Below are 72089 nucleotides of genomic sequence, written 5' to 3'. Positions count from 1 at the left end.
GCAGATCCCTGTAGAATTGATATAGGTAATAATAATAGGGAAAATCATTGTCTTTGCTCTTGATTATATTAGGATGGAGAATATTGCTTTGCTACTTCAACTAGATCATGGTGGCACGTGTTGCCGTGCCTGTCTATTTCTTCGATAGATTGGTAGAATTCCATAGATATATATGTTAACATGAAATGTGAATATATTAGTAAGCAGTAAAATGGGTCTAGCTAGGAGCCACCACATCAAATTGAGATCCTCAACCATTGGATCCTGCTTCTGAACGGTATAGATCTTCCGGGTGTCACCAAGCGTTACCTTTGTCACTCTTCGGCTGTGTAACTTCGTTCTAGCAGGCCAGTCTAACCTGACTGGGCTGCTACTCCACAAATCAACCTCGAGGTTTTCTCGTCGATCGGGCCAAGACGTTACGTTATGGGCCGCACAGGAGTGAGGGCTCAGATTTGTTTTGCGGGCTGCTACTTGGCGTTGTCTTTCAAGAGCTTGACAGTGGAGCTCTCTGTTAGTGAAGGTCATCAATGCCGGCGGCGGAGACATGTCGATCAAGCTTCCGGTTTCTTGACGGCAGTTGTGGAGGACTGGAGGTGCGTTACTTCCTGTCAATATCCAGTTTCTATATGGGCGAATAGCTCCTATGCGACGTCGTTGAAGAAACGCGTCCAGAATGCGACGTTGTTGGTGGATATAGCTCTCATGCGACAGCTGAGATGGCCCAAATAGCCTATGTGCGACAGTCGGCCCAGACACATGTTAGTGGTAGTATTATGTGATCCTCGCGGGTCCCACAACTTATACACATCAGCCGAGGGGCCTCAAGCGTGGGTCCCACAACTTATACACATCAGCCGAGGGGCCTCAAGCGCGGGATCCACCAGTTGTCCACGTCACGGCGTGGGACCCACAACTAACAACTGAAAACAGAGCCGCCACTCCCCGGAGCCATCCAACGCCACCATTCCGACCGTTGCCCGCACCTTCCACCCCTCTCCCCTCTTCTTCTCGGGCTCCGGCGACAAATCGCGGCGGCAGATGTCGAGCGCTTCATCCTCCCAATCCTGCTGGCCGCAGTATGGTCCAGTGCCGATGACGAGGTGCCCGGATTGCCCCCGTACCGCACCCCTGAAGCGGCGTGTCACCATGTCCGACACGCACGGCAATCTTGGGCGCGAGTATGTCAAGTGCGACAGCAAGCCAGAGCTGGGGAAGGTCAGATCTTGGTTATACCTCTCCCAATTTCATTTTGGTGTGTCCAATTTCTGCTTTTTGAGCCGATTTGGGAATTAGGGTTCATATTTCTGATTTGGGAATTAGGGTTCATCATTCTGATTTGGGAATTGGTTTCAGGATCTACGCAGTTGCAAGCATTTTGAGTGGTTGGACGAGTACATCGATAGGATTCAAGGTCAAGGCGCATCCCTGGGGCTGATGTTGGACAAATCTGTAGCTCCCACCACCGGCGGGCTTGCTTCAACTGTTGGGAATGGGGAAGAATTCAAGGCAGCTGAGTTGAATGAGCTGAAGCAGATGCACAAGCAGATGAAGAAACTCGTGGTTCTGAAGAAGCAGGATAATATGATGGCTGCATTCTTTTATCTTTGTGTAATTGCTCTTGGGATTGCTTATGTGCTGATCATTAGTCGATAGACGATGAAGTTAGATATGAATGACATGGCACATGGTCTTGTTTGATTTCCATCTAGATGACCGTCAAGAATGAATTGCAATTTAGTTTTTGTGCAATGTTAATTACCGTTCAACGTGCACTGTTTTTATGATAGAAGAACAAAGTGCATTGTTATGTAGCCTTCAATATAAGGCAATGAGCAAATTGTAGTATAAAGTTTTGTAAATAAAATGAGTAACATTCAAATTTGAGGACAGAAAATGAGAAGCAAAAGAAAAAAGTAAAAAAGAAATAGATGAAAAGAAGTGGAGGAAAAGAGAAGCGGCCTGGGCCTAGCCCGGCCTGTTAAGCTAAATGTAAAGCGGGCTGCATCTGTAAACGAAAAAAAAGGGTTAGGATTGAGACCTAACCCTGTGGCCCGGCCTGTTAAGTTAAATGTAAAGCATGACCTGGGTTTTTCATTTCATATCACTCTTTTCTCAGTTTCATATGTTTAAGGGTTAGGATTGAGCAATGTGATGCACTTCGTTTTACCAAATGCATAAATGTTTGACCACATGGAAATTAAATAAAAATACTCATAAAACATGGAAATTAAATAGCATACATAAAGTGGGGCATATATGCCGAAGCAAGCATACGGTACAAACTCACACGATACAAACTCACACGATAAAACACACAGAACGACAATAGATAATAAAAACTAGAAAACAATAAAAGATGACGCGACGCCGTCATCCTTGGCTCCTCCTTGGCTCCTCCTTGGCTTGGCTCCTCCTTGGCTTGGCTCCTCCGGTGGTCACTCCTCCTCCTCCTCGATGGCGATGGTGGGCGGGTAGTGGAAGTTGTAGGGGAGGGAGTGCATGTTTCCGAGAGAGGGGAAGATCGCACGGAAATTGGTGAAGATGTTGTAGGTTGTGAATGCGATGAACTCGCATCCACACCAAAACACCTTCCCAAGAAGGAAGAAAGCGTCGTGGGGGTTGACGAAGCGGACGGTGAGGCCGATCTGGAGTTCACCGTTGCCCCCGTCGAAGTACACGTCGAGGTGGAACATGGGCGGCGCGCCGCGAGGGTGATACGTCCCCGACGTATCCATAATTTCTGACGTTCCATGCTTGTTTTATGACAATACTTACATGTTTTGCTTGCACTTTATAATGTTTTTATGCGTTTTCCGGAACTAACCTATTAACGAGATGCCACAGTGCCAGTTCCTGTTTTCTGCTGTTTTTGGTTCCAGAAAGGCTGTTCGGGCAATATTCTCGGAATTGGACGAAATCAACGCCAAACCTCCTATTTTTCCCGGAAGGCTCCAGAACACCGAAGAAGAGTCGGAGAGGGGCCAGGGGGCCACCACACCACAAGGCGGCGCGGGCCAGACCCTGGCCGCGCCGGCCTAGGGTGTGGCGCCCCCAGGTGCCCCCCTGCGCCGCCTCTTCGCCTATAAAATCCCTTTCGACCTAAAAACGCAGTACCAATTGACGAAACTCCGTAAAGACCTGTGGGCGCCGCCACCGTCGCGAAACTCCAATTCGGGGGACAGAACTCTGTTCCGGCACCCTGCCGGAACGGGGAAGTGCCCCCGGAAGCCATCTCCATCAACGCCATCGCCTCCATCATGCTCCGTGAGTAGTTCCCCCATGGACTACGGGTTCTAGCTGTAGCTAGTTGGTATTCTCTCCCCCATGTACTTCAATACAATGGTCTCATGAGCTGCCTTACATGATTGAGATTCATCTGATGTAATCGGTGTTGTGTTTGTTGGGATCCGATGGATGATACATTATGATTAGTCTATCTATAAAGTTTGTGAAGTTATTGTTGCTGCAATCTTGTTATGCTTAATGCTTGTCACTAGGGCCCGAGTGGCATGATCTTAGATTTAAGCTCTATATTATTGCTTGGATTGTATCTACAAGTTGTATGCACATGTCACTGTCCGGAACCAAAGGCCCCGAAGTGATAGAAATCGGGACAACCGGAGGGGATGGCGGTGATGTGAGGGACACATGTTTTCACGGAGTGTTAATGCTTTGCTCCGGTACTCTATTAAAAGGAGTACCTTAATATCCAGTAGTTTCTCTTGAGGCCCGGCTGCCACCGGCTGGTAGGACAAAAGATGTTGTGCAAGTTTCTCATTGCGAGAACGTACGACTATATACGGAAAATATGCCTACATAATTAATAAGCCTGATGTTCTATCTTAATGCTTTGATTCCTATCAATTGCCCAATTGTAATTTGTTCACCCAACACTTGTCACTTATTGGAGAGTTACCACTAGTGTAGATCGCTGGGAACCCCGGTCCATCTCTCATCATTATATACTCGTTCTATATGTCATTGGAAGTAGTACCAACTATTTTCTGGTGCCATTGCTCTCATATTGCTATTACTGCTGCTGTGTTTCACATTACTCGCTCTCATATTATCGCTACTTTCACATCACCCCTGTTACTAGTGCTTTTCTGTGTGCTGAATTGACAACTCAGTTGTTAAGGCTTATAAGTATTCTTTACCTCCCCTTGTGTCGAATCAATAAATTTGGGTTTTACTTCCCTCGAAGACTATCGCGATCCCCTATACTTGTGGGTCATCAAGACTGTTTTCTGGCGCCGTTGCCGGGGAGGCATAGCTCTACTCATAAGTTCACCTGGGGAGTACACTCTACCTCTCTCTCTCTGTTTTATTTTATTTTGTTTTGCTTAGTTTACTTTTGTCTAGGTTATTTGTGCTTAGTTTATTTCTGTCTAGTATTATTTTGCTTAGTTTACTTTTGCCTAGTTTCTTTTTGTCTTGTTTTACTTTCCTCATATACCCAAAAATCCATAAAAATTTGAAAAACCGAAAAATAAAAAACTGCTGTTATGGGAGAACCAACAACCTACTTGGAGCTTATGGAATGTTATAATTGTTATAGAGAATCAAGAACTGGTAAAATAATGAGTGCTGTGATAGAAAAATTGAATACAATTGCTAGAATCTTGCTTAGACGCCATGATATAAACTGTTGCTCTCAACAGGATACTAAACATCTTAAATTTCAATGTGGCTTTAGTGAGGAATATTTTATTAAGAGCTATAATCGGAATTGCTATATTCATTATGGGTTCGAAGAGGTAGAACAATTTGTCTTATTTATGGGAGCCTCCGAGATAGAATCCTTCATGGTTGAGAATTATGAAACTTGTGCTATTTGTAAGGACCTTAAAGATTATGTCTCTACTATCCTTAATTCTTGCATAGAATGCTACAGTAGGAATCCTTATATCCTTGATTATAAAGAGAGACACATTAATGCACAAGAATGCACTCACAATTTGCAGGAATCGGTGGAAGAAGAAACTGATGAACCTGAAAGCTCATTGGATGAAAAAGAGGAGGAAATTGATGAAATTGAAAGCTCATTGGATGAAAAAGAAGAGGAGAGCGACGAACAAAAGGAGGAAGAATGGATTAGCTACCCATGCCAACCTTCTAATGAGAGTAACTCTTTATCTCTTACACTATTTGATTGTCCTCCATGCTTACCGAAAGAGGTTGAATGTTATGTTCCTGTGGATTCTCTTGAAATATTCCCTATGAGTAAAACTTGTGAGAATAATTATGCTACTGTTATTTATGATAATCCATGCTACTTTGATAAATCTTATGATAATGCTTTGTTTGTGCCTGATGTCGAAATGCATGGTACTAAAGAATTTTGCTTAGCAAATGTTTATGATAAAGCTCTAGATGATGGTCCTATGTTACTTGATACTATTAATTGTACTACTAATGAAAATGGGATTGGAGAGTCCTTGACTTATTCTATGAGTCCCATATCTCTTGAGATTGATCAACTACCTTGTTATATTATTAATAAAAGTAAGTTTGAAAGTTTTAATCCCACTATTCTTGAACTTGATAAAAATTATATGTTTGTGGATCGTGAAAAGTATGCTGCATGTGATAGTTATATTGTTGAGTTTGTTCATGAAGCTACTGAAAATTATTATGAGAGAGGAAAATATGGTAGTAGAAATTTTCATGGTACTAATACACCTCTCTATATGCTGAAATTGTTGAAGTTACACTTGTTCTATCTTCTTATGCTTGTCACTTTGTTCTTCATGAATTTATTTGTGTACAAGATTCCTTTGCATAGGAAGCATGTTAGACTTAAATGTGTTTTGGATTTGCCTCTTGATGCTCTCTTTTGCTTCAAATACTATTTCTTGCGAGTGCATCATTAAAACTGCTGAGCCCATCTTAATGGCTATAAAGAAAGAACTTCTTGGGAGATAACCCATGTGTTATTTTTCTACAGTACTTTGTTTTATATTTGTGTCTTGGAAGTTGTTTACTACTGTAGCAACCTCTCCTTATCTTAGTTTTGTGTTTTGTTGTGCCAAGTGAAGCCTCTAATCGAAGGTTGATACTAGATTTGGATTTCTGCGCAGAAACAGATTTCTATCTGTCACGAATCTGGGCTGTTTTCTCTGTAGGAAAATCAGAAAAATATGCCAATTTACGTGCGTGTTCCTCAGATATGTACGCAACTTTCATTAGTTTTGAGTTTTCTGATTTGAGCAACGGAAGTATTTTATTAAAATTCGTCTTTACTGGCTGTTCTGTTTTGGCAGATTCTGTCTCTGTTTTTTGCATTGTCTCTTGTGGACTTTAAGCGAGCTTTTCTAGACATAGAGAGCTGTAGCTAATGTTTTATTGAGTTCTTGCAATGTGCCACTACAGGACCAAGGTGGATTCAATTTTTTTTGAGTACTAACCCCTCTAATGAAGTTTATGAGAAGTTTGTTGTGAAGGAAGTTTTCAAGGGTCAAGAGAGGAGGATGATATATGATTAAGAAGAGTGAAAAGTCTAAGCTTGGGGATGCCCCCGTGGTTCATCCCTGCATATTTTAAGAAGATTCAAGCATCTAAGCTTGGGGATGCCCAAGGCATCCCCTTCTTCATCAACTTATCAGGTTCCTCCCCTGAAACTATATTTTTATTCGGTCACATCATATGTGCTTTACTTGGAGCGTCTGTGTGCTTTTATTTTTGTTTGTGTTTGAATAAATTCGGATCCTAGCAATCCTTGTTTGGGAGAGAGACACGCTCCGCTTTTTCATATGAACACTTGTTCTTCGTTTTACTTTTAATGTTCAATGATAAAAGTTGGAAGCTATAGCACTTATTATTATTTGGTTGGAAACAGAAAATGCCTCATAATGTTTTGGATAATTTGACACTTGGCAATTGTTTTGAGCTCTCAAATAGATTAAGTTTTTTTTTTCATGTGGTTTAAACCTATTAGTGGAGAACTACCGTAAAGCTTGTTGAAATTGGTTTGCATAATTGATCTCTCTTAAGGTCTAGATATTTTCTGGTAAAAGTGTTTGAGCAACAAGGAAGACAGTGTAGAGTATTATAATGCTTGCGATATGTTTTTATTTAAGTTTTGCTGTACCGGTTCATACTTGTGTTTGCTTCAAACAACCTTGCTAGCCTAAGCCTTGTATCGAGAGGGAATACTTCTCATGCATCCAAAATACTTGAGCCTACCACTATGCCATTTGTGTCCACCATACCTACCTACTATGTGGTATTTCCTGCCATTCCAAAGTAAATTGCTTGAGTGCTACCTTTAAACAATTCAAAATGCACCTCTTATTTGTGTCAATGTTTTATAGCTCATGAGGAAGTATGTGGTGTTTATCTTTCATTCTTGTTGAGGCAACTTTCACCAATGGACTAGTGGCTTCATCCGCTTATCCAATAATTTTGCAAAAAGAGCTGGCAATGGGATTCCCAGTCCCAAATTAATTAAACTAAATAGACACTCCTCCATGGTATGTGATTGTTGGACGGCACCCGAAGGATTCGGTTAGCCATGGCTTGTGTAAGCAAAGGTTGGGGGGAGTGTCATCATAATAAAACTAAAATAAAAAGGCACTCCTTCATGGTATGAGATTGTTGGCAGGCACCCGAGGATTCGGTTAGCCATGGTTTGTGAAAGAAAGGTTGGAAGGAGTGCCACCCAAAAATAAAATAAAATGGGAGCCGCTCTTTGAAGGTTTGTCTGGCAAGGGGGTTAGAGTACCCGCTACCATTCGTTGACAACAACATACACCTCTCAAAATTTTATTTTTTATGCTCTCTATATGTTTTCAAAACCAAAGCTCTAGCACAAATATAGCAATCGATGCTTTCCTCTTTGAAGGACCATTCTTTTACTTTTATGTTGAGTCAGTTTACCTACTTCCTTCCACCTTAGAAGCAAACACTTGTGTTAACTGTGCATTGATTCTTACATACTTGCATATTTGCATTCATCATATTACTTTGTGTTGACAATTATCCATGAGATATGCATGTTGAAAGTTGAAAGCAACCGCTGAAACTTATATCTTCCTTTGTGGTGCTTCGATGCCTTTACTTTGAATCTATTGCTTTATGAGTTAACTCTTGTGCAATCTTTTGATGCTTGGCTTGAAAGTACTATTCATGAAAAGTTTTGCTATATGTTATCTATTTGTTAGCAACTATAGATCATTGCCTTGAGTCACTTCATTCATTTCATATGCTTTGTAATAGTATGATCAAGGTTATGTAAGTAGCATGTCACTACAGAAATTATTCTTTTTATCGTTTACCTGCTCGGGACGAGCAGGAACTAAGCTTGGGGATGCTGATACGTCCCCGACGTATCCATAATTTCTGACGTTCCATGCTTGTTTTATGACAATACTTACATGTTTTGCTTGCACTTTATAATGTTTTTATGCGTTTTCCGGAACTAACCTATTAACGAGATGCCACAGTGCCAGTTCCTGTTTTCTGCTGTTTTTGGTTCCAGAAAGGCTGTTCGGGCAATATTCTCGGAATTGGACGAAATCAACGCCAAACCTCCTATTTTTCCCGGAAGGCTCCAGAACACCGAAGAAGAGTCGGAGAGGGGCCAGGGGGCCACCACACCACAAGGCGGCGCGGGCCAGACCCTGGCCGCGCCGGCCTAGGGTGTGGCGCCCCCAGGTGCCCCCCTGCGCCGCCTCTTCGCCTATAAAATCCCTTTCGACCTAAAAACGCAGTACCAATTGACGAAACTCCAGAAAGACTCCAGGGGCGCCGCCACCGTCGCGAAACTCTAATTCGGGGGACAGAACTCTGTTCCGGCACCCTGCCGGAACGGGGAAGTGCCCCCGGAAGCCATCTCCATCAATGCCATCGCCTCCATCATGCTCCGTGAGTAGTTCCCCCATGGACTACGGGTTCTAGCTGTAGCTAGTTGGTATTCTCTCCCCCATGTACTTCAATACAATGGTCTCATGAGCTGCCTTACATGATTGAGATTCATCTGATGTAATCGGTGTTGTGTTTGTTGGGATCCGATGGATGATACATTATGATTAGTCTATCTATAAAGTTTGTGAAGTTATTGTTGCTGCAATCTTGTTATGCTTAATGCTTGTCACTAGGGCCCGAGTGGCATGATCTTAGATTTAAGCTCTATATTATTGCTTAGATTGTATCTACAAGTTGTATGCACATGTCACTGTCCGGAACCAAAGGCCCCGAAGTGACAGAAATCGGGACAACCGGAGGGGATGGCGGTGATGTGAGGGACACATGTTTTCACGGAGTGTTAATGCTTTGCTCCGGTACTCTATTAAAAGGAGTACCTTAATATCCAGTAGTTTCCCTTGAGGCCCAGCTGCCACCGGCTGGTAGGACAAAAGATGTTGTGCAAGTTTCTCATTGCGAGCACGTACGACTATATACGGAAAACATGCCTACATAATTAATAAGCCTGATGTTCTATCTTAATGCTTTGATTCCTATCAATTGCCCAACTGTAATTTGTTCACCCAACACTTGTCACTTATTGGAGAGTTACCACTAGTGTAGATCGCTGGGAACCCCGGTCCATCTCTCATCATTATATACTCGTTCTATATGTCATTGGAAGTAGTACCAACTATTTTCTGGTGCCATTGCTCTCATATTGCTATTACTGCTGCTGTGTTACTGTTACTACTGCTCTCATATTACTGCTACTTTCACATCACCCCTGTTACTAGTGCTTTTCCAGGTGCAGCTGAATTGACAACTCAGTTGTTAAGGCTTATAAGTATTCTTTACCTCCCCTTGTGTCGAATCAATAAATTTGGGTTTTACTTCCCTCGAAGACTATCGCGATCCCCTATACTTGTGGGTCATCAGAGGGCGGTTGAGGTGGCGGTAGCCTTGCGAGAGGAAGACCTCCGCAAGTTCCCTACCAGTCCTCCACCTAGAAATGGTCCACACACGGAGTTGGTTCTCCACAATCACTCGCGCTCTGGGACGGTCGCAGGGAGATGGTAGGTTGGGTGGGTGAACGCCATGGGCTTGGTGATGGTGGCTAGGGCACGGATGGGACGGTTGCGGCTTGAGAGAAGGAGAGTAGTGGTGAGTGGTGAAGAGGAAGGGGATGGGTGCCCTTAAATAGCCAGAGGAAGAATGGGAGTGGACGGGGGCATCGTGTGAAAGAGAAGGAGAAGGGGAGGGGGCATGTGAGAAAATTAAAAAGGGGGCAGGGCCCTTAAATGGATGAGCATGACCCATGTTTGTTTGCATGCCCGTGTTTCCTGAAACGATGGCACGTCTGCACTGCCCGCCCGCCAATGTGAGCTGCTCCATGGCTGAAAAGAGAGCACGCCGCCCCCCGCACTGCGACACGGGCCTGAGACGCAATAAATAGCTCCGGTACTACGCGGCAGGGCTGAAAAAAGATGCCCTTCTGATTTGCTTGTGTATGTTTGTACATGACCATTTGAACTTAAAGTAGAGTATTAAGAAAATGAATCGACTAAAATAAAATGAGTTTGTAAAATAGACACGAAAATGAGTTGATTTAAAGAAACTATGTTATGCTTGTATTTGGCAAACACACACGAAAAATGAGTTGAATAAAAGAAAATGAGTTTTGTTATGCTTGGATTTGAGAAAGACACATGAAAATGTGTTGAAAAAATCAAAATGAGTTTTGCTATGTTTGGATTTGGCAATGACACACAAGCATGATTTGATTTTGAAGAAACTAAGTATGTTATTCTTGGATTTGAGAAAGACACATGAAAATGAGTTGAAAAAATCAAAATGAGTTTTGCTATGTTTGGATTTGGCAATGACACACAAGCATGATTTGATTTTGAAGAAACTAAGTATGTTATTCTTGTATTTGGCAAAGACACACGAAAATGAGTTGAATAAATCAAAATGAGTATGTTATGTTTGGATTTGGCAATGACACACAAGCATGATTTTGATTTTCAAAAACTAAGTATGTTATTCTTGTATTTGGCAAAGACACACGAAAATGAGTTGGATAAATCAAAATGAGTATGTTATGTTTGGATTTGGCTATGACACACAAGCATGATTTGTTTATCAAGAAACTAAGTATGTTATGCTTGTATTTTCAGAAAGACACATGAAAAAGAGTTGGATAAAACAAAATCAGTTTTGTTGAATAAAATAAAGAAGTTTTGTTACCGTTGGTTTTACCGTTGCTCCTCTAGATGCCAATGACAGACGACACACACTGCCCGGCCTCGTATTTTAGGGCCCCGTATTTTATGTGTAGCTTTAAAAGGAGTGGCAAGGCTGAGACAAGGACGCTGCACTCTACAACACAATAGCTCTGCTGCGACGCTGCATGGGGCATGCATGCCGACGTGGGCGTTCTGCTCGATGGCTGGGTCGGGCGCGCAGGCTCTCCAGGAGGCGACACGTTTCGGCCCAGCGGACAAAAGGATGTGAGCTCAGCCCAAAGGGAGAAAAGATGGCGGCCAATCAGATTCGAGAACTAGTCCTCCCACGGATCACGCTCGCCAGCCCGCGGAATCCTTCTAGAAGCACAGATCGGACGAATGCGGTTGGTCCTCAGGGTTAGCTGACGGTCCAGATTTGCCGTTAGGGTTAGCTGGCCAGCAAATTTGAAATGAGGATAAAAAATTCAAAAAAATTCAAAAAAATACGAAACCTGCTCACATTGTCTTCTTATGTCATGTAGCAACAACTCAAGTTGATAAACATGATCTAGATACATTGTAACGAAAAAATCATGTGTACAATGTGATATCTTGAACTCTGCCGTACGAAGTCGAGGATTTGAGAGAAGGGTTTGAACTTTGAATCATGGAATGGAACCAAAACTTGGAAATAGGTTCATTTTGGTGTAAGTAAGAAGGATCCATGCTTCATTTCTCAAATTTGTGTTTTGAACTTGTTCAAATGCTAGTCAAACCATAGCTTTGACCAGATTTGAAATGAGGATAAAAAATTCAAAAAAATTCAAAAAAATATGAAACCTGCTCACATTGTCTTCTTATGTCATGTAGCAACAACTCAAGTTGATAAACATGGTCTAGATACATTGTAACGAAAAAATCATGTGTACAATGTGATATCTTGAACTCTGCCGTACGAAGTCGAGGATTTGAGAGAAGGGTTTGAACTTTGAATCATGGAATGGAACCAAAACTTGGAAATAGGTTCATTTTGGTGTAAGTAAGAAGGATCCATGCTTCATTTCTCAAATTTGTGTTTTGAACTTGTTCAAATGCTAGTCAAACCATAGCTTTGACCAGATTTGAAATGAGGATAAAAAATTCAAAAAAATTCAAAAAAATATGAAACCTGCTCACATTGTCTTCTTATGTCATGTAGCAACAACTCAATTTGATAAACATGGTCTAGATACATTGTAACGAAAAAATCATGTGTACAATGTGATATCTTGAACTCTGACGCAATGAGGATTTGAGAGAAGGGTTTGAACTTTGAATCATGGAATGGAACCAAAACTTGGAAATAGGTTCATTTTGGTGTAAGTAAGAACGATCCATGCTTCATTTCTCAAATTTGTGTTTTGAACTTGTTCAAATGCTAGTCAAACCATAGCTTTGACCAGATTTGAAATGAGGATAAAAAATTCAAAAAAATTCAAAAAAATATGAAACCTGCTCACATTGTCTTATTATGTCATGTAGCAACAACTCAAGTAACATAAGATGATTTAGACAAGGTTGAAAAAAAGTTGCTTAGAAATGGGGTCGTTTACCCTCACCCGGAGGCCGTTTTTGAACACATCTTTCATTAAAGTGATGAAAATGAGTTTACTCCACAAAATTGTTCCAATTGATTAACAAGTTATAACAAACTAGTGCAGAACATTCAAATAGCATTGCAACATCAAAAAATGATGTCAACTTTCAAATTTGGTTCAAATTTGAAATTGGTTCAAATTACAAATGATAAGTTTCCACATCATAGCACATAAGTTTAAAACCATTACATCAAACTATTTCTTCTGCTTCTTCCTACCACTTCTAATTGCAGTACCATACATAGTTTGTTCATACTCCTGAACTTTTTGCCGCAACCACTAGGCCCCCTCATCTTTTGCACATCTGGCACAGGCACATCTGGCACATCAGCCACAGGCACAAGCACATCAGCAGGCACAGGCAAAAGCACATCAGCCACAGGCACATCTGGCATAGGCATAACCTCCTGAGCTTCAGAATTCAGCACAACCTCCAGAACAGGTTCAGAATTCAGCACAACCTCTAGAACAGGTTCAGAATTCATCATAACCTCCAGAACAGGTTCATCTGGCAACTCAATAGTCAAATCTGGTTGAGGCAACAGAAGTAGCTCTAAAACAGGCTCATCTGGCACTGGTGCATTGACCAAACTACTTCTTTTCTTTCTATAGCCATTGAGTCTTGGCTTTTTCATTGGCCAGCACTGTTCAACAACAAGAGGTGGGCCTTTTTCTCCACGCTTCCTCCTTAAAAAAGCATATAAATTGGAACAAATATATAAATTAGATACTGAAATAAGCAGATGAAACAAGGTACATAAATTGGAGAATTAACATTAACATACTTTGGTTGTACAGGAGTGTAACGGCATTTTGGGGAACCAATTCTATGCCCAAGTTCCTCACACAACTTGCACCTGTTTTTGTTACCTTTTTTAGCCCTTTTAGGCTTTTCTGGTTTTTCCTTTTTCCCCTTCTTACTACAACCCCCCTTCTCAAACCAAGCTTTGTATCTGCTCTGTTTGGGCCTCCCAGCCTTTCTTTTACTCAGAGGGGGACACAGTGTAAATTCTATATCCACCTCAGTCCACTGAGATTGGTCAGTCAGGGCTGGAATTGGAGTTGCATATGCAGCCTTAAACTTTTGTACTGAGTAATACTCATGCAAATATGGGTGCATATTTAACCTGGGTTTAGATGCCAAAAAAATTATGGCATGCTCACATGGTTTTCCAGTGTGTTGCCACTCTAGGCAAGTGCACTCCTGCAACTCAATGTTTACCACATGCCTCTTTACACTCCTTGCATCTTTAACTTCAGCATCAAATAAGGAGGATTTCTCAACAGATAGATGTGAAAGGTTTCTACTCTTGTTGACCACCTGTTGTACCACTGCTGGAAGCTTGTCCCCTTCCAACATATCACCAAGTCTTTCTCTCAAGTCCCACAAACGCATGATCATGATCCTTATTTGATCCACCATGTCATGCACAGGCAAATCTTTTAAATCTTTCACTTTATTGTTGAAACTTTCTGCCAAGTTGTTATTGATGTGATCACATTTTATTGCAGTATTAAAACCTGATCTGTACCACAACAGAGAATGGTATGTGTTCAACCAGGAAGCAAATTCATTGTCAGCACAAGCTGCCATGATCTTACCAAGGTGGTAGGAATGTGTCTGTGGTCTGTAAGCTCTTGCTGCTGGCCACATGCGCCCAAATTCATCTCCTCTGAATTTTTTTATGAGATTCATCCACATATGTCCAAAGCACTCTCTCTGCTCAGCATGGGGGAAAACATTTTTTACAGCATTTTCCAGCCCTTTACATGCATCTGTGTGGATGGCCAAAGGTGAAATCGGCCCTATGCATCTTTTCGATTGCATCATGAACCATGTCCAGCTTGCCTCTGTCTCTGATTGAAACAGGTCCAATTGCAATTGGGAACATCCAGTTGTGTCCATCCAAAGCATTGCATGCAGCCAATCGACCATTCCACTTGCCACCAAAAGAAGAGTCTATGCTCAAATATGGACGACATCCTGCTTTGAATCCATCTATGCAAGGCTTCAAACACATAAAAAACTTGCTGAAGTAAACACTGCCATCCTCTGTAACCTCTGTATCTATCTCCACCACACTTCCAGGTGACCTCTTCTCCACCTCAGCTTTAAAGCTATACAACATCCTAAATGTATTTGCCCCGTCACCATACAATGATTTCATTGCCCTTTGTTTTGCCTTCCAAACTGTGGTATATTTCAGTTTGATGGGGTACAGCTTCTCCAAGTCCACTTTAAGCCTTTTTGCAGTAGTGTTTGGAGTTTTTGCTAAAATAGGAGTAATCTTCTCTGTAATCCAAAGCTGGTTTGTCATATTTGAAACTCTCTGTGAAGTGGTCATACATGTATGCTGGTTTGGTATTTGATTTACCCTGACTGTACTGCCATCAGGTTGTAGTCTGGCAGATATGTACCATTTGCATGGATTTCCACCACCATCATAGCCTTTGCACCTAGCATAAAATTTCTTCCTATTAGTCCACATAGTCTTGGCATCAAACTCTTTTTTCACTGCATAGGTCCTAAAAGACATCCTAAACTCATTCATATTTGGCCACAACTTTCCAACCTCAACAACTGGGTTCTCTTTGTCATACAAACAGACCAGCTCATTGTCATTTGCATCATCCACATCATCTGCAGCCTGTCTCATCAGCTCTTCTTCATCCTCATTTCCACGGCATGCATTTGTGTTACCATGTGCAGGGAAAGAACTGTCATCCTCAGTTGCATGGCCTTCATCTCTGTCATCAACTGGAATGCCAAACATTTTGGCCATTTCAATGTCAGATATTGGTGCAATGACTAAATCTGTTTTTTCATTCAACTCTACTACATTCCAGTCAACAACAATCTTTTGAGCACCATGGTTTCCCTCCTCTGCATCTGCATCAGCCCCTGTATCTTCAGCTAGTATTGTCGGTTCAGTGAACAATGACAACATCTGCCCCCTCCTTTGTGAAGCCCACTCATCATCTTGCATCTGAGCAGCCATCTTTGATTGCACATAACCTACTCTAGAATTTGTTTGTAGATCAATAAGCTCTGCATGAAAACTTACTTGATTGCTTTCCCACCCTTCTTGACGATCAATTTCAGCAACCATGGATTCTCCATCTTCAATTCTCACATATTCACCCTTATAGTTGTCAAACCGTAGCACAGACACCTCTTGTTCTGGATCCCAAACAATCTTCTCCCCTATCTTCTCCACCAAATTGCGCACGGCCTCCTCCTCCTTTCCCTCCAATTCCTGCGGATCAACATCTTCAAGATCAAGAGCCAACCTCACGGTGCTATTTGCAATGTCTTGGACGCTTCCATCACTCAGCTTTGCTTTACAGGGAAATAATTTGACTGTAATTGCGAACGTGGTGGCAGAATCGGGCGCAGCATCTCCCCTGTCAATGGTGGGCAGCGGCGGCGTAAGCAAGCAATTGACCCCCAAATCGGCCCCCAAATCGATAACGATAACATCAAAAGAAGGGGCACATTACCGATTTGAAGCACCGACTCCTCCCTCCATCTGATTCAGCCCGCGCTCCTCTCGATCTGCCCAGATATGCTGATTCTAAATCGGCAACGAAACGGAACATCAAGACAAGATCCAGGGGTATGAGACTAGGATTTCGCAATTACTCACTTGCAATGGCTCCACCGCTGCCGAGATAGACGCTCCGCCGCCCAAAAACTAGGCCCGCCGCTGTCGGAGAAGAAGCCCAGTGTCGTTGCCTAATCGACGGTACCTCGGAGGAGGGATCCTCACGAGGGGGAGAAGAAGTAGGGGCCATAGGGTGGAGTGCACACGGGACGGTGGTACGCGATTTACCCAGCTTCGGAACACCTGCACGATGACAGGGCCTACTGCTGCTTGTCTGGAATTATCTGGGCGCTTTCGCGTTGATACAATGAGTTGAGGTTCTGCCTCTAGGGCTCCCGGGATCCGGCTTATAAAGGCGCACGGATCTAGGGTTTACATGGAGAGTCCTAGCCGGATTACAGATAGCCTAACTACGGTACAATATCTTGCCGTGCACGTCACGGATCCGCCTTCCATATACGTCGTACCGGATCCGGGTTCCTCATGGGCATCCGTGGATCCGGGTTACTCCTAATGTCGGTACGGATCCGGCTTACTGATCCTGGGCCGGACTTCTTCCTTCATGATCAACGACAAGAATCGGGCCGCCCGATGGGCCACATGCCTCATCACCATCTGTGGGCCACCCGGGCTTGCCGGATCTAGGCACTGTCGATGGTACACCCATGAAGTATACCCACAACAGTAGCCCCCAGAGTTCTCCGAGTTTCACCTGCGGTTTCCGCCTTGCTGGTCCATCATGATCTCCGGCAAACGTTGGTAACGCGGAGAAACTTGAAGAGCTCCAACTTTGCATTTTCTTCTTTTTCCAACTTATAGCCGGAAAATGCTCCCATCCTGCGGGACTTCATCCATCGACGTTCCAAAGAACATTTCCGGATTACTCCCTGCTCGCGATTGAGAGCCAACTTATCCTCACGCAATTACCCGGAATCTTAAAAGACTCAAACGGTTCCGCCAATTCTGGCGCCATTTTCGCGCGATTTGTGCGGTAACTTATCTCTAGCCATTTTTACCGTTTAGGGTTTTGGACACGTGTCACACATCCAACGGTGCGACGCTTGCATTCCGACCACAGGATGCGGAGCACGAATCTTATCCCTCCGGCCTATAAATATCCGCCGTCGAGGCCTCAACCCTCATTCACCCCCCTTCTTACCTCTCTGCCGAGCGCCGCCACGAGCTCCCTCTCCGCCGTGCCGGAATTTCACCGGAACATCGCCGGAGTCGCTTCGCCGCCGCGTCGTGTTCATCCTGTGCTTAACATCAGCGAGCCACCGCGCGGAAAACTCGTCGCCGACGACTCCGACCACCGCGAACGCCATTACGGTAAGTCTTCGAGCTTCGCTTTCGCGCCGTAGCTGGTAGAGGTGAACTTGGGGAAGCTGATGTTGGATCCGACTAAAGAAAATTTCCGCCAAACCCTTTTTCTTCAGATGTCTTCAACGACTCCGCCTCCGACCTCGGAACCAATCATGGCCACTCCAATCTCCTCCGCCCCTCCACCTTTTGTTCCAGTCAAGCTGGGTCCTTCTAAGGATTCCGGCAAGGAGGCTGAAGGGACCTCTGCTCACCCGGAGAAAGCCTCCGGGGCGGGTCAAACGGAGCACCAGGCGGAAGAGGTCACAAAAAAGTCGAAAGCTCGCAAGCGAGACTCTGAAGCCAAGGGAAAATGGTGGCCCTGCACCACCACCGAAATGGAGTTGAAGAACCTCGAGGCGGAGGGCTTCCTGCAACCCGGAAGCTGGAGGTCAGTTCCAGATGAACTAGCTCCAGCTCCGAGGGATGATGAGATGGTGCTGACGAAAGCGCTGGTGGAGCGCGGTTTTTCATTTCCGCCTTCGGACTTCTTCCTGGAGATTCTGAAGGCGTATGGGCTCCAACCCCACAACATATCTCCGAACAGCGTGCTTGCCATCAGCAACCACGTCACCCTCTGCGAAGGCCATCTCCGGGTAACCCCCGAGCTCTCTCTGTTCCAATATTTCTTTACTGTCAAGAAGGAGAGGATCCGGCAATCCGCCGAACTTGCTACATGCGGATCCATCACCTTTATAATCCGCCCGGGCCGCGTCTACCCCCCCATCGACCGCCACGAATCCGCGAGGTACTGGTCCGGGGGCTTCTTCTACTTGAAGGACGTCTCCGACCCCGCGAGTGAAAAGAAGCTGCCGCCTTTCAAGAACTGCCCCGCCACCGAGCTTCCGACATGGACACAGTGCCCCCACTTCTCCGACTCGCCTCAGCTGACCCGCGCTGTTAGGCGGATCTGCAAGCTCACGGAGGAGGGGCTGACGGGGAAGGACTTAACCCTTTCCTGGTTCACCAAGCGGATCCAGCCGCTCCAACACAGGGACCGCCTGATGTTCCAATACACAGGGCGCGACGACCCAATGCGCGCCACGAAGGACAATCTCTCCGCCGACGCCATCGATAAGAGGATCCGGGTCCTCATCAAAATCCCACGTGAACTCCATGTTCACGTGTGCAACAAAGACATCCACACGAATGGTTCCGGAACCGCGGTACGTCGGCTTGACTTTAGTCTATTGCTTCCCTTCAAACTTTTTTGTCTAAGTGTTTAACTTTGCATTAGCTCGAGGCGCTTGAAGAAAACGAACTCGGAACTCTCCTCCGGGTTCCTTCCACCGGCAACACGGATCCGGAAGCCGCATCGGAGGCGGAAGCTCCTGAAGCCCCACGCCCTGCTAAAAGGAAGAAGCCAGCCCCTTCCAGCCCCCATGCGAAACGCCCCCGCGAAGTGCTTAGCACTGCGGCTACCCGGAAAGCGGAGGCGGAAAAGAAGCGCCTCTCGCTGATTAATACCAGCAACAAGGGGCAGCCTGCCATCCAGCATTTCTTCAAGCCTTCCGGGTAAGCGCCTATTTCCGAGATCCAAGTTCTGGTTTTACGCTTAAACTCTTACTTATGCTTTTATGTTATTTCTGAAGCTCCGGAAGCCAGCCCCCCAAGGCCCCAAGGGTCCCAAAGAAAAGAGCCAGGCCATCTCCGGCTTTCATTCCTATTACTCCTGAGGTTGAAGTTCCGCCCAAGGCTTCATCAGCCTCCAAGCCGGATCCGAAAGATGTCATCAACCTCGATGACCTTCCTGAAGATCCCACTCATCATGGCGACTCCGCCCAGGGGACCTCCCCATCTGTTCCTCCGCAAGATCAACCAGGCGCCGCTTTCGCGGAGCCCACAGAAGAACAACAGGAGCAAAAGGTAAAGCTCCTTCAGGTCACCAACGCGACTCGGGTCAACCTCCAACCAACTCCGTCCCTTCAAAAGCTTACCCTTGCACAGCGTCACGCGGAGGTTTCCGCCATGCTGAACAAAGTGTGGGGAAAACCGGACGAGGAGATGCGAGAGCTCACTGACCTGGAGGACAGCCTGAAGGAGTTTTTCGCCAAGCACAAGGAAGTGCGGCAGGTGATACTAGCCCCCAAGCATTGGGTGATATATTTCCGTGTAACATGTATTAGCCGATGCTTTTCCCAGAATGCACTTCTAGGCGGAAATTTGAAATTTCTATCCCAGGACTTTGAATTCTTCGCTAGCCCCCCAGATTTTAATATCCGACTAACTCTTTGCTGCTTCGCAGACCACGCGGAAACTGCACGAAGATCTGCGCGTGCACGTTCTGGAACAAATCGCGGAAATCGAGGGGCTGCGCCAGCACGCGGAAAATAGCAAAAAAGATATCCAGCTGCTTGAGACCCGCCTTCAAGGTACAAGATCCGGGTCTTTACTTTTTGTGCTGACATAGTTGTTCAGGATGCATAATATGTGCAACTTTCTGCCTTCAGAAGAAACTGCCAAGCACTCCTCGTTCGATGAGCTTTCCGCCAAGGTCAAGGTGCTTGAGGCGGAGAACGAGTCCCTCAAAGCCTTCATCCAAGAATCCTCGAGTAAGGAGACTGAGGCGAGGAAAGAGCTCTCCGAAAAGCATGCCCGCGACCTGGCGGAGCTGAATGAAAAACTGGAGAGAAGCCAAGGCCGCGTGATTTCCGTGGTGTCCAAGAACAAAGTTCTGGAAGCGGAGGCGGAGGCCATTGACAAACTGATCTTCCGTAAGCGTTTTTCCGTGTCGTTGCTCCGACTATCTTGTATGCTTTCTCTCTAACGGAACTGAACCTCCTTCCACAGCAAGCCTTGGCTTTGAGTGGTCAAAAGAGTCAAACCTGAAGAGGACGGAGGCATACGATGAAGCGCGGATTTCCATTGACGCATTATTTGAAGCCTGTCGCGGAATCGCCACGGCTCTGTCTCTGAAGAAGGCCAAAACCACAGTCATCGATACGATGACCAAACTTATGCGACAGGTGCCGGATTTCATCAAGGACTGGCAAAAGTCTTCAGCATGCGGAGTCGCCTCCCTAGTCTTGGCCACCTGCAAGGCTCACTTCCCCTCGCTCAACCTGGCGGATGTTGCACGCGGAGCCCCCAAGGGTTCCGACATGGGTGCCCTCCTCGCGGAAACCCAAGGCTATGAGCAATTGTTTGTCAGGCGAGTGGATCACTCGTTTTGGTATAACAAACACGATCTGCCCGAGGGATTTTCCGATGCAGAGGAGGAGGAAGCAGGCGAGCCGGAGTATTATGGGGAAGGCTCCGGGTCAAGCGGCGAGCATTCCGGAGGAAACTCTGGTGACGACTCCGAAGCCGGATCTGGTAATAGCGACGACGGCTCCACCTACCAGGAATCTGAAGAGGAGGTCTCCGAGTAGAGTTCCTGTGTAGGCAATGAAACAAGTTGCATCATTTTGGCCCCAGAGTGGGTTTGTAATAAGACTTTAAATTCTTAAGTAGCTAGGGACGAAACGATTATGCATGGGGCGGAAACACTTATCCTGCTATCCGTTAATGTTATGTGCATGTTTCGTTTTATGTCGGAAAGCAAGTGCTGACTTCGTTGTTTTCCGGCTTGCCCGCTTGACCTTCCACGAGCCGGAAGACCTTAGCCGGAAACGCTCGCCAGCGGCGACGAAGCCCAATGGCAATCCGTCAATAACCGCGGAAACAAGCCCCCAAGCATAGGTGCCGGAAATCGCTACTAGGAATCCACGAGTTCGCAACAGACAACAACTTAATCAGAAAACTTAAGCTTACGTCCTAAAGGACGATTTTTGAAAATCACAACTTTTATACACGCCTAGGCGGAAACATCCAGCTCTGCGGTTTTAGTCGGAAAAACATACACGATCTAAAATGAACAAGTAAAGGAGGTAAAAGACTCAAAGAGTGAACCATAAGCTTTATTTCATTGATCATGTATAACTATTACAGAGTTTATAACTCGGAAAATATATGCTAAGTGTAGAAAGGACGTAGCTGTGCGATGTTCCAAGGGCGATCTGTTTCATCGTAGATGTCATCCGGATCCTCACGCTTGCATTTCCGGTGCCAATTAGCAGGTCTATCCCTCAGCTCGCGGAAATCAACAAGGTAGTACGACCCGTTATGAAGCACTTTGCTAACGACGAAGGATCCTTCCCATGGAGATTGCAGCTTATGGTCTTTCACCTGTCGAAGGCGGAGGACCAGGTCTCCTGCCATGAAGGAGCGATTCCGAACTCGACGACTATGATAGCATCGGAGCTTCTGCTGGTAGATGGCGGAGCGCTGGTCAGCTAGGTTCCGAGCTTCCTCGATCAGGTCCACAGATAGCTGTCTGGCCTCGTCAGCTGTTTCTTCATTGTAGGCGGAAACTCGCGGTGAATCGTGGATGATGTCGGAGGGAAGCACGGCTTCGGATCCGTGTACCAGAAAAAATGGGGTAAACCCTGTTGATCTGTTAGGGGTAGTTCGTAAACTCCACAAAACAGCTTCCAACTCATCAGCCCAAGCTCCAGCTGCTCGTCGCAGCGGTTCTTCAAGGCGCGGTTTAATTCCTGATAATATTAGGCCGTTAGCCCTTTCAACCTGACCATTGGCCTGTGGATGAGCCACGGATGCAAGGTCCAATCGAATCCCTACTGTCTCACAATAATCCCTCAATTCTCCTTGAGCGAAGTTTGTGCCATTATCTGTGATTATGCTGTGTGGGATGCCGAATCTCATCACGAGGCTGCAGACGAATTTTAGTGCCGTAGCACCATCGGCTTTTCTCACTGGCTTGGCCTCGATCCATTTGCTGAACTTGTCAACAGCGACCAGGAGGTATTCAAAACCGCCAGGGGATGATCTTTTTAACTTACCAACCATATCGAGCCCCCAGACCGCAAATGGCCAGGTGATAGGTATGGTCTTCAGCTCTTGGGCTGGAGCGTTTGGTTGAGTAGCGTAGTACTGACAACCTCGGCAGGTCTTGACTATTTTATCAGCATCTTCTTTAGCTGTGAGCCAATAGAATCCTAACCGAAAAGCTTTTGCAACGAGTGACCTGGGGGCGGCATGATGCCCGCAATCCCCTGCGTGGATCTCTCTGAGGATCTCAATGCCATCTTGATTGGAGACGCATTTGAGAAATACCCCTGCTGCACTTCGTTTGTAGAGCTGTCCATCAACTACTGTGTAGGTTCTCGCTCGTCTGACGATCTGTCTTGCGAGGACCTCGTCCTCAGGCAACTTCTGATCGATGAGGTAGTCCAGGAAAGGCTGTGTCCAAGCCGGAATGATAGCCATCACTTCCCTAGCCGGAGACACTGCCACCTCTGGGTTTTCCGGGTTAGCGCCCTTCACCGAGGGTATCCGGAGGTGCTCCAGGAAGATGCCAGGCGGAATTTGCTTCCTGCCAGATCCGAGCTTGGATAGCATGTCTGCCGCTGTGTTATCGTCTCGCTTGACGTACTTGACTTCGTATCCGAGGAAGCACTTGGCGATCTCATCAACTTCATCTCTGTAGGCCGCCATGACGGAGTTTCTGGCGTTCCAGGTTCCGGCTACTTGTTGTGCCACCAGGTCGGAATCTCCACAGCATATGATGTGCTTGATCCCAATTTCCTTAGCGATGCGCAGACCGTGTAGTAGAGCCTCGTATTCCGCCATGTTGTTTGTAGCTTCGAAGTGGATCTGCAGAACGTACTGCAGTTCTTCTCCGGTAGGGGACTTCAGGGTGACTCCGGCTCCTGAGCCTTGATGCTGCTTGGATCCATCGAAGTGCATGACCCATGTTTCTGGTTCCGGCTCCAGACTTGCATCCGGAGCTTCTGTCCAATCTGCGACGAAATCCGCCAAGACTTGGGATTTAACCGCGGTCCTAGGCTTGTAAGCGATGTCGAAGGCGGATAATTCGATGCCCCATTTAGCCGTACGTCCTGTTGCGTCAGCGTTGTTGAGAATTGTCGACAGCGGAGCCTTGCTCACAACTGTTACTGGGTGCTCTTGGAAGTAGTGTCTCAGCTTCCGGCTGCCTAGGAACACTCCATAGGCTAGCTTCTGAAAGTGAGGGTATCTTTGCTTTGACTCCGTCAGCACCTCGCTAATGTAGTAGACAGGTCTTTGGACGTCATATTCATGACCTTCTTCCTTTCGCTCCACCACGATGACGAGGCTGATGACTTTGTTGGTAGCTGCCAGATAAAGGAGCATTGGCTCTGACTCTGCTGGAGCTGCCAAGATAGGTGGGGAGGTGAGTATTTCCTTCAACCCTCGAAGAGCTGCGTCAGCTGCGTCGTCCCAGACAAATTTGTCTGTTTTCTTCAGCAGCTTGTACAGAGGTAGCGCCTTCTCGCCAAGACGGCTAACAACCCTACTGATTGCTGCAACGCAACCAGTTAGTCGTTGCACATCTTTGAGACAAGTTGGCCGTTTGATGCACAGGATTGCCTTGATCTTTTCCGGGTTAACCTCAATGCCTCTCTGAGAGACTATGAAGCCAAGGAGTTTTCCGGCTGGCACGCCAAAGACGCACTTCAGCGGATTCAACATCATCTTGTACCTGCGGAGGTTGTCGAAGGTTTCTGTGAGGTCGCTGATCAAGTCGGATCCTTTCCGGGTCATGACCGCGATGTCGTCGACGTAAGCGTGCACGTTCCGGCCAATTTGGTCCTTCAGGCATCGCTGCATCGTACGTTGGTAGGTGGCACCTGCGTTTTTCAAACCAAAAGGCATAGTAACATAGCAGTAAGTGCCAAACGGGGTAATGAACGAAGTTGCCTTTTGGTCGGATTCCTTCATCCGGATCTGATGATACCCGGAATACGCATCAAGAAAACACAGAAGTTCCGCCCCCGCCGTCGAATCAATGACTTGGTCAATGCGCGGCAAGGGGAACGGATCCTTCGGGCAATGCTTGTTCAAGCCGGAGTAATCGATGCACATTCTTAGTATTTCAGTGTTCTTTTTGGGTACAAGGACGGGATTCGCGACCCAATCGGTGTGGATAACTTCTATTACAAAACCTGCTTCTAGTAACTTTGCTAGTTCCATTCCTATGGCGCGGCGCTTCTTATCTCCAAAGCGGCGCATAGCTTGCTTCACCGGTTTAGCCCCCGGATTTATGTTGAGGTAGTGCTCGGCGAGTTCCCTAGGTACCCCGGACATGTCAGAAGGTTGCCATGCGAAGATATCAATGTTAGCGCGGAGGAACTCGACGAGCGCGTCTTCCTATTTGGGGTCCATGTTGGCTCCGACTGAAACCTGCTTGGAAGAGTCGCCCTTGATCAGGTCGTGCTTCTTGGTTTCTATCGCGGCCTTGAAGGAGGTTTTCTGCTCGGAGATCTGCTTCTTGGTGGTCTGCATCTCAGTCGGATCCACCGCGGCTCTGTAGCCTTTCAGCTCTTCTCCGGATATCACAGACTCTGCGAAGGCGGCTTCGCCTAACTCGCACTCATGAGCCTTTTTGTAGTCTCCGGATATGGTAATCATACCTTTAGGACCCGGAATCTTGAGCTTGTTGTAGATGTAGCACGCTCTTGCGTGGAACTTGTGGTAGGTGGGCCTGCCGAAGATGACGTGGTAGGAGCTCTTGAAGGGCACAACTTCAAACGTGATCTTCTCTTCGCGGAAATTATGAACATCGCCAAAAGCCACGGGAAGTGTGATGCTGCCGAGGGAATTCGCCTTCTTACCCGGAACCACGCCATGAAACTCAGTGTTGCTGTGTTTCAGCTGCTCCTTGGTGAGGTTCATCCGCTCTAGAGTCTCCAGATACATGATGTTCAGGCTGGCTCCGCCATCCATGAGGCACTTGGAGAAGTCATACCCATCTATGCGGGGACTTACAACCAAGGCGTAGCATTCTTTTGGCACAATTGCGGGGTGATCCTTCCTATCAAATGTGCACGGGATTTCCGACCACCTGACGTACTGCGGCACAGCCGGAACTATGGCGTTCAGGATCCGGGTAGCTGACTTGGAGGCGCGTACTGTTGGGGTCCCGAGGAAAGTGTGGTAAGCCCCCACGCTCTTTTTGTCGAATGGGTTGGATTTACCTGCGGATCCTGCCTTGGGATCCGGCGAGTTATCATCCTCATCCATCGCCTCGGAACTATCCTCCTCTTTGTCTTTGTTCTTGCCCTTGCCTCCCTTGCCGCGTGGGCGGTGCTTCCGGGCTCGCTTGTATCCTGCCTCCGGGTCATTCTTTAGATCATTGACCCACTTGCAGTTGCGGTTGGTATGAGTGGACTTCCCTGTAACCGGATCCAGATGGGCCAGGCAGGGCATGTCTCTATACTCCTCGTAGGTTTGCGGAGCGCGGGATCCGCCAGCCGTGACCTCGGAGGTATGCTGCTGACCCCTGCCGGCTCCGCTTCCACGTCCACGTCCTCTTCCGCCTCCTGAACCTCCGCGTTGAAACGCCATGGCGACCATCTCGGATCCGCCACTCTTCTGGTCATCAGGGTTCTTGCGCTTATGGCTGCTGCTACTGCCGTTATCACGGTTCTTCTTCTGTTGATGTAGGGGGATTGCTGTAGCTGCGAGATCACCGCCTGCGTCATCATCGGCGGCAGTATGATCACTGGCGATGGAGATCATCTCATCCAACGTCAGCTTGCTTGAGTTAGCCAAGCGAGTGAGCGTATGCCTCAGCAATCCTCCCCTCTGCAGTCCACCAATGAAAGCGTACATGGCGGTGGTGTGGTCGACGTTTTCGCACTCGTTCCTGCATGCCAACCATCGTGTGAGGTAGTTTCTTGAGGTTTCTCCCTTCTTCTGGATGCAGGCTTGCAGGTCGCTTGCCGTGGCAGGTCTTTTGTAGGTGCCTCTGAAGTGTTTCTCGAAAGCGGTCTTCAGGTCGAACCAGCAAAAGATGGAGTTCTTCTCGAGGTCACTGAGCCAGATCCGGGCTGGACCTACAAGGTACAACTGGAGCATGCGGCAGGCGATGTTAGGGGTTCCTCCGGCAAAGGTTACTGCATTATAGTAATCCTCAATCCAGGTATCCGGCCTTTCGGTGCCATCATAATGCTTCAGATTTCCGGGTAGCTTGAGGTTCATCCTTGGCTTTGGTTCCTCTCGAATCATCCTGCCGAAGCACTTCGGACCAATGTAATCGGTTCTGTATTCGTTAAGGCGATCCCGTGCGTCGCGCGGGCCGTGGCGAGGGGATTGTGAGCGAGAGCGAGATCTCCGGCCGTCACCTCCGCCTCCACCTCCGCCGCCACCGCTGGGTGGTGGTGAGGGAGACCTGCGAGGTGGGCGGTCCGATTTCTTGCTTCCGCCATCTGATTCTCCTCGGCCTTCCTGGTGCTGGCTCCGGCTCCTGTGGCTGCCTTCGCCCTGGCGCTAGCTGCCCTGGTCGTTCCGGCGAGGTTCCGGGTCACGGCTCCGACGAGGCTCTGGGTCGCGGTTCCGGCGAGGCTCTGGGTCACGGCTCCGGCGAGGCTCTGGGCCGCGCTCCTCATTCTGACCCCTCCTGGGCTCGGGCTCATGAACATTGTTCTGGTTCCGGCGTGGTTCCGGCGAGCGCTCCCTGTTTCTGTTTCTTGGCAGCACGTTGTCGCGGATAACAATCCCACCATGCCCTGGGGGCCTGGTGTTTCCGGCTGGACTACGGCGGCGAGGGGGTCGCGGATAACCGTTAGGCGGAGGGGAGGGGTTGCGATATTTGTCTCGTCCAGAGTACATTGCATCCTTTCCTTTTCTTGGATCCGACGAAGGCGTCTTCGACGGAACGGGGATCGGATTTGGGTGTTCCCTGATTCTTCTTCTGCGCTCCGAGGATCCGGTGTGTGACTCATCATCGGGATGCCGATCAGCGCGGGCGTCCTTCTGCGCGGTAGATACACAGTTATCCGGATTGGATTCCAACCTGCGCGAAGTATCGGCCTTGCTTTGCTGCTGCATTGCTGAAGCGACAAGTGTGCGGAGGTAGTTGATATCGACCTCTTCGTCCTTCTTCTTCAACAGCTCCGCAGCTTTTTGCATGTTGTCCTTTGGGGTTTCCAGCGGCCGGTGTTCTGCGGGCGTGGCGAAGTTGATTCTTCGAGGCGGAATTGCTTCTCTGACAATTCGATCAGCCTCCGCCTGCGCATAGGTCATCTTTACTTCCCACTCTTGCCTCATGCTCTTGACCTGCTCGAGTGTGGCAGCAATCTCGCGATCCTGTCTGTCGAAGTGGTCCACCAAACCTGCAGCTTCTGCCCTCTCTTCCCTTAACGCGGCTTCGGTATCGGCGAGCTTCTTGGCTGTGGCCAGCATTTCCTGTCTAGTGGCCTCTAAGGCCTCCAGATCTGCGGCGTCGCCCGGGGTTATAGGTTTGTTAAGAACTGCTCGCGCAACCATCTCTTCAGCCGACAGGATTTCCTCCGAGGAAGAATCCCTGCGGGGTCGCTCCCGTGACATTGGAGATCCTTGTTGGGATGGCTGAGGGTCGGATTGGCTGGTTGGCTCTTCAGATCCAGTTTGTCCCAGCGCTGCTACAGTTGCGAGAACCTGCTTAGGCTGGGCGGAGTCGACTTCAGGCTGATCACCGAAACCATACTCCCCTAGCTTGCGGTTAAACTCGTCAGTATCCATGGAGGGGGTATCTCCGGAAATTGGGCTCAGATTGCCCAAAATCGACTCTTCAACCAGAGCTTCGCTTTCTCAAAGCGAGCTCGGCTGATCCGGATCTGCGCCGTTTTCCGGTGCCTCTACCTGCTCAGGACCAGCTCCGTCTTCTTGAGGGGCGGTTCCGGCGGTATGGGCCAAGAAGTGTACGAAGTGGCACCTCTGCTTTTCTAACACCTGGGAGACCCAGGCGGATCTGCATTGGTCTTCCACCGTTGTTTCCTGCTCAGGGGCGGATTGGGTGGGCTTTGAAATTTCCAGATCCAAGGCGGAATCTTCCTTGGGAAGCTCCTGCATCTCAGATCGGATCTTCGCGACAGCGTCCAGCTCTGCGGCGGTCGCGTCTGCGTTACTTACCAGTGGGTTTCCGTCGGAATCGACGGTTTCCCCGATGAAGATGTGTATGCCGCCAATTGGGACGATGGAGAGCTTGACGGGGTTTGTCCTAGCCGGAATCCAACACTCATCCGGAGGGACGATCGGCAGATTCCCGGCGTAAAGGACGCGCCCCACAGCGATGGTGTCGTCGTAGCTTCCCATGGCGGAACCCTCCCGGTTCCGGCCTCCAGACGCCACAGGCCCCACGGTGGGCGCCAACTGTCGTTGCCTAATCGACGGTACCTCGGAGGAGGGATCCTCACGAGGGGGAGAAGAAGTAGGGGCCATAGGGCGGAGTGCACACGGGACGGTGGTACGCGATTTACCCAGCTTCGGAACACCTGCACGATGACAGGGCCTACTGCTGCTTGTCTGGAATTATCTGGGCGCTTTCGCGTTGTTACAATGAGTTGAGGTTCTGCCTCTAGGGCTCCCGGGATCCGGCTTATAAAGGCGCACGGATCTAGGGTTTACATGGAGAGTCCTAGCCGGATTACAGATAGCCTAACTACGGTACAATATCTTGCCGTGCACGTCACGAATCCGCCTTCCATATACGTCGTACCGGATCCGGGTTCCTCATGGGCATCCGTGGATCCGGGTTACTCCTAATGTCGGTACGGATCCGGCTTACTGATCCTGGGCCGGACTTCTTCCTTCATGATCAACAGCAACTGGGCCGCCCGATGGGCCACATGCCTCATCACCATCTGTGGGCCACCCGGGCTTGCCGGATCTAGGCACTGTCGATGGTACACCCATGAAGTATACCCACAACACCCAGGGCGCCGCCGCTCGCCGCCGCTCCCAGTTCACCACGCGCGAGTCGACCTGACCGTTGAGTCGTGCGGGACCCTCAGTCGTGAACGGTTGACTCTACATGACCTGGACCATGGTGGACCCCACTTGTTATAACCCTCACTGTCCTAACCTAATCGCATCCTAACTAAGTGTCTTAACCCGCGTCACCTGCCTGTCGCACGCGAGCTATTTCAACCAGAAAAAACGACGCATGGGAGCTATTTTAGCCAACTACGTCGCACCGTGGAGAATTTCACTCAACGACGTCGCATAGGAGCTATTGGCCCGTTTCTATATATGCTTTTCGTCGGTGTATTATCTCCTCGTGCTTCGTTCCTTACCATGCTGGCGGATCCTGGTGGCATCCCGACCCTCCTTTCGTCCCCTCGTGCGCGCCACCGGCGCAGCCAACGCTATCAAATCCATGAGGTGCGTTCGGGTGGCCTTTGCCAGTTGCCCTTTGCCTAAATAGCGAAAGCCTTCTGTAAGCCGATTAGATCGAGGACGTCCTTCTCATTCTGAGACTTATGCGTGCAGATAATCATTTTTGTTTCGGTGAATCGGAAAGTGAAATATTTGAGATGCGATTAGGTTGTTTGATTTGGATGCAGGTTTGTTGCTCAGAGGTCCAACCTGGCAGCCAATGCCACCATGCGAAGGCGTCGATTTCACACGAACAGCGTCCGTGCTTATTTGCTTGTATTAATTCAGTACGGATCTTCAATTTTGGTATTCACGGGCTGCTACATAGTGATGTCCTTGCCTGTATTGTTTGACCATCAAGTTGGTTATTTGGTAGGTGACATGCTCAACGTGGAAGGATGATGGGACTGGTGTGTCCTGAATCAAGCAGTTTACCAATCACAGATTATAACAAGAGGTCATAGATGGAGGTGCTTATCATTTTAGATGTCTCCTCTTTCTATTTAACTGATATACAGTAACCCATGTACTATGTTTATTGGGACCTAGGAGTGGATAAACTTTAAGTGTGGAACACATTAAATTGTTAATATTTTTGTTGTCACTTTTCGCGTTGGCAGTCTCAGTGGTTGATTTTAATTACAAGGTTGCCAGTGCTATCACCCCTTCTATTTCGACATGTAATACAGTGATGTTGATTTTCACATCTAACAGGTTCTTATACTAATACACTGATGTTGCTACATATCTCGTCTGACATATCAATTCAATCCTACTTTTCAAACGATTTATTTTGGCAAATCAGGCTGTCCATGTGCTCCATATGTATATATTGGCTGGAATGAATAGATCATGATTTACTTATTATTTGCTTTCATCCACTTAGCCGCTCATGCCTCTTGTGGTTCTTATGCATTATTCCAAGGAGATCCTGTATATAAATGTTCTGAGTTATGTCTCAGTGTAGTTATTTGACAGTCTTTCATTATAGAATTGTGTTCTTGTACCTCTTGCACCTTGACAATCAACAAAAAAAATCTGGGAATTATGCTTATGATGGTAGATCCCTGAGGTCTCCTGAGGGTACAACACTTATCCTAAAAGTACAACCGCTTTGTTGGAAGATGATAAATTGTGGGAGTGCTTTACTGCTTGTACAATTGTGCAGTGAATGGCACTGTGCTGCAAAGGCGTTGGATGTCCTTGCTAGAGACATAGTTCATCTTCTCCAAGCCAGCTACATCGTCGGCTATCTATCCTCTGAGTGAGGATCTTCCCCGATCCTGCTTCAGGATGCATCGCCATCGACGCCCCAAGTGGCAACGTCCCCGGCGGCGACGATGGTGCCTGAGGTTGGAGGTCACAGACTGGCGGCGGCAACTGAGGACTCGATCGCGTTTCTGCAACTTTTCTCAGGGTCCTGGTTGTAATATTTTAGGCCCGCTTTTCATCTTCTTTTTCTTAGAGGGCCTGTTTGTAAAATGTACCGTCCGCTTTGACTAATGAAGCTTCCTGACCCTTCGGGGTCTCTCATGTTCAAAAAAAATAAAAATCGGTCGATGATCTTGTATATAGCTAGAGTTTGGACCTGTTGTTTTAATTTCATTTTGTTTTCTAACCCAATCTTCTATGTCCTTTATAGATGGAATTTGTCCTTGCATTGAAGGATAAGAAGGGGATACTTTCTTCCTTTGGTGTCAAAAAAGTACATACCGCAGATATATATACCATACCTATAAGAATAGGTATTGATCTCCTCATCCTCTATTTTCTTTTGTGTTATGGAAAAAGGTGGAAAGAGATGCCGAGAATTATCCAATCTGCCACTATACCTTTTGGTTTGTTTGAAACTTTGTGCAGAGAATTCTTCTTTAATATGAGGTAATGAGTTCACCGCGAAGCACATATGATCCAAACCTGTTCAATTGGTATTAATCTCCTCATCCTCATACTTGTATCTGATTTTTTTTTCATAGAAAGGAGTAGAAAGTAGTGCCACCTGATTTTGGAGAATTATGTAACCTGCTACTGTGCGATGTGGGTTTTGCTTAAATTTATTTCCGTGTAGTTACCAGTGTGATGTTCAATGTAGATAGTTTGATACATGCTACTGTCAGGTATCTACATCTATCTAGACAGTTCCTCTTTCTTGAAGTGACCATCACTTGTCTCAACAAACCTTTTGGTATCTGATATAAATATCGGAAATTTTCATTGATTTACTATTTGTAAATTACATACATATGCAGTTCCACTTTTATATACGAAGATCATCGCATGTCTTCTAAAAGTGAGCAGACAATTTGGTGAATCACGGGAATTAATTTCCGTTCTTGGGATTTAATCCCCACCGAGCGATGTGGTAAGTTACAACAAAGTAATCCCTGTAAAATTTCTTTAATGTTCCTTGGCTGATTTGTAGCACCTCTTTTCATCTTGTCAGGAGCTCAAGAAGATATTTGCGAGCACTTAAACGTCGTGGCTGGATCATCTGGCTAGGTGCATTGCTTTGAGCACTTAAAATTTCAATTATATCTATAAAAAAGGTTGTGCTATGAATTGGCTATACTCGATTCCGATGGCTTTATACTGAATTGTAATAAATTTGTAATATGTGCATATGATTTATGACTGTACATAGGTAGCATTAATTTGACAGAAGAATGTACTAATGAGAAAAAAATAACTAAGTTAATATTTTTTGTTCTGTTTTTATAGATTTTTAATTATTTCATAAATATGGACGGGCGCCGCAACGCGTGCACATCTGTTCTAGTTAAACTTACATAAGAGTAGTCAAAGAGGTGAGTTTCAAATGATCCATAGGGTAGTAATGAGGTAGCATGGCAGCATGAGGTTTTTTCTGTCTACTAATGGCTTTGTGGGCATGATCGAGCCACACCGCATCCTCTAGCTAAGAAAGTACCTTGCCAAGTACCACTGCAAGCTGTAGTGGTGTCCTTGAGGGGGTGGTTTAGGGGATGCATGCATGGAAGTGATGAACTTGATGATGATGATGATGTTGATGATGTACATTTTGGCCAGTAGCTAGGGTTGAAAGACATTTGATGGCCCCTTTTGTAACTATGATGAGGTGGTATATACTAACCCCTCAGGGTGATGGTGAACTTGCGGTGTTAGGATAACACCCACTTTTATTGTGGTGGTAGGATGACACCATAGTAGTGTAAAATGAACTTGTGATCCACTTTTGGAATGATCATGCATGCCCCTATTAGTTTATCATTTGATGTTAACGCTTTGTGTAGTTCTATTGCTCTGTTATGAATTGGTTCATGGTTGTGATCGATTACCTATTCTTCTTATGCCGTGCTAGTGGTATGTGGTGTTCCGCGGACGGCTTCGAGGAATCTACAACTCATGGAGGGTCTGTCATGACCAGGTCAGTGGCTACTCCAACAACAGCTACCGAGGGTATGAAACATTGGAGGAGGCACAACAAGAGTACCTCACCTTCCTGGAAGATGATTTCCTGGCAGATCAGGCCATCGATGAAGCAGTGCCATTAGCACAGGTGCCACCGGAGGAAGTGCATGCTCTACAAGGAGCACCATCGGAGGTACGTCCGAGTCAGGTCAAAGGTTACATCATCACCTTCCTCGTCGTGGTGATCGTGAGGATCTTGTTCCTCTGAATGGTGTCTAATCGTATGTAACATGCTATGGCATGTTATTCTCACCCTATTTAAATTATGGTAAGGATATAGAACTGTGATTTGAGCAAGCAAACAACTAATTCATGTTTTCTTGCGTGCAAGTTGAGCTGGAACGGGCAACCAAACAATGGGGTCTGACTTCCCTCTCCGGCGCAGAAAAGGCTGCCCAGGCTACAAAACGACCCACGTTTCATGGCCTATGGCCCGTTATCGACGCGCAGGTAAGCCCATCTCGCTGGCGCAGTGAGCCAGGAAATCCATGCAGGCTACCAAACGCGCCCATGGTAAACCTCTACTTTGACCATATGTCCAACGTACTAGGTGGACGCGCATCTGTGGCGTGGGAGGCCATGTCGACGGCGGGGTGCAAAGTGCACTTGGGGCATCACGATGCCCCTAGCTGAAGATCACCCCGCATGCACCTGTTAGCGTGCCAGTTAGGCCGGGTAAGTCCCGCGAGTGGCACCATGGCGTCTTGTACTTCATGACAGTGGCGGACACATGATAAAATTGGAAGGGGAACAACTCCAAAAAAAAATTGCGTCGTCCCAAATTTTTTTTTGTTAAATGAATAAGAGTATCTCCACCGGCGTGACCTAAATAGGTGTCCTTAGGTCCGCCGGCAGCGTCTTATTGGGGCTGTTGGCACTTGCTCCCCAATTTGGAGAGAGGGTACACACCGGCGAGCCCGAAACATCGACCCCAAAAACATTTAGGGTTTAAATATTCACAAATAACGTCGAATTCCGTTTGAATTGATACAAAAGTTTGCAAACTAAATAGTCCTAGACGAAAAACTAAATCTAGCGGTGGTCAAAGGCGCTGAAGTCGATGGCGTTGTCGGCGACCACCTCGAAAATACATTTTCAACATTTGGCATCTAACCGGTAGGAGAAATATCAATTTGAGAAGCATCCAAATTCGTCAGATATTATTTATTCTAGTATCTGGAACACGAAATAGATAGAGCAGATCAAAAGAAAAATTAGAACTATGATTCATACTCACTATTACGATCTTGCAACTAGACTGAAAAATTCAAGTAGTTCTTAAGTAAAATAAAATAAATCGTCAGTATTGAGATACCGTTCGAGGAATATATCTCAACTACATATTAAACAAAAATGTAGTGTCTGAGAAACATATCTTAAATATGCAGGAAATACCATACGAAAAGAGCATCTTTTTTTTTAAATAAACCCAAAAATTATAAGAACCAATTATAAACATATATATAGAAGAACATCTCTTGATTGAAATGAAGATGCAGCTAAACGCTAGCTACCCAAACCATCTTAAACGGTTTTCTTTCAGATCTCGTGCGTGATAAATAAATCCGATGCACAATACTAAACATCACGATAACATCAACCCAGCGGCAAGCACCACTCTCACCATACTCGGCACCCGCGGTTCGAATCCTAGTGTTGCTGAAGATGTTGGCCAACAAGGCGAAGTTGTTGGAGAAAGACATCCTCGTCTTCAAGCTGGTGAGAGATGGCTTCACCATGACACTCCTTAGAGGTACCAGCTCCGGCAAACCGTTCATGGTGTGCAAGCACCATGGCATGACTTGTTTTGTTGATCAGACTGATCAGTGCCTTGATCCTGGAGTATGTAGGTTAAATGAATCCGTCAGTCACCAGATGGGTTGATGGGTGTAATTTGGACGATTCTTTAGTAGAGTATGTTTGTTGATTAGTGCCTCATTGGTTGATGGGTGTGAATTGAACCCTTCTTTTGTAGAGTAGCCTCCGAGTCGATTAATTAAGTCCTCCCGGTTTAGGGCTTCTAGTGCCTGCTATTCTATTGTCGTAGAAATTTCCTTCGATCTACCGACGACAACGGAACCGCCAACATCGAGAGGAGGGAGAGATGAGGAGCAGTGAGGGCGAGTGAGATGAGGGAGTGAGAGCCAAGAGGGTGGTGAGACGATTTATGGCGCGCCTTCTCAATGCTAACCGGCTTCTTTCCTCTTTTCCCCTTGTGTAGAGCCTTTTTCGCACGTTACGCTCGCGAACGCCTGCCCCGTTGAGAATGTCCGAATCGAGCGTGCCTTGCGAGCCAACTTTCCAACCACTTTGAGAAGCGTGCAATGCGCATACGCGGATGACAGTGGAAAATCAAACTGCCCAAATTTGCATGCGGGAAACCTCATCACGAGGAACAAAAGAGGCCCTTTGTTCTTTCAATAATATATATTCCTCTTGTCCAAAGAAAGAGAAATACGTAAGTTGTTCCTCAAAAGGCAGTATATTATTTGGCTCCCATATTTACTACTAGTCGTTTTTTGCGTGTTGCATTTGCGGAGAAAGCGGGTCTATAAAACCTGCCTAGAGCCGATCACGTCTTTCATTTTTCCACGCGGACTTTTCGTGGCGTCTCATGCCGAGCCTGCTCATGGCCGGTTGCTACTCTTACTCCTCTCCCTCATCACTCATCAGTCATCGCGCTTATTCCTCGCGCGGCGCTAATACATCTCACTGTTCACTAAGACTCTGTTTCCTTTGTCGCCGCGAGCAGCTCGACGCCTCCAATGGTCCGCGGCGGCGCTCCTCCTGCTCTTCCTCGCAGCTGGAGCGGCGGGGTCCGCGGCCAGGCGCAGGGAGGTCGTGACCTCGCCTCACGGTGCCGTGGCGGCGGATGACGGACGGTGCTCGAGGATCGGCCGTGACGCGCTCCGCAGCGGCGGGAACGCCGTGGACGCGGCCGTGGCGTCGTCGCTCTGCCTCGGCGTCGTCAGCCCCGCGTCCAGCGGCGTGGGCGGGGGCGCGTTCATGCTCGTCAGGCTCGCCGACGGCACGGCCATCGTGTATGATTCCCGCGAGACCGCGCCGCTGGCAGCCACAAAGGTGAGTAATTCGGAGAGTGGTCTCAAACGCTCGGAGGGCTTGTGCCTTCGATTTACTTTATTCTATTTGATAGCAATCACATGATTTTAGGGTGACTAAAACGTACCAGTGACTTACAACCATGCAGATTTACGAAGGTCTTATACCCTTTTAATCACAGGGCCTCGCCAACCCAGAAACTTTGAACATTTTTTTTCACCTTGTGTTGTCAATGCTGCGCCTCTCAGACATACCAATATTACTTCACTTTTTATTAGGAAATGTCGGCAAATCTATGGAGTATCACAATTGTACTAACTATGACCAGCTAGCAGATAATACTAGGTGGTTAACTCACATGGTTGGTGTGCCTTTGTAGATATGCAATATATTCCGTTCCAACTGGCAAACATCATTGACAGGGCATATGTGGGAGCTGAGAGACAGCTAGCCATCCCCTAGCTGCTGGATCTCTTGTACTCCCTCCATCTCATAAAAGTTGTCTTAATTTTAATTAAATTTAAATATATCTACATACTATGGGTCGTATCTATACACTAGAGTAGTATTCGGTAGCAAATTAGTGCTAATTTAGGGCTATGCATGTGCAAATGTACATGGTGCATGCTTGCGTTGGGAAAGTGCCTTGGAGTGACGGGGAGAACCAAACATGGATGAACACCGACTGATCTCGGTGTGGTCGTAAACCACACGCGTCGAGGTTAAGCTACATATATAGTGGAGCCATGCTGAATGCCGGGCGTCCTTGTCTCTGCTCTATCTTCTCGTCTTGACCATGTGCAAAAAGGAAGCTTTCCAAGCTGTTGCGCGTCCACTTCCATTGGCTATAGCTTCTGGACCAGTTGCAGCACGGGATTGGGAAAGCCAAAACGAATCCGTGCTCGGCCGGCCGGCGTAGAAACTGATGCCACGATGCCAACAACCATGTCCCGGTCAGCAACCTCGGCTAGCTGGTGCTCCTCTTCCGTCAGTGCAGCGATGTACCGGGAACACGGCCCGGGTTCTTGCCACTTGCCAGCGGCCAGTTTGCTGTTGGCCTACCTGATCGTCACATCCCACCTACCCGGAACGATTCTACACGACACAGGAACGCAAGCTGGTCTTGTTAAGAAACTAAAAACCGAGAAAACAATTGTTATCTAAATGAAATACTTAAATTAGATTCTCGTTTGGTCAGGTCTTGATTGATTCAAGTTATGTCATTTTAAGCAAGAGACTATTTCCTAATCAATTACAGTTTGAGATTTGCCAAGAATAACTTTCATTGTATATAGAAAAGAGTAATTCCACTTATTTGACTCCTAAATTATTCACTTATGACACATATTACCCTATTTAGTGAAAACTCTCCCATCTAAAAACTTTGAACCCAGTTCTGCGCTCATATAAGCATTTTTTTTGGTCCTCTTACATAGGACAAATGTGTTAGATTGATGTGGCACAACGACAATGCGTAAAGCTCAAAGAATCATGTACAACCTTCTATCCTCCATCCGTCCCATTCCTCGTTGTCCTGAGAGCATCACTAGTAGCGCCCCTAAACCTTTAAATCCTCAAAGTAGTTTAAGGGTTGAGAATGGGTATTTTTTGGCACTTTTGAGGGGTGAAAAATATGGCCAAAGACTAGAACCCTCAAACCCTTAAAAGTGAGGATTGAGGGCAAAGACTAGAACCCTCAAACCCTTAAAAACATTCATTTGATATATCATAATTATCATCTGATAAGGGGTGGTCCGATCTTCTCAGTAAGCGACGGGGTGATGATGATCACGGGGTGATAGCAGCGGAGGAACACAACGATGAAGTGGAAGATAACTTGTATGATGCAACGAGATCTCTCGATTGATCTCTGTCGCCAATGCAACAGCTCTCAACCCTGCAAGATATTCACAACTCCACACACTTGCGCACGTAGCCGCCGACCACGAAGTGGTAAGTTGCAACCGTCTAATTCCCAATGGAACAGCATATCACACTAGACTTTTCAGATCTACACAATATCAAGCAATATGGTGTAGGGAATTCAATAGTTTTGCAGAGCAAACAACTAAGAACTAGGGTTTATCTTAAACGTGCTCTAAAGCAGCTACGGGGGCGTCCTGGGCACTTATATAGGCGTCCGGGACGACTTCTGGTCGAAAAGATACAAGAATAACCGACCCAGAATAGATCTGGTCGAGACAGACTCGAACACGGCCGGTCTGGGGGCCGGTCGACCGGGCCTGGGACCGGGCTGGTCGGTTCAAACCGGGCCAGGGACCGGGTGGCAACCGGGCTCTGGAATTGTCGCGCAGTAACCCGTCCGGTTGCAGTCAGCAGGGCGCCCGGTTGGCGCCGGGGCGGATCCGGCCTGCCGCCCGGTTAGACCGGGCCAGGGACCGGGCGCGCCGGCCGGTCTGAACTTCGTCTTCTCCTCTCGCGCATGTCTCCCGCTCCTCCCTCGCGCGTCCATGAGATATCTTCATGTCCAGCTCCTTGTCCAGCTCCACGTCCATCTTTACGTCCAGCTGCTCCTCTCCTCCTCGTGCGATGCTTGTCTCCTCTTCATACCTGATGATACATAAGTAATAGGACTTAGGTAGTATAAAGTTCTGATCAATCAAAGTATCGTTTAGGAACAAGTTCACCTGTTGTTTAAGTAGCTTCGCACGAGCTCTTGTAATAGGTCCAATGCGAACTTCATTGGACTTGAGCTTCACATCAGGTTCATCTTCATTTGGTAATGACAGAGGTAGTAGTGAGGTAGGGATGTCCTCATCATCTCCCCCCTTCAAAAGGCATCGACCCCGATGCTCCAAGGTCTTCTCCGTCATATGGTGTCAAATCAGCAACATTGAAAGAATTACTGACACCAAACTCATCAATTGGAAGATCTATCGAGTATGCATTATCATTGATCTTGGCAAGAACTTTGTAAGGACCAGCACCACGAGGCTTCAACTTAGACTTCCGCAGCTTCGGGAACCTATCCTTGCGAAAATGTACCCAGACCATATCACCAGGCGTGAACAACATCTCCTTACACTTCTTGTTTATCCTTGCAACATTGCTCTTGCCTTTCTTCTCTATCAACTCTTTAGTCTTCATATGGATCTTTCGCACAAAATCTGCCCTCTTGGATGCCTCCATATTAACTCTCTCATGTATGGGTAAAGGCAAAAAGTCAAGTGGAGTAATGGGTTTGAAACCATACACCACCTCAAAAGGACATAGCTCTGTGGTAGAATGTACCGCCCTATTGTAAGAAAACTCCACATGCGGCAAACACTCTTCCCACTCCTTCAGGTTCTTCTTGATCATGGATCTCAATAGTTGTGACAAGGTTCGATTCACCACCTCAGTTTGACCATCAGTTTGGGGATGACAAGTAGTACTGAAAAGTAGGTTTGTCCCCAGCTTTCCCCAAAGTGTCTTCCAGAAGTAGCTCATGAACTTCACATCACGATCAGAAATAATAGTCTTCGGGACTCCATGTAGTCGAAGAATCTCACTGAAAAACAGGTTAGCAATATGCGACGCATCGTCGCTTTTGTGGCAGGCAAGAAAGTGTGACATTTTAGAAAATCTGTCCACTACCACAAATATAGAATCATGGCCTCTTTTAGTACGTGGCAAACCCAACACGAAATCCATACTAATATCTTTCCATGGTGTAGTAGGTGTCGGTAAAGGAGTATACAAACCGTGAGGTTTCAGCTTGGACTTGGACTTGTTGCAAGTAATGCACCTCTTCACATACCTGCCTACATCCCGCCTCATCTTTGGCCAATAAAAGTGGTCAGCTAGCATGAGTAGAGTCTTCTCACGCCCAAAGTGACCCATCAAACCTCCAGCATGTGATTCCTGTAATAAGAGCAAACGCACAGACGATTCTGGAACACATAGTTTGTTAGCTCTAAACAAGAACCCATCATGTATGTGATATTTCTCCCATGCTTTACCAAGAGCACATAAGCGATATGGTTCAGCAAAATCATGATCAGTGGCATACAAATCACATAGTACCTCTAATCCAGGAATTTTAACATCAAGTTGAGTTAATAGCATATTCTTCCTAGATAGAGCATCAGCAACAATATTATCTTCTCCCTTCTTATGCTTAATAATGTATGGAAAAGACTCAATGAACTCAACCCACTTGGCAAGACGCTTATGCAAAGTAGACTGAGCTTTCAGATATTTTAAAGCTTCATGATCAGAATGTATGATAAATTCTTTTGGCACAAGTAATATTGCCAAACCTCAAGAACTCTAATTAAAGCATACAATTCTTTATCATATATATGATAGTTTAACTTAGCACCAGACAGTTTCTCAGAAAAATATGCAATTGGGCGACCCTCTTGCATCACATTCAATCTCAAATTGCTTATTGAAATCAGGAAGTGCAAGCAACGGTGCAGAAGTTAACAATCTATTCAGTTCATCAAAAGCATGATCTTGGGCTGCGCCCCACTCAAAAATAACACCCTGCTTTTTAGTCAAATCATTCAAAGGTGTAGCAATAGTACTAAAGTTGGGCACAAATCTTTTATAAAACCCAGCTAGACCATGAAAACTTCTAACTTGACTCACATTCATGGGAGTAGGCTAATTTTGAATAGCTTCAATTTTAGACACATCTACTTCTACTCCATGCTTAGAGACAACATACCCAAGAAATATGACCTTATCTTTGCAAAATATGCACTTCTCAAGATTACCATAGAGTTTATTATCACGCACACTTGCAAAACATGTCGAATATGTATAGTATGATCAGATTCATTGCGGCTGTAGATTAATATGTCATCAAAGTACACAACCACAAATTTGCCAATAAATTCACGCAAAACATGGTTCATCAGTCTCATGAAAGTGCTAGGTGCATTAGTCAAACCAAAAGGCATTACTAACCACTCATATAAACCAAATTTTGTTTTAAAAGCTGTTTTCCACTCATCCCCTTCTTTCATCCTAATTTGATGATAACCACTACGCAAATCAATTTTAGAGAACACAACAGCACCACTCAATTCATCTAACATATCCTCTAAACGGGGAATATGATGACGATATCGAATAGTAATGTTGTTCATAGCTCTACAATCTACGCACATACGCCATGTACCATCTTTCTTAGGAACTAGAATAACAGGAACAGCACAAGGACTAAGGCTTATGCGGATATAACTTTTATCGAGTAGCGCTTGTACTTGCTTCTGTATCTCCTTCGTCTCTTCGGGGTTCATTCTGTATGGCGCCCTATTGGGCAGCGAAGCTCCGGGAATCAAGTCAATTTGATGCTCAATACCTCGCAATGGTGGTAGTCCCGCGGGTACCTCCTCCGGAAACAGGTCGCTAAATTCCTGCAAAACATTAGAAATACCAAGAGGAAGAGGGGTCATGTCGTTAGAAACCAAAACCATACCCCTGTACAAAAGCACAAGAGGCATGGTCGTAGGATCCTCACTAAATTCTTTCATGTCTTCTTTGGTGGCTAATGAAACTAAGGAATTCACTCGCTCACTTTTAGTTATATCACTCACAATATTACAAATCTCTCGCCTATCTAAAGGTGCATCCTCCAAGTTGACTTCAATTTTCTGACGAGATTCATTGACAATCTGTTGTGGTGACATAGGCTGTAAGTTAATTTTCTTGCCCTTGTATTCCAAGTGATATGTATTGGCACGGCCATTGTGTTGCACAGAAAGGTCATAGAGCCAAGGCCAACCCAATAGTAGGTGACAAACCGTCATAGGAACCACATCAAAATCAATGCAATCCTTGTACGGTCCAATCTCAAACTCAACACGCACCATGTGGTTTACCTTCATCTCACCATTGTCGCTCAACCACTGAATATAATATGGATGCGGGTGCGGTAGATACTTCAACTTCAGCTTGGTACACAACTCCTTGCTTGCTAAATTGCGGCAACTCTCGCCATCAATAATGACCTTGCAAGCCTTGTAAGGACCAACTAAAGCCTTTGTTTGGAACAAGTTGCAGCGCTGAGTAGATGCACTAGGCAACACATTAAGAGCACACTGCGACACAACAATGGTGCGAGCATCAGACGGATATGCATCTTCACCATCAGTGTCATAATCATCATCTTCTGGAGCATTAGGATCAACATCATCTCCAGTCTCATACTCATTATCCTCATTGATAATCATGACTTTGCGGTTAGGACAATCTCTCTTGAAGTGACCCTTGCCACCACATGTATGACAATCCATATCACGGTTGCGCGCAGTAGACATGCTAGACCCACTCGTACTTGCTGCAGATTCGGACTTCTTTGTGTTAGACACATTGGAGACCGGCTTGCTAGGCGGAGTAGAATAAGGGGCGGAGCGCGTCGATGGCGCCGGCGCCATAGGTGGAAGCGCGCGAGGCGTAAAGCGCCCAGCTCCCGTAGCACGACCTTTAACCTTTGCTTCTTTAGCCATTTGTGATTCAGCTTCTCTTGCATGATGTAGCAATTGATTCATATTGGTGTAACTGTAGTGACGAACAATGCCTTTGATATCATACTTCAATCCATTGAGGAAACGCTGCATTGTCATCTATAGAGACTCACGGACACGGCCACGCTGCATAAGCAACTCCATCTCCATGTAGTATTCATCCACAGTCTTCACACCTTGCCTCAATAGGGTCAACTTATCATATATTGTACGCAAATAATTAGTGGGCACAAAACGAGAATTCATCGCCTCCTTCATAGCACACCTTGTGATAATTGGAAGCTCACCATCCTCCTGTCGATTACGAACAAGTGCATCCCACCAACGCAATGCATAGCCATCAAATTCGGAAGAAGCAAGCTTGATCTTCCTATCTTCAGTGTAATTTGGATGTAAGCTCCATAACTTTTCAATCTTGAGCTCCCAAGTGAGGTACTCTTCAACATCAGCTCCTCCTTCAAACTTGGGTATGGATAACTTAGGCTTACCCAATCCATCTTGTTCATCCTGTCCACGACCATGGCGGCCAAGTGGAGCCCAACCACGAGGACGATCACCACGACCAGGTGCGTCATCAGCGTCTTCACCTTGTTGTTGCTATTGAGTGGTAAGATTGTCAACAGACATTGTTAAAGTGCGAAGAGTGCGCTGGATATCTGTCATTTGATCTTGCACGGCAGTAACGGTCTCATTAGCAGTATTCAGCTTCTGGGAGATCTCTTCGACCTTGCCCTTAAGCTCATCATCCTGAGTGCGGAATTCACGTCGCATCTCATTACGAAGAGCTTCAAACTCCCTCCATGTGATGATATCTGCGGAATCCTTGTTTTCCTGGTTAACAAGCTTATGATCACTAGCAGACATGATTAGTAGGTTAGTGCACTAAATCAAAAATATATGGTGGTACTCTCACAACTCACTCAAAAACTGATAAGAAAAGGAGATCTTATCGTTTCAAAGTAAATTAGTGTTGCTTACCACTTGTAGTAACAACTAGTGCACAGATGTAGCGAAGCGAATATCAAGGGTATAAGAACAATCATGCGACAAGCAGGATATATGTGGTGATGTAGGTAGGCTACCTATTTGCACCAATAACAAGCTCTAGCGCTGACCGTAGACAACCAATGATACTCACACAAGACGATAAATGTGGCAATGCAACTATATGGATGAAAGGTTGCAATGCACTCGATAGACACTAGCAAAGCTCAACGAAACAGGCACATGATTTCTCAACTACAGGTGCAGAAAAGTAAACTATGCCTTCACTTGATCTTACTAGCACTTGACACTTTTTTTTTGGTAACGCAGCTATGTAGCTCTTTTTGCTTCTTTTATATTTTCTGTTTTTTTGTATGACACAACTCCTTGATAACACGGCCAACAAAATATGCAAAGCACCAAAACCCTAATGAGCAGCCTGTCGAGCGGTAAAACTAGTCTCTTCTGGGGAAGTTCCTAGTCACTTATATCGATAGGCTGTGTCTATGGTTGGAAACAAGCACACTGTACGCTATGTGGACTCGGAGTAACAAAAACTGACACAATATGATAAAACTAGATGATAGCGGAGACTCAAACCCTAACAATACTAGATGAAATAAAAAGATACGCAAAAACAACTATGAAAAGCAACTAAAACTTGAAATTAGTGCAATCTAAAGCTATGGCAAACCCTAACCCTAATATTTTTGGCTTTTCTGGATAGGAAAACACTCTCAACTCAAATATGGGGTGGATTGTGGATGGTTTACCAAGGGAACCCGAGAATCTGATACCAAGAGGATAAGGGGTGGCCCGATATTCTCGATAAGCGACGGGGTGATGATGATCACGGGGTGATAGCAGCGGAGGAACACGACGATGAAGTGGAAGATAACTTGTATGACGCAACGAGATCTCTCGATTGGTCCCTGTCGCCAATGCAACAGCTCTCAACCCTGCAAGATATTCGCAACTCCACACACTTGCGCACGTAGCCGCCGACCACGAAGCGGTAAGTTGCAACCGTCTAATTCCCAATGGAACAACAGATCACACTAGACTTTTCAGATCTACACAATATCAAGCAATATGGTGTAGGGAATTCAATAGTTTTGCAGAGCAAACAACTAAGAACTAGGGTTTATCTTAAACGTGGTCTAAAGCAGCTAGGGGGGCGTCCTGGGCACTTATATAGGCGTCCGGGACGACTTCTGGTCGAAAAGATACAAGAATAACCGACCCAGAATAGATCTGGTCGAGACAGACTCAGACACGGCCGGTCTGGGGGCCGGTCGACCGGGCCTGGGACCGGGCTGGCCGGTTCAAACCGGGCTAGGGACCGGGTGGCAACCGGACTCTGGAATTGTCGCGCAGTAACCCGTCCGGTTGCAGTCAGCAGGGCGCCCGGTTGGCGTCGGGGCGGATCCAGCCTGCCGCCCGATTGGACCGGGCCAGGGACCGGGCGCGCCGGCGTGGCGGCCTGTCTGACCGGGGGCTGAGCCGGCCTGGACTTCGTCTTCTCCTCTCGCGCATGCCTCCCGCTCCTCCCTCGCGCATCCATGAGATATCTTCATGTCCAGCTCCACGTCCATCTTTACGTCCAGCTGCTCCTCTCCTCCTCGTGCGATGCTTGTCTCCTCTTCATACCCGATGATACATAAGTAATAGGACTTAGGTAGTTTAAAGTTCTGATCAATCAAAGTATCATTTAGGAACAAGTTCACCTGTTGTTTAAGTAGCTTCGCACGAGTTCTTGTAATAGGTCCAATGCGAACTTCATTGGACTTGAGCTTCACAGCAGGTTCATCTTCATTTGGTAATGACGGAGGTAGTACTGAGGTAGGGATGTCCTCATCATCATCATCTCAATAACGGTTTGAAGTACATAATAACCATTCTAGTTATTATTACAACACCAAATAGTACTTTGAAGCACATAATAATCATTCAAGTTATTACAATAATTGTTCAAATCAAATACTCCCATCCAAGTGCCAATGGTGCTCTACTAGATCATCCCGAAGCTGACCATGAGTCTTTGCATCCTCAATCGCACGAGGGTTGGACCTCTAATTTTATTTGTGGATTTAAGGGTTTAGGGGTTCTAGTCTACGCATTTTTTCTCTCGCAAACTGTAAAAAAGCAGTTATTTTTTAGGATTTGAGGGTTTAAGGACACTACTAGTGATGCTTTGATATCCTCAAACCTTGATCACCACCTCTCACTATGCCCTTGGTGCACATCAGAGAAAATTGGTCAAAAGTTTCTTAAATGGGATAATGTGGATGAATTTTTACTAGACGGGCGCAATTAATGTCACAAATGCACTAATAGGGGATGCAAACTTGAATTCACTCGAAAAGGAAAGTGTACAACTAGAGTTAACCCCTTGTTTTTTCCTCTGGATCTGACGGCGATGAAAAGGCATGTGACCCGCTTCCAACTTCTTTCCCCCGATGACAAGCCTGGTGGTTCCCCTTGCACGAAACTCCTCCTTTAATTAAGATCCTTGTTATTTTGCAATGCCTAGGCGAAAATACTAAGATGACAAGGATAATCATGAACCAGAATTTTAAACGAGCCCAAAATTCAAATTTTAAGTTTTCGTTTTTCTAAGAAAACACCAACGTACATGTTGCCTTCATTTTTACCAGTTTAATAAAAAATAGATCCAACTTTTATATAGTGTATAATATAATTTGTATGTGGCATACAAAAAAGGATAAAATGGAATTTTCATGGGGAAAATCTGGGTCCATGCACTACAGGAATGGCGCAATACGCTGAGGGCCTTTTATACGCCGACCGCCAAAAGTTGGGGCCGTCGGCGTATGGCCCGACCAGGCCAGCCTGCCAAAAAGACCCTCGGCGTAGCGTTGACGTCAGCGTAGCGAGGTCTACGCCGAGGGCAGCCCTCGGCATACCTTTGGCCCTAGGCGTAGACAGGGCTTCACCGACGGCCACTCTCGGCGTAGGCCATCCTTCAAATTTATCTGATTTTCAAAAATCATAACTAATTCATATGACGTCAGAAAAATGCGTATAAGGTATCAAAATGTTCAAAAGACATCCTCTATCCGTTTATGTCAAAATCATGCATATTTGAATCATGTATAGTACCATGTTAACATACTAACAATTCAAACACTTTCTTATATGTCCTCAGGTTCCCGTTTTGGCCAGATGGCAATTTAAACGAAGTCAGAAAATCCCGCGGAGCCGCATGGCATTATTTTATGTGTCCTAGTAACCACTCCAAAAGTAGAAATTGGGATACCGCAATTATTTTGGAAAACCCTTCACGAACAAGGCTATCAAATCCGGAGTTCTTTGGCTTTTAGGGGAAATGAGTAGGAAACGGCCTGTGACACCGCATAGTTTGTCGGAACGAGGCTATATTTGGTATGTGTGTAGGCCCTGGGATGGGAAGTAATGCTTCAAGCGCGGATTTTCAATCCGACCCACGGGCGATGGTTTTTTTCATTTGCGAGGTGCCAAAACGTTTTTTGTGAAGCAGCTACAGGGGCGCGTTTTAGTATTGCGAGAGACCTCCGTGTAGTGGTAGGAGACCGTCTCCGCAACATCTATCACATTTCACATGTGTGTGCTAGCTATCTAGGAATCCATGTGACTTCCTACGGTGTCTCGCCGAATCCATTGGAAACTTTACAGATTTAAACTAGGGGTACACTTTCCATCGCTCAATAAACTCCGGAATTTTTTTTAGGTCTATGACACATCACTTTATGTGCTAATTTTTTTCCGTTTAGCATGATGGTGAACGGGTGCACTAGTCCGCCCGGTAAGGCCATACCGCATCTCCCTAGGGCCCGTTTTGGCTAGATGGCAATTTAAACGAAGTCAGAAAATCCCGCGGAGTCCGCATGATGCCACTTTATGTGTCCTAGTAATCACTCCAAAAGTCGGAATTGGGATACGGCAATTATTTTGGAAAACCCATCACAAATAGGGCTATCACGTCCGGAGTTCTATGGCTTTTAGAGGAAATGAGTAGGAAACGGCCCATCACACCGCATAGTTTGTCGGAACGAGAACATATTTGGCACATGCGTGGTCCCTGGGATGGGAAGCAAGGCCCCGGGAGCAGATTTCCAATCCGGCCCATGAGCGATGGTTTTTTCATTTTTGGGGTGCCAAAACAGTTTTTTTTTTGTGAACCAGCTACATGGGACGTATTTTAGTATTGCACGAGACCTCCGTGTAGTGGTAGCACAACACCTCCGCACCACATATCAAATGCCATATGTGCGCTAGCTATCTGGGAATCCCTTCGGCTTCCTACGGTGTCCCGCCAAATCCGCTAGAAATTGAACAGATTTGAACTAGGGGTATACTTTCCGTCGCTCAATAAATTTCTGAAAAAATGTTTTTAGGTCTACGACACATCACTTTATGTATTATTTTTTCCGTTTAGCGCGATAGTGAACGGTTGCACCAGCGCGGCCGGTACGGCCATACCGCATCTCCCAGGGGCCCCATTTTGGCCAGATGGCAATTTAAACGAAGTCAGAAAATCCCGCGGCTTCGCATGGCGTCATTTTATGTGTCTTTTTAACCACTCCAAAAATCGGAATTGGGATACGACAATTATTTTGGAAAACCCCTCACAAATAGGGCTATCACGTCCGAAGTTCTATCGCGTTTAGGGAAAATGAGTAGAAAACAGTCTGTCACACCGTATAGTTTGTCGAAACGAGGTCATTAAGTAATTGTTTGGAATTCAAAAATAAAGAGGTGTGACATCACGGTCCAAAGGTTAATAGGGTTGATATGCTATTATTATCAGCAAGGTGTCAATTCTTTAATGGAAGCTCATCCGAATGGAACTAAGAAGTTAAGCGTGCTGAGGCTGGAGTAGTGTGAGAATGGGTGACCGACTGAGAAGTTTAACCATGATTATAATTTGACCTAAAATTAAGTATACGTAGAGTTAAAAGTATCTTGGGTGAAAGATAAACAAGTAAAAAAAAGAAAAAATGGTGTAAAATAAATTAAAATTTGAAAAAACTCAAAACTCTATGCCGAGGGTTTTGGCATAGCAAAAAAACGTTTTTTTCGATTTTTTTTTTGAAAACAGAAATTTGAATTTTTTAAATTGGTATGCCGACGGTTTTGCCGTCGGCGTAACGTGCTACGTCGAGGGCCGGGCTACGCCAATGGCAATAGTGGCTCCGCCGAGGCTGACCTTGCCCGAGGAGCTATGCTGAGGGCTGCCCTCGACGTAGCCTACGCTGACGGCTAAAACCGGCTACGCCGAGGGTTCCCGACCGTCGGCATATCAGCCCATTCCTGTAGTGATGGTTCATTTGTGTTTTCTCACAAATTAGATACTTTTTTACCGAATGCACATGCTCGTATACATAGTCTACATGAATCATTTGTGGCCTATCATATATATTAGTATTATTTTTTTTTCAAATTTTACTGGCCACCCAAGATCATGAGTCTGAAATGTGCCTATGTCTTAGTCTAATGAGATTTAACATATTATCCGAAAAATTACTAATTGGTTCATATAGAAAAAAAAGAAGTGAATCTAACTCATTTAGTTATCGGAAGCAGATGTTTTGCAACTCAACCATGCAGCTTCAAGCCCCGTAGCTCTAGGTTCCTCTTATTTTCTTTAAAAAATCACTATAGGGCTTGCCTACCGCATTTCTTTCAAATAAAAATATGGAAAACAATGTTGTAATAAATCTTTTCACCTAGTGCAAAAAATGGTATTGGTAGACCCTCCGAGAGTTACGGGACGCATTTCTCAGTACAATTTTCAAATATAAAATATGTTAGACAAATCTAAAAATAAGGATAATAATGTTTTGTACTTCGAGTATGTTTCGACTGACCAGAGATCCAATTGTGCTTTCAGGACATGTATGGCGGCAACGAGACACTGAAATCAAGGGGCGCACTCTCCATCGGTGTCCCGGGGGAGATCTTGGGCCTCTACGAGGCGTGGAGGCAGCACGGCAAGCTCCCATGGAAAAGCCTTGTGACGCCGTCCGCCAAGCTCGCCCGGGCGTTCATGATATCGCCGTACCTGCGGATGCAGATGGAAGCGACTAGAGCCGGCATCCTCGCCAACGCTGGGATACGTGCCGTGTACGCCCCGAACGGCGACATCCTCAAGGTAAACGACGTGTGCCGCAACGTCGCGCTTGCGAGGACGCTCGAGGCCGTCGCGGTGGGAGGGCCGGATGCGTTCTACAGAGGCCCGGTGGCGGATCAGCTGGTGAAGGACGTGAGGGAGGCTGGAGGGATCATGACCAGGGAGGATCTGGAGAAGTATCAGGTTAAGGTGCGGCGACCGCTTACAGAGAGTGTCATGGGGATAACTGTGCTCAGCATGCCGCCTCCTTCTGCTGGTGGTGCCGGGCTCATGCTGGTGAGTAACTGATTTTTTCGTTTACTGATGGAGACAATTTTTTGCACGTCAATATCTTTATACCGGCTTTTAATTAATTGATTGACAGGTCCTGAACATCCTTGCGCAGTATGGAATTTTTGGTATTTCTGGCTCTCTTGGGATTCATCGCCTTATTGAATCCTTCAAACATTATATGGCAGTAAAGATGAATCTTGGAGATCCCGATTTTGTTGATGTTAGTGAGGTTGTCTCTGATATGCTCTCTCCCAAGTTTGCTGCTGAGCTGAAGAGAACAATTTATGATAATATGACATTTGCCCCTAAACATTATGGTGGAAGGTAAGGAACTTGCTTTTAAAAATCTTGTTTTTATTTTAAAATGAAATCATCAATGAACCATGGGCGTGTTATTGTTTCTGTAGGGAAAACTGCATTACATGAGTTACATTTAAATTTTTGCAAACAAAACATATTTTTCCTTTTCATGCTTGATTGAAATGTTTCTGTCGGTTATTATTGATCATGAGTTTGTTAGTACTTTTTTTTAATTGATAGATCCCTTATAAATATCTTTAGTTACAAGAAATAGAGCATGTCTGCTAACCTGGCTTTCATGCTTTGTAACCTGAAGAAAATCTCAAGAACAAAAAAAGCTGTTCTTACTGATTTATGTGTATCTAGGATGAAATTGATATTTTCTAGAATACTGTGATCAAAATCATATGAACATCTTGGATTCTTGGGTGATATCATGAATCTGAACTTCACAGTGCACTCCATCATGCAGCATTCCTTCTTTTGCTGATTCGGCGAACACCAATTAGGCCGGCTCCGGCCTGACGAACTTGCGTTTTTCAGGTGGAACATCCTTCAGGATCACGGCACCAGCCATTTATCCATCGTCGACCGCGAGAGAAATGCCGTGTCGATGACGAGCACGGTCAACTCCTACTTCGGGTCCCTCATCCTGTCCCCGAGCACGGGCGTCCTGCTCAACAACGAGATGGACGACTTCTCTATGCCGGCCAACACCACCGCCGACTCTCCGCCGCCGGCTCCCAACAACTTCGTCGCCCCTCTGAAACGGCCTCTCTCTTCCATGTGCCCAACCATCATTCTCAAGGTTAGAAGTAGTACAGATTCATGAAAATGAGTGAAGAATTAGAACTTTCGGTGAAGGTTCTGATTTTTTTCTTACCTGTATTATCTGTCTAGGATGGGAAACTGAAGGCCGCAGTGGGCGCCAGCGGCGGGAGCATGATCCCTGCCGGGACAATCGAGGTGCTCCTCAACCACTTCGCCAAGAACATGGACCCGTTGTCCTCTGTCATGGCGCCGCGGGTTTATCACCAGCTTATCCCGAACGTGGTCCAGTACGAGAACTGGACGACGGTGACCGGCGACCGCTTCTTGCTGGACGCGACGACGAGAGCCGACCTGCTGAAGAAAGGGCACGTCCTGAAGCCGCTCGCCGGAGGAACCATAAGCCAGCTCGTGGTGCACAATGTGGAGAGCGGTGGGGATCTGACCGCCGTGAGCGACCCGAGGAAAGGCGGCGTCCCGGCTGGCTACTGAACTTATTTGTTTCCCAGCTGAGTACTTGATCGATTAAAGGCCTGATTGGTTCCTCACATGGATTTTCCCCAGTTTCAGATTTAGCCCGTACGAATGCTGCATGAGTGCAAATCGAGTTTGGGCCTATTTTTGCATTTTGTTTAGTTACTAACAAAACATTTTACTGCGGTTTCGTCCATCGTTTGTTTGTTCGTATTAGTGAATGAACTTGGCTATGGAGGAAAATGTTGGATGTTTGGTTGCATACACGCGGACTGTTTCTCACCTCTAATATATGTTGTAAGTAAGATTATCTACTTCTATCTAGCCCCTCGTCTTATAAGGTATTATTTTTCAAAATGGAGGCATAGCTCGAGCCTCTGCATCGATTGATGCATTCAACTCCTTTTGTTAACTTATTTCAACATCAGTTTCAGTTTAAAAATAAATACATTAGGAGTCCTCGATACATCTATAAACCATCTAAACTCTAGAGAGAGCATGAAACGACACTGCTTCGATATGCTATTCTTCAATTAAAACGCCAGCTGTACTGGTTGTACATATCCCGTGCAACCCTCTCTAGCTAGTGACACCCAGTATCCAAATCATCTTGTTTCTCCATTTGCTGCCGGAAGGACTGCATACAAATCCAGTGCATAGCCATGGAAATAATCTGCATAAAGGAGGAAGATTTTGCATTGTTAAACATATAATCATTACGGACATTCCATATGCCTATAATAAACTGTATGCAGTGTATTTGCAATTTATCTTATTAACGCCTCGTAACGAATTCCCCCAAAAATTATTAATGTTATCTGGTGGAACTATATTGAATGCCATCCATACCATCTGTCAAATCACTTTAGACTAGTCATACTGGGGAGTAACATAGAGTAGTAACATGGTGCATGTTACTACCCTATGTTACTACCTTCATAGTGGGTAGTTACATATACTAGATTTAGATGTGCGCCTTGGCGCACGATCCCGTGAGACTCGTGTATAGATGGAAAAATGATAATAATCTGTTTAGGTTTTACAGAACGTGTAGTGAACCATAGTAAATTACAAAGGAAAAACATTTATATACAACCAAGAAAATATATTATAGCAACTAACAATTGGTGATTCTGCCACACGTTCGAAACAAAACCACATATATTAAATATATACTATTAATCTAAGGGCACACTTGTAGCTCTCTACAATACTCACAAGTACAGAAACAGACTATCGGCTACGAAAAGAAGACCTTATTGGTTGTGTAAGCAGATCCCCTATATCACACGCCAAGAGTTTGGACTCTAAAACAAATGTATAAATCAAATGATTGGATCTCTGAGAAAATTCAAATCTAAGACCAAATGTAAAACCGGCACTGCACGAATTACATTAGTATTTATACAAGTCGATAATATTTAGCAATCCATATACATTAAAAAGCATTTGGCATATGTATATCTCATACAATATGAATCCATTATCCAAAGATAAAAGAAATCAACTTCGAAGAATAATTTTGGTTGAGACTGGAATTATTTAAGTAATCAATTTTCTATGAATCAGTGCACAATTGTAATATGGATCTTGGTCGGAATATATACAGTAGAGCCCTATCCTAATTTGCATGCAAAAAAATCCTTGGGAATATATGCATTTGCAATATGAAATCTTGGTGCACGACTTGGCACATGATCCCCTTCCTCTTGTCTTGCCACTCAGCAGGTGGACTCAACATCGAGCAATCCGCATCGACGACCACTCGTGATGAAAAAAATAGTTGGCCATTTGATACTTAACATAAGGATTTTGAAGCACAAAAATATATCTAGTTAAATACTTAACAGTAGGAACAATAGAAAGCATAAAACACCTAGCTATTTCTAACATTTTTAACTTTAGGCTGAAAATGGTACCTAATGAGCTTGTGAAAGATAAGATCGACTAATATTTTTTCAGGGTTGATCTTGTACATGGTATAAGAAATATCAGTGGAAGTCTACATAGAGAATACATCTTCCATACACTGCTATACTTTGCACAAATTTAAACATCGTCCATATTACTATCGATTAAATGTAAGGCTAGTTGACAAAAGCTGATAGTTCTGTAATTTAGTCATTTGCTAGGTAAATGTAGAGAAAACAATGCTGTGCTTGTTAAGCACTAACACAGCTAATCAAGTAAATAATAGAAGCAATCTTTGTTGCAAATTAAGTGATGCTCCGCCATTAGATGAAAGCTAACAGTTATTTACACTTCTATTTTGTGCATAGAAATTAAGGAGCAAACTTTTAGTGTATGCAGATGCCACTAATCACACATGCATCTTACACACGGCCCAGCAGCACACAGGACGCATAAACCGACAACGTGCCTCCCAAGCTGGCCACTCACATGCAGCCATGCAGGTCTGGTTCTGTCATCTCTTCCAAAAAAGATTTGGGTTATCTCTTACCAGATCGCATACTCACATGTACCTACCCAGAACTACAGATCCCGTTTTCTCACTTTGGCCCGACGACCAGCTCCCCCTCTTCCCAAATTCAGCGAACTCCGGCGTTGATCAACATGGGGTTGCTGACAATGTATCGTCATTTACTACACCCTAACGATTTTGGAGGAGCCTGAAGCGCACGTGCAAGCACCAACGTGGGCATGCCCAGATTCCTCCAAATGGTGTGCAGTGGAAGGTAAAAATAGGAGCAGGTTTCTCTCTGAATCCCAGCTTGACGGCTTGGATCATTATCAACAACAAGCCATTGGCGAGTGAGCGTTGCCATATGCCGTTGCCATGCTATTAGGTCTGCCCCGAGACGAATCGCCGAAGTTTTCAGCAGCAAAAAGGTAATTAAAGGTGACCTCTTCATTTTCCTGTTAATCCTTTTCTCCATTTGGCTAAGAGAAAAATTAGTGCCCATCTGTTACACACGCACCACACGTGTGTCATTCCATGGACAAAAAAACAAGGTTGACCTTCCAAGCTTACTTTTCAGGATAGATGACTACTTATTTAAGCCATATTCAGAACAGTATATTTGCGGTGATCATACACATGAAAATTACATGTAAAGCAATAACTGAAAATAAAGTTCTGCATGTTTGGGTTACCAGTAAAACAAAGTGCTCTTGCTGCTTGTTTTTCTGTGCAGCTCCCAAAATCTGGAGTTCTTGATGCTTGTTTCTGTGTGAAGGTCCCAAAACTCTGCATAAAAATTAGACAAAAAACATGGGAGATCTCCGAAGCTTATATTTGGAGATGGAGAAGTACTTACTTATGCCATACTCAGAACAATATATTTAGGATAGTCACACTAACCAAAACTATATGGTAAATTAAGAACTAAAATCATTGTTGTGCATGTTTGGATTATCAATAAAAATTGTTCTTGATGCAGGTTAGCAAGTAGTGCAGACATGAGAGTCTAAACTCTAAATTAGTGGCCATCCTATTGGTGACAGATCACTATCTTGCAAACCAATTTATACAATAAAAGAGCAAAACAGTTTTCTTCTTCATTGTTACTTGTAGGAGCCTACAAATAAAGTGCATTTTTCTGATGCATAAACTAAACAAATCAGAGACTTTAAACACATGAAAAATAGAACTGATATAATTTACTCTCTCCTGCTCCTGGATTTTCTTCATCCTCACTAATACGAATCTTGAATAGCTACCTAACATCACAGTGTGCAACAACTGTATGGTTGATAATTTTAAGTCATGATGATAAGATATCGTGGCTGTACTGGGTATACTAATTACAAATATTCTCTCTGCCTAGGTGTTGTACAATGACGGAGATATTGAACAGCTTACCATGGCTAAAGAAAAGTGGACAAGGAAGTAATAGTTCGCCAATAAAGGTAGATTGTCGTTAATTTAATCCTTGAAATTTTATCTTTAACCTTAAACATCATGTTTAACTCACTATAGTTTAATTGCTCGTTTACAGCAGCAAAAGAAGGATCTTCTACGGACAAACCCTGGACAGTAAGCAAGAATTTCTTTAAATCTACTGTATAATAATACACTATTCAGAGCATCACTTGAAGTTAAGGGAGCATGAGGGTAAAATCAACAACCTAAGAACGAAGAGCTTGACAATTTCTGCCAATATATTGTAGTTAGCCCAGAAGTACAATACTATCGTGTGATTAAGATGGTGCCGAATAAAATACCACTTAACATTCTAAATCTGCATAATGTAATTTGCCAACGTCTTTTGTAGTTGGGAACTCCCTACCTGGTAAAGCCATATTGAAATTACAAAATGGAACTTAACTACCTCCAGTAAAAAGTTGTTTAGGAATAGCATTTATCATTTTATTTTGCAACTTTGCATTGGAGAAATATGTCAAACCTTTTCACTATCTCTGGTCCAGGAAAAGAACAAACATAAGTGGCTTACGGTTATGGCACATGTGGCGCTGGCAAAGAACAAATAACTTGGTTGTCCTGGCACACGTGCGGCGCTTATCTGCAGGTAATTCATGGCATTATATAAGGAACGAGCATACATACTATTATACATGAACGCAGCAAAATAGGATTTGTGGTGACAATTGCAAGAATTATTTGAGGGTTCTGCAGAAAAATGTCAACTTGGATAAGTTTTTTTCTGTACAACAAAGAAACCATATGCAAGTAAAAACCTGCGTCACTCAAGTACTCTGAAGCTAGCTTAATTTGATTCCGTTCTTAACATGGAGTAACATATAAAAAGGACATGTATAGCCTCCTCTAAAGATGGAAGTCAATTCGATTCAAAATTTCAACGCCCGCTCGCAGACTACTGCAGGGCTTTATTTGGTACCCCTGGACACCATGCAGACAATTCCTTTTATCTGTCCTCCGCTCCATATAATTAATGGACAATCTTGTCAATAGAAATGTTGGCATCTACAATAGAAGTTTTGCTTGATGCTATTAAGCTTATTCTTTCTTATAATGGTGAAACAAACTAATGATTATTTCTGTTTGAAAATTTTGCTATTATCAACCATATTTTTTGTAGAAAATATCAACCAGTACAATCAGCTTAGGTGTGAGAAGAAACAAGCAAGCACATACATACCATATGTGCAATGTTTGTGGCGGTCTATGGCCTCACCCCTCCTGGCCCTCATATGAGTGTACCCGGCTGCTGCCCCCTCGTCCACCATGCCATCTCCATCACTACCACCATTATGTCCGCTGCATGCCATCAGTGCGTGCTAAACTGGGCGCAATTTCCAGAAATTAATATAGCACAGGGCTTAATACAGTATGAGGTTCTCAAATATTACAGAAAACAACCCAAGCTCACCTCATCTAAATGTAAATTAGTACCGATAAACCAGACAATGCAAACTATTGTTGGAATTCAAAGTTGACTAATGGAGTGAAAACGAAACTATAACTCACAGTAAGGGTCTTACATGCTATAGTTAGTATATGCAGTGCCTCTATCTAAATTTGGTGCTTCACAGATTGCAAGAATAACAAAATATTTTATCAAGATAAAGCAAGGATAACTTTTTGAGACCTGAGATATATTAAAAAACTGCAATCTAAAAAGCCTAAAAAGAGAAGCCCAACTCTGAACCATAATGGCATCATAAACAATAAGCCAATAAGTCCTGGCTATTCATCGGCCATATGTACCTTTAGTCTACGGAAAGTGTCCTGGTAGCTTGTCCAAACTTTGTGATGATTCTTTTTACAACGCACGGTGAGGTCAATCATGTCTTTTTTGCTCCTACCACAAAACCTGTAGAGTTAAGCACATTGCAATGAGATGTAAGATCTATAAGAGATCACATGAATTCAGGAGGCAAATAATATTGAGAAGACCTGCCATGAGATGAAGTACCAATAAAAGGGTGTCATTAGTGAAAAGCCACAGGAGACAAATAACTGAATGTGTTAGTCTTAAGACTTTCCTGATTTAGATAAAAAGCAAGAGGTTCCAGCTTATAAAAAGAAACATAATACAACAGAATCGCCATAACTTGTACAACCAGGAATGGAACTATAATCTAAACATTACTCCAAAAAAATGGTGATGCATATCTTATAAAAAGCAAAATTCTGTAGTAAATAATCACAAAAACCAAATTCTGTAGTAAATAAAAGATTATTTGATAGAGAAAAAGAAACACAATACAACAGAATCGTGAAAATTTGAAACTCATGTAAACATGCAGACTGATTAGTTAGCTAGAAAATATGTGCTTCCATTTAGGCAAAAAGAGGTCTAGTAGAACTGCCGACTAAGGTATGCATAGCTTTCATTTGGACTATATTTAACATATTCTCACGTCGAAGCATCAAAGTCAATCACCATTCAGAAATACACATGTACAATGGTACGGAGCATTAGCAACTCATTAATTAGAGGTACTTAGAATCTTCATTTTCAGTAAATTTGAGTAGGATTGATGAACAAATAAGTACAAGTTATCCACTCAACTATCTGGAAATACAGTTCAGACCATCACCCTGAGCAGCATAGGGCGAACCTACCTTAATAGCTGAACCACAGGCTCTTGATACCGAAAATGAGCAGAACAATTTTTTTGGCATGCACTGCAATAAAGACATAATGCACAGTTCCAAGATTAGCATGGTCTCATGCAAGATTTCAGTTTTATAGAGAAGAGAATAACAGGTAAAACATCCTCACGAATTAGTCTTATGGGTGCAGAAAGTGTACCATCAGTTGCGACCAAATCATCGAGCTCACCTGGTTCGATGGCTCCGAGGTGCATCTCAAAGTAATCCGTTCCATATGCAAGTACATAACTCTCGGAAATCAAGTCACCTTCACTGTCTCTGAGAATAAAATCAGCAGTACATACGATTGTGACTGTAAACTATGACAAGCTGCGGCCTAATCGACCAGAACATGCTTAAAATCTCTCCAATGTCTGATCCACCTTGTAGCAGAATTTAATGAGTCTACTCAACAGAAACTTTTTAGAAAAGTGCAGTAGCGTGCTTAGTGGGCTAGTTAATAGATTCAGAGTGTTGTAGTACTTGCACAACAACACTTGATATAAATACATGCCAGATCCTCTTCAGCCCCGTGGATGGTCAAATTTACAGGTGAGATTACCTGGGAGTTTCCCAACTTTGCGCCAATGGCCGACGCGATCGTTCAGCCAAATATGAATCCTCTAGATTTTACAACCAATAAATATCTCATCGCACCTTTTAGGAGACATGTGTATATGGCCATGATAAAAAAATGTGCACCGCAAAAAAGTACCTAAATCACGCAACATCTAAGATCTGAACCTAATCATCCACTTGGAAATGGCAAAATCAAAATACTAAAAACATATACAGTGTTGTTTATCAAGATTGGGGGAAAAGAGGAGGAAAGGCAAACCTGAACCAGCACAATGGATAATTTTTCTCTATTAGAGTATTAGATGGACTAAATAATCTGGAGGAAAAAAAACAGTAATATACACTTTGACAATGTGTACAACATCTATTCCCACATCATACTGCATTTCTGAATTGGTACTAAAAGTAATTGCATGTGGGCTAATTAATTCTCCATGTCTGACCTAACGTGAGGTCAACCCTTCCATAGTTTAAGCAAAAGAAAAGTGAAAAGGCGAATTGAATGAGCTATTGTAGTGCTAAAGCATACCCATGTAATCTCCTCTGCTACATTTGGACTAACAAGAAGATAAAGATTTGTGCATTCCTTGCTGGATCAAAACAAATATTGTTAAAAACTTGTTTCATCCCTTTCAAGAAATATTGTGCAAAAGAGAGATGAACATAGATCTATTACTACCTCTGATCCAAATTAGTTATCGAAGGTTCAATGACCTAATCGTACCTTGATCTTCTCTGCATTTTTCTTTATACTGATAGAGATCCTCTTATACTCCTTGTCCACTTCTGGGTCTAAAAAGACATTGACATATTTTACACATTATAGAGAAACAAATTTCCCACAACATAATAAGATCCACATATATAAATTAAAATACCGCTAAATGATATATCCATGATATGTATTGAATTGTGCAGTGCAGGTACTCAAACTAAATGGTGGTTCCAATGAATGAACTTGGAATAAGAAAAATTCACTCCCTCGTGGACTCGTACAACTAAAATCCTTCCGAAATAAAATATCTTCAAAAAAACTAAGACAGCCTATTTTCAAGGCATTGTTAGCTTTCCTAGAATTGCTCACCCATAAAAACCTAGTAAAGCTGACACAAGAGTGTTATAAAATTTTGAAGTTATGTCATGGCCAATTTTCTCCAGATGCTAAAATAAAATATAAAGTTTAACATCAATGGCGCACTACATCTAAAATTTCACACACATTAACCAACATACTCGAGTGACATTGAGCGTTGCTGCCTTCACGCCATGTCCTGACCAACACAACCTAGCGCATCCACAACAGTCAAGCGAGGAAGAACAATAACAAGAAGCATCCGGGTGAGGCTGAGAGAGAGGTGAAGGAGCGCAAGGTTTTCCCCTCCACCGCATGTTACCTGTATATAAACAAAATGCTTGACTTAATAGCATCAGCTCATCTTTTGTAGATGGTAGTAGGACATCAAAAGCAACAATAGTGAACTTAGGCAGGAGAAGGAAATTATTCCTTGTTTCCTTAATTGATACACTGGATCAGATTGTTACCTAGAGGTTAGAGGATTCAATTGACTAACTGCCACAAGTCGTAGCTATTTTCTTTTCTTTGTACAAATGCACACAAGAGGATAGATTGCTTGGATCCTGTGGTCCTGTTAAGTATACCAGCTTCTATAAAATCAGAACCCTCCATTGATCCTTTTCCTTTTTCTCTGCAAACAAAAAAAAAGCTACTGATAAGCTTAATCGTGCAATATGCATCAAGCGACACCCAAAAATATTTAAGCACTTTATAAACAGAATTTCACAAACAGTTCAACCACTTGAGAAATTATCCGAACAAAATATGCTCATTAAAACGACCTTGGTCTTCTTCAGAAAACTCCCCCCAGATTCTTCTTTCTTCTCTTCTTCCTCAAACCGACACACACAGTTTTCAGGAAAATCAACAATTCATATAGTTCAATCACTTGAGAATTTAATCGAATAAGATATGACTCGGAGAAATTGACTTTGGCCTTGTTCTTATTCTTCACAAAACTCCCCCGGCATTCTTCCTTCTCTTTTTTCTTAGATCTGCACACAGTGTTGTTACAAAAAATCAATTAATAATTTTCCTAGCCCTTAGAGAGGGAGGATTTTCAGAGACATGCGTTGTTAGCTGCTACTACTACAGACAAGTTGATCCAGAGGCCGCCGCCTCACGCCATCCCATCTGTACTGCCGAGACGAAAGATCAACGGGAGAGAGAAACCGAGAGTAGAGAGGATACTGGAGGGCATGGACTTGCTAGGATCGGACACCACCACACTCAAAAAGGCGGGATGTGGGGAGGAGAAGGAGCGGAGAGGAGAACGACTGTGCACATAGGGAGTACCTGCAGGCTTTCACGAAGATGACATGGAGAAGCGTGGGCTGCTTCCTGCGAGCTCGCGCCGCGCCCCACCGGTGGCCCTGCTCCCGCGCGCTTGAGCCGCGCTCCACCGGCGGCCCTGCTCCCGCGCGCTTGAGCCGCACCCTCAGAGGGGGCTGGGAGGGAGCGCCATGAGGGAGGAGAGGGAGGGACGTCGGAGGGAGCGCCGCGGGCGAGGACATGGAAGGATGCGGGAGTGGGAGGCAGCGCCTAGGGTTTTGACCCGTGGCCTGGGTCGTGGTCCTCAGCTCCTCCCAGCAATGACAAGATGCGCGGAGACGGTACGCTGCTCCGACCGTGGGGGAGAGGCAGCGGCGCGGTGGGGAGGAGGGGAACCCATGGAGGCGGCGTGATGCTGCCTGCGCTCCATTGGAGCCGAGGAAGAGAGAGCGGCGAGCAGGGTGGAGATTGGTCATGAGTGGGGATTGGGGGAGAGGAATGTGAGTGGGGATTGGGTGGGCGGCGGACCCCTATGCCCTCAGCCACGCGTAACCAACCAGAAACCAACCCAGTGACTGACGAGTGGACCGGCCGAGCTGCGGGTCCCAAACGCAGAAGCAAACGGGTAGAAATTGGCTGATTCTTGGTTTCAGCTAGGGAGGGGCAATGAATTTTAGGCCTCCCACGCGCGTCCACGCCCGGAATGAGCGGACAAGATCGACCAAGTAACCCCACCTGGAAAGATCTAATGGCCACAATTCTCAAATCGCTGCTAGAGCCCCATGGGGGTGCAACAATTATACCTTTAGATGTGGTATCATGCATGTTATACTTATTAGACTGATCATAGTGGGAGTAACATAGGTAGTAACATCACACACCCCCAAAATATTTTGATGACATGGCATGACAATAAATGAAGAAAGAGAGTGGGGTGGTAACTAGCTATGTTACCATAACATCACACTTCTCAAGACAAGATCAAGTCTACAATCTTGTAGATCTAATTTCTTAGAAATAAGGCATCCACCCTATTCCATTTCACTAAAATGAAACATAGTCTCATAATTCCAGACCAAGTTATTATAATCTCTAAAGAGATCAACAAGTATAGCAAACATCCTTATAGCAAGAAATTTTATACATCATGATTTCAATGTTTATTTCCTAAGTAGCTGAGAGAAGTTTGGAGACACAACACCTAAAGCATAGATGTTCCAATGATTCATTCTTAGGAGAAAACATGCATATAGGGTAACAAAAGTTCTGACGTTTTGCCAGGTTGTCTCGGGTTAAGAATTTTTTTGAGAAACTAGCCACAAGAAGACTTTGGCTGGTCTAGGTGGAATGTTTAATTTCCAAAAAAAAAAGCGAACAAACACAGGGGTAATCCCTCTGAAATTTAGTACATCATACAAGGATTGAGAACTCTAACACCTAGAGTCGTTATTTTGTACATCTACTTGTTAGAAGAAAATGAGTGTTTGAGTTTTGTAGATCTGTACTGCTATCTTTTTCATTTAATAAATTCTCCAACTCTCTTCTATGTGTAGGTACTTCTTTGTCGGCACCTCGGGCGGCCTTATAGTGCTAGGCCAAAGAGTTCAGCCCTACAAGACTCTGGTGTTCAAACCCTTAACGGGTGCAATGAAGCGCCCGAAGATGCAAATTCTGGTGGAACAATTGTCTGCGGTACTCATGACACCCTGTCGTTGAGGGTGTTCGCATCAAAACTTCAAAATCACACCGTGCAGTGGGCTGATGAGAGCAGTGAGGTAGGGCCCTCTGCTTTTGGATTTGGAGAAGAATTGTACAGGGTGGCAAATCTATTTGGAGTTCTCTAGAGCATCACACACTTTGTTGGTGACGTGTTTGTCACCGATAAACACGACATCATTTCCACCATGACTGCCAATGCCTAGGAAGGCATCATAGTGGCCCCTGATCTAGCGATGAATATCTAGATAATTTGTTCTACCTCGTCGAGTCTGCGGGGGCTGTTGTTTGTGGTGGGCGGAAGGTGGGCAATGGCGAACCGGTCTACCGGGTGGACACGATGAATTGCATCCTCGAGCCGGTTAGAAACATTGATAGCCACACCCTCTTTGTCGACATGAACTGGTGTCTCTCCATCGACAGCAGCAAGGTCCATACCGTCCAAGCCAACAACATCTACTATGCGGATTTGTCCAAAATTAGAATGTTCACTATTCTCTACTATGGAGGGAGAGTACATTGCTACTACGTCTTCAAATAAAGTGTAGTTCTAGCTCTTGTCCTAAGTCCAACCTTCTTAAATTTGACCAATTTAATTAGAAAATGTATACACCTAAATTAATGGCATTCAATCCGCTTTGAAATGTTGATTATATCTTACTACTTGGATTTCAAAGCTTAAGGCTTATATTATTTTTAGAAAGTCAAACCAAGTAAATTTTGATCGAACTTTTAGAAGAAACTATCAAAAAATATGATATTTTGTAGATACCATATGAAAATATATTTCTTTATCTCTAATGATATTGATTTGTATTTTGCATGTTAGTAATTTTTGGGAAAAACTTAGTCAAATTTGACATAGCTAGTTTGAATTTCTAAAAATAATACTACCTCCATCCCAAAGCTTAAATTACATGCGAGTTTCATGAAATTGCAGAAAGTGCAGCGATCGAGTTCATGAAGGCCGAGGAATCGAAGATGATGAAGCTAGTGTACGGAGGACTATGCTTGTACCAAGTGCACCGCCACATATCAACCTCGATCATGTAGCGTCGGCATCCAGTACGGGCAGGTTGTGCCTTTACCGTTCGCCCGTACCACGCATCGGATCACGATATATGCCCAGGGAAGAGGTAAACCTAAACCAAATTCATTCATAGGCTCTCTCTTCCTCTTCCAAATTCAAAACCAACTCAATTGGATCTTCAAATCTGTTCGTTTCTTGATTCGATTCCTCACACTCCATCGAACCATGGTACGTTTCTCCTCCGATCCCCAACTTATTTTCAGCAAATCCATGTCCTAGCTCTTGCCATTATCAGTCTAGACATAGGTCTTATTATGAACTTCATCATCCTAATGGGCATGTTAGATTTTGAAATTTGAGGAGATTCTTTTGTAGTATGTGTAGCTTATTTCTAGTGGATCAAATTTTTATTTAGTTAAAGTTTTAAATTTATATGGAAAGGTACTTAATTACTGATTAGTTTTTAGATGAACATGAGGATCCGTGCACGTGCCATGGATGCACAAGCCGCACCACCGGTTGAGAACAACCATGCTGCATTTGGCGTCGAGTTCGATGAGACATGCCAACTCAAACGTTTCAACCGCCTCAAGAACCGTGAGATCAAGTCTAGCAAATGGGTGTGGCCCCATATTCTGAACCAACTAGGCTTACGCCATGATTTCAATAACCTTTGCAACAATGTTGGTTTGCTTCACTTTGTTATTCAGGAGGCCTCCACTTATCCCGGCTTGACACTCGAGTTCCTTAGCACCTTGAAACACACAGTGGGACGGTATCACGTCACGGGGAAGAACAACCCGGTGTCGATCGGATATCCTTTTGTTTTATGAACCATGAGTATGACTTGAATCTGGATGAGTGGTACCACTACTTTGGCTTTGAAAATAGCACCACCGCCAACCGCATTACTTGCTTCACCATGAACCCCGCTCCTCTAAATTATTTTAGTAGGATGAGAGTACCTGATACACTCCCTGAAGGGAACAATATTGAGTGCCCTACTATTAACTATTTGTACTATGTCATTGATAACACCTTGCAGGCACGTGGTGATTTCACAAGAGTCAATGAAGATGACATGATGGTCCTCGCAAAGGCTATTTTCCCAAACTGCAACATCAAGCCACACTTGGGCGTTCTTCTCGTGATGTACTTGAAGCACCAAGCACTTGAAGCTCGGGGCCCCATATGCGGAGGTGAGTCATTACCATTCTGGCACGAGGACTTGACATCAATGTATGTAATTTACAAGCATTGGAAGGACCTCGCCGTCTTGGTTTTTCTACTCTGAATGCATGTGGTATGATTAGAAAAATAAATGGTAGATATTACTTCAAACTACCGAGAGTTGATCACTTGATTGTTGCCCCTTTGCCTAATGGTCTATTATCTATCGAGGATGAGCGTTTCCATTATGATGCGCATGTTAAGGTGAATCTACAACAACAACAAGATGAACCCAAAGGAGAAGAAGAAGTTGAAGAAGACCACGCAAGGCCCGAATAGGAGCATCAGCCACATCACGACTTCACCACCTATGAGGATATGTACACGCTTGAAGGAAGCGTTGAGAAAATGAGCAACCTCACCATCAACCTTCGAGACTCCACCGCGGACCCCAAATTCACAAAAATACAAAAAGAGTTTTCCTTTTTTCCTTGTTCGTGAAAAAGTGGGTTTTCATTTTCCTCTTTGCTTTGATATTATTAATGAGAGTGATCTACTATGAGTTTTGAAGGAACACATAATATGAAGTCATCTGTAAGAGGTATGGCATATGTCTCCCTCTTTGGAAATTTGAAATGATTATACTAGTTAATAGTTTTGTTAAGATATGGTATTAGTGGGAGTGATTTGAAATAATTGGAGTAGAGCTTTTATTTGTGTGTTTCATTAATTGTGATATCTCATGCTCTAATTCATTTATCTAACCGAGTTTCACCTTGGAAATAATATTGCCAAACAAGTACAACAAGAAAAAGTCTACACTAGCTTATGACTTGTATGATGACCAATTGTCTTAAGAGTTTAACTTTGAAGATTCTTAACCCCATAGATGTAGTGATGGACTTGATAGCACTCTTGATATGAATTGTTTGATTGAACTGAAGTCTAATGGTGATTGAGATACATGTCAAACTGTAATGTTGTGAATCATGTAGGATATTGCTTAAAGCTTGTCTACAAACTGTGGTGCACACTCTTGGGATGCTAACAACTCCTTTGGCTTACAAACGATTTGCAGATTCATCCCAATTTCAGTTACTTGTGTGCAACCATTAGTACTCTTGAGTTGTGCAAAAAATATTGCTAAATGTCATCTATGACTCTTAATTGGAGACTATCATTGGAATCCAAATGTATCACTTCTAAGTGTTGGCATGGACTCATTACTACTAGATAAATTTGCTTGAAAAACAATGAATAGATAGTAAGTGTTTTGATAGTCTTGATCTATTGATGCGGGTGCCAATAAAATTCTTCATTGCTTATGCTTCTTTTGGCAGGAATGCTCTTACTTAACTTTGATGATAATAAACTTCCTAGTGTTCCTTGGTATACTGAGAGTTAACTACATAAACTAGAGTGATTGTTTACACAACTAGTTATTCATGCTCATTAATTTTTTATTGTGATTGTTGATGCGCGTGAGACACACGTCCGTTGGGAACCCCAAGAGGAAGGTGTGATGTGTACAGCAGTAAGTTTTCCCTCAGAAAGAAACCAAGGTTTATCGAACCAGGAGGAGCCAAGAAGCACGTTGAAGGTTGTTGGTGGCGGAGTGTAGTGCGGCGCAACACCAGGGATTCCGGCGCCAACTGATGTCTACGGGTGCTTCTATTCTTGTAGACAGTGTTGGGCCTCCAAGAGCAGAGGTTTGTAGAACAGCATCAAGTTTCCCTTAAGTGGATCACCCAAGGTTTATCGAACTCAGGGAGGAAGAGGTCAAAGATATCCCTCTCAAGCAACCCTGCAATCACGATACAAGAAGTCTCTTGTGTCCCCAACACACCCAATACACTTGTCAGGTGTATAGGTGCACTAGTTCAGCGAAGAGATAGTGAAATACAAGTGGTATGAATGAATATGAGCAGTAGTAACGGCGCTAGAAAAGTGCTTGCTGGCGTGCAGTTGATGGTAGTAATATTGCAGGAAGTAAAGATGCAGTAAAACAGTAAACAAGCGATGATTGCAGTATTTGGAAACAAGGCCTAGGGATCATACTTTCACTAGTGGACACTCTCAACATTGATCACATAAATAAATAAGTTCTCTTCCTTTGTGCTACATATACTCTTGTTTGATAATGAACACCATTCGTTGTGTAGGGCTACAAGAGCACCTCAATGCCGGAGTTAACAAGCTTCACAACATTCGGCATTCATATTTAAGTAACCTTAGAGCATAATAGATCTTTGCAATTTAAACCGAGTACTAACATAGCATACACACTGTCACCTTTACACTATGAAGGGGGAATGAATCACATCAATATTATCATAGTAATAATTAACTCCATAACCTACAAGAGATTATGATCATAACCTACGCCAAGTACTACACGATGCACACACTGTCACCATTACACCGTGAAGGAGGAATAGACTACTTTAATAACATCACAAGAGTAGCACATAGACTAATAGTGATACAAAACTCATATGAATCTCAATCATGTAAGGCAGCTCATGAGATCATTGTATTGAAGTACATAGGAGAGAGATTAACCACATAGCTACCGGTACAGCCCTTAGCCTCGAGGGAGAACTACTCCCTCCTCATGGGAGACAGCAGCGTTGATGAAGATGGTGGTGGTGTCGATGGAAAAGCCTTCCGGGGGCACTTCCCCGTCCCGGCGGCATGCCGGAACAGAGACTCCTGTCCCCCAGATCTTGGCTTCGCGATGGCGGCGGCTCTGGAAGGTTTCTCGTACCGTGGCTTTTCCGTATCGAAGATTTAGGTCAGGGGGCTTATTATAGGCGAAGAGGCGGCCTCGGAGGAGCCAGGGGGTGGCCCCCCCATAGGCTGGCGCGCCCAGGGTCCAGGCTGCGCCGCCCTGGCGTGTGGTGGCCCTGTGGCCCCCCTCTGGTCCCTCTCGGGTGTTCTGGAAGCTTCGTGGAATTCTAAGATGCTGGGCGTTGATTTCGTCCGATTCCGAGAATATTTCCTTACTAGGATTTCTGAAACCAAAAACAGCAGAAAACAGGAACTGGCACTTCGGCATCTCGTCAATAGGTTAGTTCCGGAAAATGCATAATAATGACATAAAGTGTGAACAAAACATGTAGGTATTGTCATAAAACTAGCATGGAACATAAGAAATTATAGATACGTTTGAGACGTATCACCAACGTGGAACCTGCACAACACAACCAAAGTACTTTGCCCCAACGTAACAGTGAGGTTGTCAATCTCACCGGCTTGCTGAAAACAAAGGATTAAACGTATTGTGTGGAAGATGATGATTGTTTGCGAAGAACAGTAAAGAACAATTGCAGTAGATTGTATTTCAGATGTAAAGAATAGGACCGGGGTCCACAGTTCACTAGTGGTGTCTCTCCCATAAGATAAACAGATGTTGGGTGAACAAATTACAGTTGGGCAATTGATAAATAAAGAAGGCATAACAATGCACATACATATATCATGATGAGTACTATGAGATTTAATCAGGGCATTACGACAAAGTACACAGACCGCTATCCAGCATGCATCTATGCCTAAAAAGTCCACTTTCAGGTTATCATCCGAACCCCTTCCGGTATTAAGTTGCAAGCAACAGACAATTGCATTAAGTATGGTGCGTAATGTAATCAACACAAATATCCTTAGACAAAGCATCGATGTTTTATCCCTAGTGGCAACAACACATCCACAACCTTAGAACTTTCTGTCACTGTCCCAGATTTAATGGAGGCATGAACCCACTATCGAGCATAAATACTCCCTCTTGGAGTCACAAGTATCAACTTGGCCAGAGCCTCTACTAGCAACGGAGAGCATGCAAGAACATAAACAACATATATGATAGATTGATAATCAACTTGACATAGTATTCAATATTCATCGGATCCCAACAAACACAACATGTAGCATTACAAATAGATGATCTTGATCATGATAGGCAGCTCACAAGATCTAACATGATAGCACAATGAGGAGAAGACAACCATCTAGCTACTGCTATGGACCCATAGTCCAGGGGTGAACTACTCACACATCGATCTGGAGGCGATCATGGCGATGAAGAGACCTCCGGGAGATGATTCCCCTCTCCGGCAGGGTGCCGGAGGCGATCTCCTGAATCCCCCGAGATGGGATTGGCGGCGGCTGCGTCTCTGGAAGGTTTTCCGTATCGTGGCTCTCGGTACTGGGGGTTTCGCGACGAAGACTATATGTAGGCAGAAGGGTAGGTCAGGGGGCGTCACGAGGGGCCCACACAGTAGGCCGGTGCGGCCAGGGCTTGGGCCGCGCCGCCCTGCTGTGTGGCCACCTCGTGGCCCCACTTCGTTTCCTCTTCGGACTTCTGGAAGCTTCGTGGAAAAATAGGACCCTGGGCGTTGATTTCGTCCAATTCCGAGAATATTTCCTTACTAGGATTTCTGAAACCAAAAATAGCAGAAAACAGCAACTGGCTCTTCGGCATCTCGTCAATAGGTTAGTGCCGGAAAATGCATAATAATGACATATAATGTGTATAAAACATGTGAGTATCATCATAAAAGTAGCATGGAACATAAGAAATTATAGATACGTTTGGGACGTATCAAGTATCCCCAAGCTTAGTTCCTACTCGCCCTCGAGTAGGTAAACGATAACAAAAATAATTTCTGAAGTGACATGCTATCATAATCTTGATCATACTATTGTAAGCATATGAGATGAATGGAGCGATTCGAAGCAATGATGAAGATAATGAGTAAACAAATGAATCATATAGCAAAGACTTTTCATGAATAATACTTTCAAGATAAGCATTAATAAGACTTGCATAAGAGTTACTCATAAAGCAATAAATTCAAAGTAAAGGCATTGAAGCAACACAAAGGAAGATATGAGTTTCAGCGGTTGCTTTCAACTTCAACATGTATATCTCATGGATAATTGTCAACACAAAGTAATATAACAAGTGCAATAGGTAAACATGTAAGAATCAATGCACACAGTTTACACAAGTGTTTGCTTCTAAGATAGAAAGAAGTAGGTAAACTGACTCAACAATAAAGTAGAAGATATGCCCTTCGCAGAGGGAAGCATGGATTACTATATTTGTGCTAGAGCTTTTCATTTTGAAAACAAGAAACAATTTTGTCAACGGTAGTAATAAATCATATGTGTTATGTATAAGACATCCTATAAGTTGCAAGCCTCATGCATAGTATACTAATAGTGCTCGCACCTTGTCCTAATTAGCTTGGATTAACACGGATTATCATTGCATGGCATATGTTTCAACCAAGTGTCACAAAGGGGTACCTCTATGCCGCCTGTACAAGGGTCTAAGGAGAAGGTTCGCATTGGATTTCTCGCTTTTGATCATTCTCAACTTAGACACCCATACCGGGACAACATAGACAACAGATAATGGACTCCTCTTTTAATGCTTAAGCATTCAACAACAGGTAATATTCTCATAAGAGATTGAGGTTTTGTGTCCAAACTGAAACTTCCACCATGATTCATGGCTTTAGTTAGCGGCCCAATGTTCTTCTCTAACAGTATGCATACTCAAACCATTTGATCATGAATATCGCTCTTACTTCAGACAAGACGAACATGCATAGCAACTCACATGATATTCAACAAAGGTAAAAGTTGATGGCGTCCCCAGAAACATGGTTACCGCTCAACAAGCAACTTATTAAGAAATAAGATACATAAGTACATATTCTTCACCACAATAGTTTTTAAGGCTATTTGTCCCATGAGCTATATATTGTAAAGGCAAAGAATGGAAATTTAAAGGTAGCACTCAAGTAATGTACTTTGGAATGGCGGAGAAATACCATGTGGTAGGTAGGTATGGTGGACACAAATGGCATAGTATTTGGCTCAAGGATTTGGATGCACGAGAAGAATTCCTCTCAATACAAGGCTAGGCTAGCAAGGTTGTTTGAAGCAAACTCAAGTATAAAATGGTGCAGCAAAGCTCACATATGAACATATTGTAACTATTATACGACTTTACATTGTCTCCTTGTTGTTCAAACACCTTAACCAGAAAATATCTAGACTCTAGAGATCAATCATGCAAACCAAATTTTAACAAGCTCTATGTAGTTATTCATTAATGGGTACAAGGTACATGATGCAAGAGCTTAAACATGATCTATATGAGCACAACAATTGCCAAGTATCACATTATTCAAGACATTATACCATTTACCACATGCGGCATTTTCCGTTTCCAACCATATAGCAATGAATGAAATAGTCCAACTTTCGCAATGAACATTAAAGATAAAGCTAAGAACACATGTGTTCATACGAAACAGCGGAGCGGGTCTCTCTCCCAAACAAAGAATGCTAGGATCCGATCTTATTCAAACAAAACGAAAAATAAAAACAAACAGACGCTCCAAGCAAAGCACATAAGATGTGACGGAATAAAAATATAGTTTCACTAGAGGAACCTGATAATGTTTTCGATGAAGAAGGGATGCCTTGGGCATCCCCATCTTCTTGATCATATTGTATCATCCTCCTCTCTTGACCCTTGAAAACTTCCTCCACACCAAACTTAAAACAAACTCATTAGAGGGTCAGTGCATAATTCATATATTCAGAGGTGACATAATCATTCTTAACACTTCTGAACATTGCACAAAGCTACTAAAAGTTAATGGAACAAAGAAATCCATCAAACATAGCAAAACAGGCAATGCAAAATAAAAGGCAGAATCTGTCAAAACAGAACAGTCCGTAAAGACGAATTTTTTAGAGGCACCAGACTTGCTCAGATGAAAACGCCCAAATTGAATGAAAGTTGCGTACATATCTGAGGATCACGCACGTAAATTGGCAGATTTTTCTGAGTT

The 72089-nt window shown here is 44.6% G+C and overlaps 1 protein-coding gene and 1 long non-coding RNA gene across 6 annotated transcripts; one reads left to right on the top strand and one right to left on the bottom strand.

Annotated features, from left to right (window-relative positions):
• Nucleotides 1-35897: 35897 nt before the first annotated feature.
• On the top strand, nucleotides 35898-52096 carry LOC127335096 (glutathione hydrolase 1). Of its 2 annotated transcripts, none has more exons than XM_051361686.2 (6): nucleotides 35898-35999; nucleotides 36116-36444; nucleotides 49780-50295; nucleotides 50405-50616; nucleotides 51136-51400; nucleotides 51493-52096. In XM_051361686.2, exons 1-6 carry the CDS (start codon nucleotides 35978-35980, stop codon nucleotides 51850-51852), a joined length of 1704 nt encoding a protein of 567 aa, XP_051217646.1. In that variant the 5' UTR covers nucleotides 35898-35977; the 3' UTR covers nucleotides 51853-52096. The 2 variants fall into 2 exon arrangements, with proteins under 2 accessions (XP_051217646.1, XP_051217644.1); XM_051361684.2 differs by having other exon boundaries at nucleotides 50384-50616.
• A 17-nt stretch (nucleotides 52097-52113) lies between these two features.
• LOC127335097 (uncharacterized) lies at nucleotides 52114-61750 on the bottom strand. Of its 4 annotated transcripts, none has more exons than XR_011752433.1 (9): nucleotides 61326-61750; nucleotides 60812-61024; nucleotides 60497-60660; nucleotides 58566-60348; nucleotides 58346-58408; nucleotides 57485-57590; nucleotides 56916-57059; nucleotides 54949-56318; nucleotides 52114-52507 (listed from the first exon to the last, which is right to left on the bottom strand). It is a non-coding gene; the product is annotated as an uncharacterized lncRNA (long non-coding RNA). The 4 variants fall into 4 exon arrangements; XR_011752434.1 differs by lacking the exon at nucleotides 61326-61750 and having other exon boundaries at nucleotides 54949-55042; nucleotides 56250-56318; nucleotides 60812-61076; XR_007872597.2 differs by lacking the exon at nucleotides 61326-61750 and having other exon boundaries at nucleotides 60812-61076.
• Between the last annotated feature and the right edge of the window lie 10339 nt (nucleotides 61751-72089).

This window comes from Lolium perenne, chromosome 2 (genome assembly GCF_019359855.2).
Source record: "Lolium perenne isolate Kyuss_39 chromosome 2, Kyuss_2.0, whole genome shotgun sequence".
Lineage (NCBI taxonomy): Eukaryota > Viridiplantae > Streptophyta > Magnoliopsida > Poales > Poaceae > Lolium > Lolium perenne.
The sequence above is the reverse complement of the archived record's forward strand: the minus strand, read 5'-3'. Positions and strand labels throughout refer to the sequence as shown.

Excerpts from the sequence above, each read along its gene's own strand:
- LOC127335096 (XM_051361684.2), top strand. The coding sequence starts at position 35,978 with ATGCCGAGCCTGCTCATGGCCG. Across the intron at positions 50,296-50,383 it reads GTGGTGCCGGGCTCATGCTG|GTCCTGAACATCCTTGCGCA; the intron begins GTGAGTAACTGA and ends ATTGATTGACAG. Across the intron at positions 51,401-51,492 it reads GCCCAACCATCATTCTCAAG|GATGGGAAACTGAAGGCCGC; the intron begins GTTAGAAGTAGT and ends TTATCTGTCTAG.